Raw genomic sequence first — 72,089 nt, forward strand, 5'->3', positions numbered from 1 at the left:
ATGTGTTTAAATTATACTCACCTGTCTCTTTGAGAGAGAACCATCTGGTGCGAAACGCGTGGGAGGATTTTTTTGTATTTTATTATGAACCATTAAAATCTACATCACTGTATATTTTTGTATATCTGGCGAGTTTCTATTTAATCCAAGGTTTGTGATTCTCAATCGAACCTTTACGTTTTCTTCTGTCTCTTTTTCCAGGCTGTACATGTGGACCTCCTGCAAGTGAGGTCCTTGGGCTTTTATAGCAGAGCTTTGTTGCATCTCTTATTCTACTGATTACACAGAAGTGGACACTGACAGCCTCATATCTTAGCATATTTAAATCCTTTTGTGGAGGCGAAGCCGAATTGATTCAGGCAGTTTGTCCTTGTAATTGCAATGCTGAGCATTAGCTATCCTCGGTGTGGGACTTTTTATCTGTCTGTAATCATATCTATGCAAAACAGAAAGTGAATCCCTGCGCTTCTCCCATAGGGATAGCAATCAATGGGGAATATATATATATATATATATATATATATATATATATATATATATATATATATATATGTATGGTGTAAATACCTATAAGAAAAAAGGAGACTTTTGGTATACATCCTTTGATCAAATAATGCCAAGCCTGCTAACCACGTCAAGGTAAGTCTCTTTAGCAGGTCCCTACGCTAAATGCATACTAGTGTTATGTGAAATAAGCCCAGAAGGGGTTAAAATATCAAAGCATATGCTTGTATAACCTAGTGCAATTAAAAACTGGTATATACCAGTACAGATACTCACATGTAAGTGAAGTGGAATAAGGGGACCTTGCTAGGAGATTATATACCTAGAAGAGGAGGGGCTGGCCTGCCACAAACTGCTCAATAAGCAGTTGCAGGTGATTGGCTAAATATATTCAATTACACCATAGTAGTGTTGCCCTCTAGGAGCATGCTGCAAAGGATTAAAATCGGCCCAACAAATAATGTAAAACAAATATAATCACTGCGCTTCTCCATGGAGAAGCGCAGTGATTATATTTGTTTTGTAATCATATCTATAACATCAATATAAAGGACAAGGAAGATCATTGTGTGGAGCACGTGATTAGAGATGACTATACAGATCCCTCCATAGCAATCGGCAGGGGGCTGTAAATGATGATTGATTACTGACATAATTTATACAGTGAAAGTGAAGAGGAGGATGCTGATAAACAATAGACCTTAACCCTTGAGCCATGAGCTCCTTGGCTATTTTTACCCACTGCATTATTGCTCAATCAAGTATAAGGAGGAGGAGGAGATTGAGAATTCTGAGCAACAGGCTCTCAACCTATCAGTGCGGAACGTTACTACCTTTGGTTACTATCACCTGGTGCAGGGCCAATAAGAGAATCGCAAGGTTCTTCCAGCACTGCAAACAGGAAGGCCCACGTTTGCTTACATTTGGATACAATCTAAAACTTTCACGGTGAACATTTGAACATGTAATTATTCAGAAACATTTTTATATATAAAAAATTTGTGGGCTCGACCACCCCCCACCCGCCACCCGCCACCCCCCACACCCGCCACCCCCGTCTCAAACTCCATAGTTTCGATTTTAATTGAATGCTTCTCGGATCAATGTTCCCGAATTCGAGGTGGAAACTAACCAAACCCTTGTTTCTTACTCGGATTCATGTTTGGGTTCCAACTCCTTCAAAAATTAGCCCCCATACTTCCCATGGGTCACTGCCTACTCCGGTGCAGCTTTCAGTTCCTTGGGTTTAACTGCAGACTGCAAGCTCCTGGTCTCGTGCTGGCCTCACCTTCTGACATTGGGAAGGATTGCATCATCAGAGGAGTCAGGACCAGCAGGAAAGTGTCAGTCTCCAGTACACCCCTGAGGACCCTGCAGCTGCACCAGAGGAGGTATGGATGTTCCCCCACTCCATGTCTTTCTCCCTCCAAGAGATTTGTAAAGTTGACTTGAGATATGTATGTATTTATGTATGTGTAACATAGCTGGTCCAGTTTGCCTCTCTGCTTCCTGTCACGTAAGTCCTTTGTAGCTACAGGCTGTGACAGGCAATCCTGTGGGCTTTTGAACCCCCTTATTCTGTCTCCTTGAGTGACAGAAGTGGTGGTGACATAAGAATCTGTGTGCAGTCTATCATGGTGCAGATCCTGTTCCCTCCCCTTCTGATGCCTCCGGAATGAAGTGCAAATTTGTAAGTTGTCCTGATCCAACCCTCCTAGGGAGTGGAGATGTGTGGCCGGTCTTCTCCTGGCTGGAAGAGGGACAGGCCAGTCAGTCCCTCATGGGCTGGCTGGTCAGGAAAGATAAAGAGGCCTCAATTAACAGAGCCAGCACCATCCAGAGGCCTGGAATCCTCTAATCATCATGCAACCGCTGTGTATAACAACTGCAAAGACTGCAACAGCCAAATAAACCCCTTTGCTTTTATATACCTCTGCCTGAGTGTTCAGCCCATTTGGGCAAGGGGGGAAAAAACTTTGTTTTGGTGGGGACTGACTCTGGATACCCTGGAGCCCACTGAAGCTGGAGGCGCTGACACGCTGAGGAACCATCATGATCATCAAAATCCTGTCCTGGTCCCCACAAGATAACGGACCACTCGGCTCTCCTGGCCCCTCACAGGTATGAAATCACCACAGACACTGGTAGTAACAGCAACATCTTCCAGAGGGTGGGGGAACATGTGTTGCATATATATGAATATCTTTATATAGCACCCACAGTGTACTCAGCACTTTACAAACGAGACAATACAGTACAAGGAATTATAATACAATAAGATCAACAAAGTAAAACAATGAGAAACAAAATCCCTTCCCCAGAGAGCATACAATCTTTGAGGGAATAAGTGCAGTAGATGGCATTGGCCCCAATGGTTGGTGGGAGAAACTGTGGGTGTGGGCCAGTAGCCGATGTGTAACGATGCGCTCACCACAAACCAGGCATCACTGCGAGGCCGAGGTGGAGATTTGATAAACGCCAACCCACAGCCACAATGGCGCGTCTGGAGTAGGTCGAGGTAGCTGGGTCGGGGTAGGAGAGGTCAGGATGGTCAGTGATACTTGCCTCTGGATTGGAGAGGTACGGATCGTTGCAGGTACTTTAGCCAAGGTCGGGATTGGAGAGGTGCGGGTCATCGTGGGTAAGCCGGGGTCAGGAGCGGAGAGGTACGGATCGTTGCAGGTACTTTAGCCAAGGTCGGGATTGGAGAGGTGCGGATCCTCGTGGGTAAGCCTGGGTCAGGAGCGGAGAAGTGCTACATTCAATCTGACACATTATATATTTAAATACTTGTCTGTCTTCTCATAAGTAAGGGTCGTGAAAAAAATGCTACTTAAAAAGTGGGAAGGTCGGGCTTAAACTCAGGGAGTACTTGTAGAAGGCTGGTCTAGTGAGACATTTCTCCCTCCGTTACAGAGGTAAATGAGAATTTTCACAGATAGTGTTAGAACCTTCATAGGGGCCATGCATTGGCCGGGCTGCAGGCTTACAACGCTTTAGCCAGAGAGTTTAACTAAATGACTCGTACTAATGAGAAGACAGATAAGTATTTAACTATATACTGCACCGACACACTTTATTCGAGCAAATACCCAGTATGTACCTGGCAGATACCTGGAATGCGCCGCTCCTCACCTCTGACAAGCCCCGTTGCGTTTGCCTTCCCAGCCTGGGTTCATGCCTGGCTGACGGGCGGCTGATCTGTTAAATGATAATGATTAGGATTTAATAGGCTGCAATGCTTCGCGTGTCTACCAGATGGCATAAATTCATGAATTGTAATGCAGTGTATATATATATATATACTGTGCAGTATTGCAGCCAGCGGGAATAAAATGCTTCAATCCCTGCCTAGAAAATACCTCAATGCACTCGGGCAGAAAACAGTCACAAACCTCAATACACCCGGGTATACCCGAATTCGTGGGACTAGCCGAGCTCGAATAAAGTGTGTCGCCAGTGTACTTTGTCATATTGGATGCCAATTGGAGCAGATGAGTGGAGAGCCTTGAAAGTTAGGAGGAGAACTTTGTATGTGATCCAAAACGGGATGGGAAACCAACAGCAGGAATTAAGGAGGAGATGAACAGTGACTGTTTTGGGAGAAAGTGAAATAATTCTAGCAGCAGAACCTTGGATAGATGGCAAATGAGAAAGTTTTAAGGCAGTTTTACTGCCTGTTAGCAGTAACGTCCTGCTTTATTACACCAATCTCTATACTGTACTTCAATATTCCCACCCCTTTAACTTCTTAACATTAAAATGTTTAAGTTCCCATCAGTTTTGTACTTAACTTCTTATACATTTCCCAAACAACATGGACTAAGCTGCTCTGGTACTGAATTTTCTGTAAAACATATATGCAAAGAAATGTTTATGGGTAAATGTGAATTTTGACTTAATGAAAAGATTATATTGACATTTGTGACCTGAACATCTGCTGGTACGTACTGTACGAGTAATTAGCTGTTGCTTATATTAGAGAGACATCTCTACACAACAACTGCACTTAAGTGTGGCTGGCAAATCAATCCAAAGATAATGGAAGTTAGAGGTACTGTAGATCACCTGTGGATAGATAGCCACAATGAATCCCTTAGATGGTCAAGCATTTTGCATTTCCAAGGGAACAAGCACTCAGAAAAGACAATATGAGTCCCTCGTTCTCACATTTAACCCAGTAATGCCCAGTAACCAACGTTCACAGCAGACTCTATCCTTTGTATTCCCTATTGCTTCCTTGAATCCCATTGTGTACCGCGGGAGACCTGCTACCTGGAGTTTTCCCTGTCAAAGCTTTTCTGACCCGTGCAAAAATATTATAATGATTCTGTAGACGGACGTTCACAGAGGTACACAATTGGAGGCTTTTATAAGGTGAAATTATAATAAGGCTTTATTGTGCCTTTTCCTTTTTATCAGGAAATCATCCAGACACAGGGGGGGGGGGGGGAACAAAGCTTAATTCACTTGGGAGTATTTCTAGTGAAATCCCATGCAAATCACAACTCCTAGTTAAGCAGGTCTCCCAGCCCAAAACACATAGCATGACATAAGCAGATATAAGAAGTCTCTTTAGAATGAAAGTCTTATCTGTTAGCTGCTGTAGAGTAAGCTTCTCTGCTCTCCTGGAACCGCACCCGTGCATGCACAGAAAATCAGCATCCAGGTTTAGAAGTCTTATTTGGTGTCTTGCAATCAGCTCTGCTGTTTCTTCTGGCAGGGCTTAAGACTGTTGTGAGAGTCAAAGACAATCTCTGCTCTCTCTCCCAAGTTCAGCTCTCAGTCAGAGCTAAGGAGTTACTTCCTGTCTCAAAGACAGGCTTTTTCTACCACCTCTAATCAGGCAGCTGGTGTTAGTTAATTTGCTACCAGCATTTAACCACCCCACTGCTGGATTAGAGGCACATTTGTAAACAGGGATAAGTCCCCTGTTACAGATTCCAAAATTGCAGTATCTAGGGTGGGATAAGTAAATGGTACTCAGAAATATACTTCCTTTCATGGGACATTTTCTGGTCCCACTCTGTTTATACCAGTATTATATTAATGGTATATTCCTCTTCGCAACCAATAATCTGTTTTTCTTTTTTTGCTTCAAAATCACAACCAGCCCAGTTTCTGAACTCTGGTATGAAGAATGATATACATGTAGAGTAAAACGGCACCTATGTGTTATGTTCAGAACATACACAAGTACTATTCCTATGTGAGGCCATTGAAAACTAAAAGCTTCAATCTGCAGAGACAGTGGAGCTCTCGGTGAGATACTGTATTTTAGCAACTGGCACGCTCAGTTGCTTAATGAACTATATTCCCTAATTCTACTAGTTCCATTACAACTGATGCATATGAGCACTAATTGGCTACTTCTCCCTGGCTATAAAGATCTTGTGGAAAGTACAAATTGCCCTGACCTGCAGTATCTGACCTTCTCTATCCTCTGGTTCAGACCCAGCCTGTCTTGTGTTTCTGGCTAGTTGTCTGCTCTGGCTTTGTTTCTGAGTACAAGTATGTCATTGCCTGACCCTTTTTGTAGTGCACTCGGCCTGCCATCACTGACAGTTTTTCCCTGCATCCATCCAGCGCTTCCTACCCAGTACTGTTTCTGTGCCTACCTTGTTTCTGGCCTACCTTGTTTCTGTCCTACCTGTTCTGTCTGGTCAGCACTGTGCTGTTTCTTCCACTGCTCTGGCTATTGGGATACTTTGTTCCTCTGCTCAGACACTGCTTATGTCGTGACAATATCATGACAAACAGTGTGCCAGAGATGTAGTACAATGGTTGATAGCGACTGAATCGGCAAATAAAGCCTATTAAAAAAATGGCAATAACTTTCATTTTGTAGGTATTTATTTTAATAGTTTGGGTAATGCGTTAAATAAGGAGGCGGCATCATAATAGTAATTTAGCTTGAAATGCAATTCAGAGGTGATTGCTTTGGCCACGGAACATTCTTCAATACCTTTCAAAAGTGACTGGAAGATGTCACAAGGAAGTATGCAATCAGGATGGAAAGGTAAAGGAAAGTCATTTGTAAAAAAAAAAAATGGAGCTTATTGGACTTTGGAATGTAAGACCCCAAAACAGACCACCATAAGAGAGGCTGAGTAATGTAATGAAACTGGGCAAGCATAAAGCAAGAAACAAAGAAGTCCAGATCAACATCCAATGTGATAAAAATACACAGTGAAATACCTATATATCTTTTGAAAAATAAAGGGTAATTTGGTTAACGTATAAGCCTGCGAGCCACTTTCAAGGCATGACCATAATACCGCAGGTCCTAACACTAACTGGTTAAAATCCTTATTTACCTCTATAATTAGGGGAAGGATGGTCCTGGCATTGAACCTGTCGCAACCAGCTGCATGAAAAGTAAACCTGCTTACTTGGACAGTGGGGAGTGTGTTTGCAAGCATAAAGCAGTAAGGGATGGGTTAAAGTTTGAGGAAGGTCTGCAAGATTATCTTCTCACAGTAAAGGCAAATACAGCTGCAGGGAACTTTGAAGAATTGAATAAGGTCTATGAACAATTGACCTTCCCTGAAGATAAGACCTTTTCCAACATGATTTCCTTGACTAACCCAAATCTGCTAAACACATCAAAGACCATCCACCCCCTATATTACACCACCGACACAAGATAACAGGAAAATACAGACAAGAAGATACAGCGAGGGCGCAAATTGAATATGCATGATGTACGAATGAAGTAGAGAAACTGTTTTCTTCAGGTGTGTGTATATATATTATATTATATTATAGTGTGTGTGAACAAAGAACAATAAGCGCATTCAAAATTGAATTATCAACACAATACAATAAGTGTAAGCAGTGACACAATATATATTAGAGGAGGTGCAACAATACTACCTTTCCCTATTCAAAATGCTGCCATTTAGGTCCACGACCCCACCACAGTCGAGATTGAGGAATTGACGTAGATGACCTAGGCGCAAAGAAAAACTGTGAAAAGAATAATATTAACAAATGGTGAAAAATGTGTTCAAATGGTTAATACAGCTCTACCCCCTTATAACGCATTATAAGCGGATCGCGTTAGAAATAATGTACAATTGTATGCATTGTACAATAAGGTATTTAAGATACCAATAATCGTGTCGTAAAGTATTCATAAATACGAAAATTGGGAGCCACGCTTTGCATCGCGTTATAAGCGGATTCGCGTTGTAACGGGATTGATCTGTATATAGTTTTTGAACACATTTTTCACCATTTGTTAATATTATTCTTTTCCCAGTTTTTCTTTGCGCCTAGGTCATTTACGCCTACAGTATATATATATATATATATATATATATATATCAGTGCTTTAGGAGAGATGATTGTTCTCCTCAAAATGAGGCAACACTGTACTATTTATCCTAATTGCGTGCTGGGCTATTAAACGAAACTTACTTTAAGAAACGTCTTTGTGTTAAACTCACCTTTCTTTAGGACTGAAGGAGTAAGACCGTAACTTTGAAGTAGCAGTGCAATCTGCCTTTCTTCGTCTTCATCTTTTACATGGGATGGAAACAGAGGGCGTCTTGAGTGGAACCCCATTAATTTCAGCTCCGGTGTCCCCCTGCTTCCGGAGACACTTACCTCTGTGTGGGGCGCCAGTAACCGCTCCAGCTCGGCTATGTGGTTCATGCAATGGCAGCTTTTCAAAGATCCCGAGTCCTGGGGGCCAATAGGATGCCGTGACGTCATCCGGTGCAGCTTCCTATTGCCCCCTGGGCTTTAAACGCCACTGAGATACCAGAAACCCTTCGGAGGTAAGTATCTCTGGAAGCAGGAGGTCCCCAGAGCTGAAATTAAGGGGTAAGTATCTCTGGAAGCAGGAAGTCACCAGAGCTGAAATTAAGGGGTAAGTATCTCTGGAAGCAGGAGGTCCCCAGAGCTGAAATTAAGGGGTAAGTATCTCTGGAAGCAGGAGGTCCCCAGAGCTGAAATTAAGGGGTAAGTATCTCTGGAAGCAGGAGGTCCCCAGAGCTGAAATTAAGAGGTAAGTATCTCTGGAAGCAGGAGGTCCCCAGAGCTGAAATTAAGGGGTAAGTATCTCTGGAAGCAGGAGGTCCCGAGCTGAAATTAAGGGGTAAGTATCTCAGGAAGCAGGAGGTCCCCAGAGCTGAAATTAAGGGGTAAGTATCTCTGGAAGCAGGAGGTCCCGAGCTGAAATTAAGGGGTAAGTATCTCAGGAAGCAGGAGGTCCCCAGAGCTGAAATTAAGGGGTAAGTATCTCTGGAAGCAGGAGGCCCCCAGAGCTGAAATTAAGGGGTAAGTATCTCTGGAAGCAGGAGGTCCCCAGAGCTGAAATTAAGGGGTAAGTATCTCTGGAAGCAGGAGGTCCCCAGAGCTGAAATTAAGGGGTAAGTATTTCTGGAAGCAGGAGGTCCCCAGAGCTGAAATTAAGGGGTAAATATCTCGGGAAGCAGGAGGTCTGCAGAGCTGAAATTAAGGGGTAAGTATCTCTGGAAGCAGGAGGTCCCTAGAGCTGAAATTAAGGGAGTTCAGCTCCAGGGACCTCCTGATTCAATCCTGTGTAAACAAAAAAACGCAGCTTCGATTGCTTCTTCAAGTGAACACCCATGGTCTTTAATGGTATAACTTTGCCATTGAATACTGGCAAGGCCCTCAGACAATGCAACTACAGTAAATTACTTTAATTAAGTCTTATTTTTATTTTTTCAAGTGTGGTTATGTGCTTTTGCTTTTCAAAATGTTGGCATATTTAATTGTTTTCAGTACGTGGACACAAGCGGAGAAATTGGTTTGTGAGGGGAAGGGGGGATTGCAAATGATGGGACATATTCTATTAACTGTGACAAGTGCATTTCTGTACAGAAATATCAGTTTTTTGCACAGATTTTCATGTCGCCATATTCTAAAAGCACGTCTTTCATGCTGCGATTAGGGCTTTAGAAATCAATTTTCAGTCAGGCTCTGCAGACGTTTCAAAATGGCGCATGTTGTGAATTTTCCGGTAATCTAATACAGATGTAGCCAATGTTATTGCCCACGTTGATGCGTCAGAAATGCGTGAAATGACGCCCGGCGGTGCAACATTTTGTGCTTGGCAACATTTGTTTACATAGCGCCACACAAAACCCTGAGCGAAATGAGGCGCCAGCTTTGACACAGCGGTGCGGTGACGTGTGCAAAAATGTTGCCCATATTTGTACTGTAAAGTTCAATATTTTCGATCATATCCGTCAGAAATACTTGTAAAATTAAGATAGTCTGATTAGAAGGAAATTGGCTGATTAAGCTGTGCGGGACGGGGACTCCTTTATTCCATTTGTTGAATGACCTTTTCTTATGCAATTTTCTACTATTTCCCAGGACTAGTGTCTAGCTAATTATTTATATTACTGCAAACATTGTTTGCGCTATGTAAATAACACATACAGAAAAACATATATATACATACATTCATAAAATTCCAGATTGCCCACTTAAAAGACAGATTGGCAGATTAAAATACAGATTGGCTGATTAGTTGCTTATTTAAACCCCCACCCCCCAGCAAACACTAACTTCCTATTTGGCATCAGGGATGCTTATACTCACTGGTAGTATTTTGTGCTCAGCCTGACAGGCAGACGCAGGGAGAGAGAGAGAGAAAACAGGCTAAACTCAAAAGCAATATTAGCTCTTTATGAGGAGTTAAGGGGACAGCTAGGCCCAGTGAAAGGCAGGGGTTGTGCAGTGTTGAGTAGAAATTTGGCGAATAAGTCAAAATTTGATCGGTTAATTATTTGTGGAGTTTTAGGCAACATTCGATTCGCGGATGAATATTCGAATGCGAAGAAGTTGTAAAAAAAAAAAGAGAGAGACCCCTATTTTATTCGAATTAAACGTGCTATATTTGCCTTAATCTCTCTCTCCTCTAGCAAAACTCATATTTCAGGGTCTGGACGTATGAAATGTTTAGTGCGAATAGAGGACAGAGATGGAATTATATACAGTCTTAGCAAATAAAAATATCACTTGTGCGCAAATTCACACCTCGTCGAAGAAAAGCATCCAGGCACACGGTCTTGCAAAAAAAGTTGATTTTAATGGCAGTACGCAATTGCCCGTGCTCTTGGAGATGGGGAAGATCCTGAACTACCCCAGAGAGATCACAAAGTACTACAGTGTGCCTGTGACCCTCTCTGCATTCTCCACATGCACATCTCAGACAGGCCTGCAACCCTGATTTCCCCCCCATAATCTCTTATCATATAGTGCTTCCACTGCAGCCAGGGATTCTGGGAAATCAAGGTGTCACCTTATACTTCATGTCCATTTTAACATGGACCCCTACAAGCTTATGCCTGTCGTATTACACAGTTTTTCAGCATAGCCAGTAAGCCTACTTTTGAGAGCCTGGGTGTGCCCCTGTGCTCAAGTCACCGTAATGACTTGGGTTCTCCTACTTGTGACCGCCTTTCTGGGGTCCGGCAAGTCCTGTTACTTTACCCGATTCTGTTCAGCCATAAGGCCAGGAATGTCCTCTATGTCTTTGACCCCTTCATTCATGAAGAATTCAGTCGTCCTCTTCTCTTTTTCTCTTCAGCCAAAAGGCCAGGAAGAGAGTCCAAGGGCCTCATTCTAGTAGCTTCGATAACCAACTCATCGAGGAATTTGAGCAGCTATCGCAACATTTTGCTACTGTAAGTACAGAAGCAGCGGCCATTATTCGAACATTTCACAGAGCTGTTTTCGTGTACTCTGCTGTATTCCACGCGGCATTCACGCCGCCAATCACACCAGGCACACCTGTGTTTACCGCGGTTGATTTGTTTGAATTTTATGGATTCTGATTTATTTGGGAGCAATTCTTCGCGTATCCGTGGCAGAAATTAATGAATCGTAATGTGTACAGTACTGTGCTACTGTGTCAATTTGCAGGTGTTTAAGAACCAGAAAACTAAAATGCCATTTTCTGCACTCGATAAAAACACGAGTCAACACGCGTCTTAAGGACGGTAAGGTTTGAAGAAAGCACGCGCCATGATATGGGTATTCCAAAGTATACAACGTGTGAAATGTTCGAATAACGCTGCTGCATCTGTAGCTATTCAGAAAGCCTCGATGAGTTGCTCAAATCGTGCGGGGAAGGCATTTTTTTCACTATTTCACACTCCTGCAAAAACACATCGAGCGGGAGCTGCATAAGAATCGCGATTTTGATAAACTCGCGCTATTCTAGTAACCTCGATAAACTCATCAGGCTATGGAATTGCGGGTTTATCAAAGATTTCATCTCGCCAGCCCTAGAGTGGCAAGATGGGAGCTGAGAGCAGGGCAAAGAAAAAAAATGCATTTTTCCTGCATCGGATTGAATCCGGGAGTCTCCTGAGCTTTATCAGACCCCCAGCTCCCAATCTAATGCAATCAAAATACATTTACAGGCAGCTTCATTAGGCAATGAAAGGGTTAACTACCAGTGCCCGGTTTATTGTGGGTAGTGGGGGTTATTGAAGGTGGGTGTTTAGGCCTTGCAGGGGGTGTTGCAGGAGGATTTAACCCCTTCATTTCCGTAGCGGTTAATATCGCTAAGGTAATGAAGGGGGTTAACCCCTCCCGCTACGCACCCGGTAGGCATAAACACTCACCACAGGCCAAATGCCAACTTCGCCCACTCCAGCTGCCCACAATAAACATTACAACCCAATACTAGCCAACACACCCATTCATTGCCAGTATAGTTACCTATGCCCTCAATGGGAGAAAAGATAAACCCAATGGCAATGAATGGGCACCCCCTCTACCCCCAACAACCATAACATTACAGTACAATAATAGGCAAAATTACTTTTATCCAGATATGGATATGGATTTTAAAAAATGGAACATGTCACATAGTACTTCAACCAATCAGATTGTCCCCAATCCGATATGGCTATAGAACCATGTGATGGCAGCCATGTGGTTTTAAGGAGGTGACGTACCTCCCTTAGAGATGATGTCATATCCTTAAAAAACAAAAAGCCTGTCACATGGTACAGTGTCCAATCGGATTGGAGCTGTTCCATCTGACCCTAAAATGTGATGTCACACACTTATATGAGGCCCGTCCTGTCCCGTCATCTTCTTAAGCTAAAATGAGACAACATCCGCCTCTTGGATTACTATGGATTACAAGTAAAGAAGATTGAAGAAAGAAGAAAAGAAGATGTTATTTGTTGCGGAGGATGGCATCGCGGATAGTGAGCTTCCTGATACCCCAGGAATCGGAGGGTGAAGACATCTAAAGGTAAGAAAAACATTGACTATATGTAATTTTTGTTTTTCAGGTTTTTTTTATTGTATTTTACATTTTTATTTTTTTGCTTGCCCATTGACTGCTGATGTATTTATCTGTGCCCCTTTAGGGTATAAATACATACTGTGACAGGCAATGCATTTTTTGTCAAATTATTGTTTTTAATTAATTGTTATGTTTTGTATTTCTGTTTATTGTTTTGAGTTAATTGTTATGTATTTGTAGGGCTTGTTTTTATTAAATGTTTGAATTGTTTTGGCGTTTGATTTCTTTTATAGATGTGTTTTTTAGGCTTTTTAGTTCTTTTATTCTTCTGGTGTTTAGGGGTTTGATTTATTTTATTCTTCTGGTGTTTGGGTGTTAGCCCATCACAGAAGTTTTAGATTTAGCATTACCTGGCCAAATATCCACCTGCCTCGATCCCCCCTCCTACCTCTGACCCATCCCCACATAGCTCTCCCTTGCCCCAAAAACACCTTCCTAGCCAATCCCCATCATCCCTGACTTTTCCTACCTGGCTACCCAAAAACTACCTGGAGCCCAACACGGCACTAGCAACTGCCAAAGCTAGAGTCCATCCAACCGGGGGAATTGAACACACCCCATGTAGCCTTTTTGCAACAGTATGTGCCCCCGTGGCTTTGAATTTGGATAATGTGTAGGGGTGTGAGAATACTTTCAGCGCAGCCATGTTCAAGATAGGAACCCAATGTAAAATAGGAATAAAAAAAGAACGGAAATATCGCAGAACAGTCATATGCAGCCAGCGGTGGTTGAATTTGCAAAATTGCATTCACCAGAAGTAATGTCAAAAATATGAACCAGAGATCGGTAATTGATGCAGTTACAACTATACAACATCTGGGGGGGATTGTGATGTGACAGATTCTGGACTATGTTACATGTCCTTACGTAGTTTGACAATTATCTGAATGTCTGTCTCTTTTATGGGCATTACTGTATGTTTGCATGACTATTTCACCAGGATTGCAGCAGAGATAATTTGATAAATGACCCTGAAAAAAGATTTATTGCAGAACAAGAATGTTGTAAACAGATCAATAAAAAAACTACTGGGCATGTTTTCACTGCAATAGATTGCTGAATTACTGAATTACACCCAACTGCTGCAGTTGTTATTGTCATAGGACCAGCAGCACTGTATAAGCAGAATACGCACTACATTCTTTCAATACCATATAGTATAGTACATAGCAGTTTGTTGCACACATTATTTTATTATTACTTTTACTATTACTACAAAACTTACCTAGTGACATTCCTTAACATGAGTATGCATATAAAACTTTTTAAATGAGCTTTTTGCTAAAAACTGCAGATGGACAGAACACGGTATGTGAAATCAGAACCTTACATTCCAAAACCCAATGCAAAGCCCAAAACCTTTAAGATTTAGAGAATCAAAGTCCCACAACTTATTTAGAACCAGAAGTGACCCGAACCTTTAAACAGCCCCAAGATATGGAGGTCTGAACCTTGGAAAGCAGGGGGTCCCTGGACCTGAAATGAATGGGGTTCAGCTCTGGAGACTCCCTACTTCAATACTGTAAACTAAAAATAATAATACAAGAAGCTAGAACTGCTGCAGTTTGCCGTTTCGATCCGTTAGAACAGGGGCGCTCAACTCCAGTCCTCAAGCTCCCCTGCCCAACAGTTCAGGTTTTCGAGATATCCCTGCTTCAGCACAGATTGCTCAATAAGTCCCAGCTTCAGCACAGGTGGCTTAATCACTCCCTGTGATATCCTTAAAACCTGACCCTTTGGGGGTGCTTGAGGTCTGGAGTTGAGCACCCCTGCGTTAGACTATATCAATGTCTACCTAGGGTGGCTGTTATACATGCTCCCTGTGATATCATGAAAACCTGACCTGTTGGGGGGCTTGAGGACTGGAATTGCGCACCCCTGCCTTAGACTATATTAATGTCCACCTAGGGTGGCTAAGATGAGCTGCTTTGTTTCCCACATGTTGATATGACAACGGTTAGGTGACATTGAGAGGGTATCTCTTCTCCCATGACTTTGTAAAATGTTACAAAAATTCTTAATAGGTTCTATATTATAAATATAACTACGATATATTGTTTCTTAAGATAATAGCTCTCAAAACTGTATATACAGGCTTGATCACATTATTGGTCCCATAGAGTGAAACAATGTTGGGTTCTGTACTTTTTTTTTTTTTTTTTTGTAGCCCGGGTGGTGAAAAAGTGATTCCACCTCAAAAACCGTGCTCGTGGTCAAGTGAGACCAGGTGCGCTCCACATGTGACAGTCTTCTCCGAAGAGTAGGCTAGTCCGGTTCCATGACGTCTTCCTCCGAAGAGTCCGACGTCCTTCTCGTTCCCTCCTAGTACAGCAGGCGCCGCAGGAGGGTCCAAGTCTTTAGGGTTTTCAGCGTACGCCTACTAACCCACCGTAGTCTTTTCCCGAAGGAGGGGTGACCACCGACCAGCACTTAGTCTTCTCGCTCTCCGAAGAAAGAAGGGTGACTATAACCCGACACCAACAAACAAAAAAAGTTCATAGTGCAAGTGCTCCTGTGCGCTGTGTGATGCAGTGCAGGAAGTGCTCTGACAGACGACACAAAAAAGTGTGCACGAGTGCACGCCCGGCCCTTTGCAAGGCCAGGCGGGTGAAAAAATAATTGGCTTGTCCCCTCAGTGGAAGGCAATAAGGGGGGCCAAAGTGCGGGAAAAATAGGGGACGGTGCAAAAAAATCTGTGCTGATCAAATGCTCGTAAGTGGAGGCCGCCGCCCAAACAGCCATCCACAGTGCAGCAAGTGATGCTCCCCAGGGGATCCAAGCCTGGGGTGCAAGATTAAAAAGCCCGGGCTACTTTGCATCCGCTGCCTCAGCCCATGACCAGACCAAGTGATGCAAATAGGGCCATCCTTCACAGGACAGACCCTACACTTGATCTTAGCCAAAAGGCCGAGAAATGTTGGGTTCTGTACAGTATATCACAATTCTATGTGTGTTGGACATATTAGGATTAGTGGGGAGGGTTGGGGAGGTGGTCCCTCAAAACTCCCTCCAAATAACTTAGGGAGAGACACTTGTGCTCATAAAGAAGCATGAAGATAGGACGATTTCCAGCCTAAATATTAATTATGTGATATTGTCTATATAATATATATTCAGCATGTAACTAGTTAAAATAAGCAATCTAGTATTGTGTTATCTGCCTCTGCATAGATAAGAAGATAAATCAGTCTGAAGACAGACAGGTTTAGAAATGTTTTATGTGATTTAGATACTTGGTATGTTTAATGTCTGCTGAGTTGAATACTATATGTTCTTGAGTTTGGAATCAAAGGTTAGTTAAATAGTGTTAGAAGACAATACAATATAGATGTTTTAAAATATTATGAACATAGGATTAACTATAGTTACTTAGTGACAGAACAAAGAGGTTCTTCTAAATCAAAGTAAATGAAGAAACAGTGTTCTAATGTTGTTGATGATTGGACTAAGAACATTTTGCGCTGACACTGGTGATTGCTACAGTATGTTTAGACTGCTTGAGGAAAAAATGTATAAAGATTGTATTTGGATGTATAGAATTCAGAATCATTTAACACCCAAGCTAAGAACAAGCTAAGGATTCTCCACTCTATAACTAAAATTCTATACGCCTGAATGATGCAACTGACTGAAATGATGCTGTAAAAGATGTTTTCTATGTCTCTGAATAAATTGAGAAAAGAAGCGGAGCGTGGACTAATTTATATATATATTGAAAGGTGGGACATGTATTTCCACCCTTATAATGAGCAAATGTTCAGAGCATACCTGAGGTAACCTTGAAGATATAGCTAATGGCTGTGCAAAGTATATTTAAATGGGTCACATTTCACACTTCCTAAAAGGCTGTCCATAACATCTATACTGAGTTGACAAGCACCTGTTCTGTCCTAGGCTTTCTGTGGCTCAGTAAGCTTTGACAGACAGGTAAACTCATCTCTTTCTTCGTGCAAAATGGAGTCCTCCTTGAATTTGAAAGAGTTGTTGCTGAGGTAACAGGCTGAATGACAGTTATAGTACACTTTACATAATATCAAAGAAGAGAGAAACTAGGGTAAATGTAACTGAGAAACAACAAGAGAAAAACCACAGAGCTGAATACAGAACAGCACCTAGTGACTGGAATGGTGTACTGGTGGCAGTCCCAACAGGATCAGAACCCAAAACCACTAGCAATGTGAGCTAAACCAGCTGCTGGGAAGCACCACTGTCAGCACATCTCCAAGGGATATCTATTTTTTTTTTAACTTTGAAAAAAGATTGTAACCTTAAAAGCACAAAGTCATATCTGTACTGAGGGCTACAAGTCACTGAGGCCAGGTGGGATGAAATAAAACACCGGTTTTCTGACACACACAAGTAAAAATAACGTGAAGCACAGCAAATAAAGCAGATGCAGAGAGAAAGTAACATAAAAAAGGAACCTGGTGACTTGAGTTAGTACTTCTAATCTTACACTATAAAGGATAGACCGTGGGCCATATTTACTAAGCAGTGTTTTACCATAAGGCACATTTGGTGCTGGAATACATTACAATGTACTATAAGGTGTCTTTCCATGCCAGAAGGCTCTCATGGCAGAAGACGTATTAGATATAGTTATCTATCCCAGAAGAGGGTAAAGTACTTTGAATAGGTACAGTATGAGCACTCAGTGAGAAGTAGAGCTCAAATGTATGCTGTGACAGTGGTGCTATCCATCAGCCGGTTTAGTTGTGTGGGTTCTGATCCTGATGGGTCTGGACACCATAACCCATTCATCATAAGGAGCCTTAGACTTGTCAACTCAATAACTTTTTGTGTGCTGTGGTCTGGCTGCGGGAAGCCAATGGAATCACTTCCTGCTGTTTGTGGAGTTGTATTTATTATAACTTCAATTCAGTATGTGTCTGGCAGATAGCACAGTGAATATGTTTGTCCCTGGCTATTGAATGGCTGAAGTACTTTACAGTACAAATAAGGTTTTTACATCCGATTTTGTGTCATGCTATTTGTCTGTTTATAGGGTAAGTGTTATATAATGCAACTTTTTTTAAGGGAAATTAAAATTCTATTTCACAGTAGCCACACTTGTGCATATCCATCATGTAGCACCCCTACCATTCACAGCATACAAAGGTTTTGAGAGCTACTACTCACTGAGTGCTCATACCTGTAGCTCCCTCCCACTGGCTTCCTTTAAAAGCAGATCACTTCTATTCCGTGGTTGACTGCTTAATGTTCTGTGTGGATTACACCTGAAATACCTGGGGGATATGCTAATAGCTGGATTAGCTACACGTATGAGCTGCTCAACAGTATGATGTGACAATGATGCTATCCAGCAGCTGGAGTCAGCTCTGTCAGTATCCCGCGTGGCCGAGTGCCTTTGTCAATGTCCCTTGCTGCTCCGACGCACCATCTTTAAATGTCCCACGACATTGAGAGAGGCAGAGAGGCAGAGAGGCAGAGAGGCAGAGAGGCAGAGAGGCAGAGAGGCAGAGAGGCAGAGAGGCAGAGAGGCAGAGAGGCAGAGAGGCAGAGAGGCATACATACAATATATTCTACCACGTCATATTTTGTTTTGATTATCTACACAATAGATTTTTTTTTCTTTCAATCAAAATGTATCAATCTATAAACCCCTGATTGCTTTTCATTGGAAAGCTTTCAACTTGTCTAATTACGGATGAAAGATACGTAACAATCCTCCACCTCTCCAAAGCAGACACACCTTTCAATTTGCTACTCGAGCATTTTATAGGGCTTATATACACAAATAAAATTAGTCTAACAGAATAATCTTTTTTTATTTTTTGTGTGTGGATTAATGTTTCCTGCCTAGTTTAATTACAAGTCATTCCTTGACTCTGGCAGCATATTAACCTTTTTCTGAAATATGAACGGATTCACAGTAATTTCAACCTGCCAATGTATGAGGTTTAGAGAATAAGGACACTTCACAGCCTTTACTGGCCTGTTTATCACTGCTGTACCTTGGTTTGTGTACCTGCCGTTGCTCTTTGCTCTGCAAACGTTTGATTAAAATATAGTGCCGACGATGAAAACATGAATCTTTTCCAGCAATAACTGTTGGTCTTACATTGTACAGTAAAACTACAACACAGCAGATGCCACGCAGAAATAATTAGAAAAGCAGTATTGATAACATCTAACTCATTCCCCTGGGGCAACAACACTATTTAATGTAGTAGTTCTTCTCAGGAGGGTAAAATTAATCACATCTTGCAGCTGGAAAATAAAAGTTACAAATTCATGTCAAAGAGTTATATTTCCTCTTAGGAGACCTCATGTATTGTTTGATTTAGACACCATTAAGAAGAAACACATTACCACTGTTTATTACTTAAAGGCACAATCTTTGTTAACTGGCAAAAAACATTTTTTTGAAAACCATTTAACAATGTGCTTGTCTTTATTAAATAAATGTAATCATACTTACGGCAAACATTAAAGCAGCAATGGTACATTCCCTTTTTTCCCTTTAATGTGTATATGTAACACGTGACAATGTATAATTCTACATTCTTACCCAAACTGGCAATCGTTTGGTGCTCCTGTTATAAATCTGTCAAAATCTTGATTGTGTGCCTAACGTAATGGCCGCCTAACATTGCAATCAATTCTTCAGTCAGTGTAACTCGGCGGCTACAATGTATCCGTATATTACTATGGTATCATTATCTATTGTTACAGGTCAAATTGCTGGGAACATTGGCAACATATTATCCCAAACAGGAAAATGTTACAAAGATCATGCAAGGTGGTCTATAGCCTGCTATAGAAATCAATGGATGCTATAAAAATCATTAAAAAGGGCATTGAGTTGACTTTTTTGTTTTTTTTTAAATAGTGGTTTCAGAGGGGGGCTCAGCTCCAGTCCGCAAGCCCCCTTTGACTGAACCACTGAATGAGCCACCCGTGCTGAAGCTGGGATATGCTGAAAACCTGACCTGTATGGGGGGGGGAGGGCTTGAGGACTGGAGTTAAGCCCCCCTAATTTAATACTACAGAGCTGATTTATTTAGTTTTTTAAAACATATAAAATGTCATGTTTTGCTGATTTAACATGTTCTGCTTTCTCTGGTAAATACAAAACAAAAAACGTGTATAATTTAGCAGGGTAATAAAGAAATGAAACAACATATTAGTGTAATCAGTTTCTTTAGAAAGATTCCTTAAAAAAATACTTACTTTTTTGCATCTTGGTAAAAAATTTAATTTTCTCTGGATGGGTTGAATTCAATTACATTGGCTACTTATGTTTATTTGATTCTCTAGTGATGGCTTCATTATTACTGTCATGTACGGAACCCCTGTGGGCACCCGACCTGCATACATGACAAGGGTTAATACACAGCTTGCAAACAGCCCCACTCTTCACAGGTCCCTTAAATGGACAATATCGCCCCCTAAATCCACCATTTACCACCTGTCACGAACAAGACACAAGTGAGCATGGGACTAAGGCCTCGGCCATGTTGCCTGCTTGCTGGCGGAAGTGCGCTGACGCGCGCTCTCGCTCAGCACTGAGCCCCTTCAGCTGCAATTAGAGCGGCTTTAGTAGGGGCTCACCTGCGCGCTTGCGGAAGTGCAGGTCTTAGGGAATTTAAAATTCCCCCGTTTGCCGGCGTGACAGGCCGGTTACGTGAGCGGTTCGCCCAATGAGGGCGAACCAGCTCCGTGACGTCACTGGCCCGCACTCGGCCAGTGACGTGCCCGCCCCCGGCCCGCCCCCTTACGGCGAGCAGGACAAGCAACCGCAACGCCAGGGAAAGCACCCGCTTTCCATGAACCTTAGCGCACATCAGCACGCCAGTGGTAAGCATGTCCGAGGCCTTAGGCATGCAACCAGTACACATGCTACTCTAGCTACAGTAATTTTGCCTTTTTTGAGACATTGTAGATCCGTTAAGATTCTTCACTCTCTTCAGAACACTAAGGACCTCTTGCAGTTAAGGTTGATAAAAATTATCTCCATGGCATTGAAATCGCCGTTTTTTGGGGCGTTGCTATCACGGTATTCAGAAAGCCTTCATTCCTTTCATAGCAAAATTCCCAAAATGAGCGATTTGCTGCCAGCGATAGCATCGAGCCTCTGAAAAGGCCTAACCCGGCGATACATTTCTGCTGCAGAGAGAGTAGCTATGAGAGATAGCCTCTCACAGCGAAAATGTCGCCCACAAATTATGTTTTTTAATATACATTTCTTTCATAGTGTAGATGTGCATGGGGTCTCCGAAGCTGAACCGCGTTGATTTCAGGTCCGGGGACCCCCTGCTTCCCGAGATACAGGCCTCTTTACGGGGTGCCGGTATCTCCTATGCTTTGAAATGTCCCGGTCACGTGACGCAGGACATTTCAATGCAGAGGGATACCGGCACCCCATAATGGGGCCTGTATCTTGGGAAGCAGGGGGTCCCCGGACATAAAACCAACGCAGTTCAGCTGCAGAGACCCCTTGCACATCTACACTATGAAAGAAATGTATATTACAAAATATTTAATACACATCAATACACGCCCCCCTCCGCCCAAACACACACAGTAATGGACAAAATAACTATTATCCAGATATGGATAATAGATTATTTGCCCATTATTAAACACAACATTAGCATGCATTAATAAAGTAAATAAATACAGTTCTACTTACCACACCAGCATGTCCCTCTGTCCTCCGTTGCCAGAAAGCATATATACATAATAAAGACATTCTAATGGCCCCTAACCCCTTAATTACCTTAGCTGTTAATAACCGCTATTGTAATTAAGGGGTTAACCCACCCTGCCCCGATATAAACCTGGGAGGCCTAAGCACCCACCCCAGACTGACTATACCCACCTTGTACCCATTGAGTAGTATAGTGGTACTACATCATACCCATATAATAATAATATGGGCATGATACGCCTCTATAGCACTCAATGGGCACCCTAATTACAATACATTAATGCACCAGACACACAATAATAAAACATAACTCCAAAAAACCCTACTTCACTAAATAAAAACAGTAGCCAGCTAATCCAATGAATGCAAGCAATAACAACATCAACAATGAATTAATTAAACCATTAACCAATCAAAACAATTAATTCCTAAAACAACTCGGAATTATTTTAAACAGTAACCAATCAAACCAATTAATTACTAAACCAACTCAAAATTAATAGTCACATTAACCAAATCAAACCAATTAATTTCTACAATAGTATTGAATTAATTTAAACAGTAAACTACAAAGAAATAAATTCAAACAATATCTGAAATAACCATTAAATGCATTAACTAATATAATACAACATTAAGTAAAAACGAACAACAATCGCAAACATTTGATTTCCATCAAGCAGGAAAAAAACAAACAATGACATCCACATAATAAACTGTAATTAAAAAAAACAACAGCAATACCAAGCCACAAATGCCCACCAAATATTGTCATACCTGTTTCCCCGGGAGTCGGAGGGCCAGCGCTTCTAATGGTAAGTAATATATTGAATGTTTGTAAATGTCTTTTTTAACAGGTTTTTTCATTGGATGTGTTTTTTGATTTTTTGGGGGAGGCACATTGACTGATAATATATTAATCTGTACCACTTTAGGGTACAGATTAATACATTATTATGACAATATTTGGGGGGCATTTGTGGCTTGGTATTGCTGTTGTTTTTTTTAATTACAGTTTATTATGTGGATGTCATTGTTTGTTTTTTTTCCTGCTTGATGGAAATCAAATGTTTGCGATTGTTGTTCGTTTTTACTTAATGTTGTATTATGTTAGTTAATGCGTTTAATGGATATTTCAGATATTGTTTGAATTTATTTCTTTGTAGTTTAATGTTTCAATTAATTCTTTAATGTAGAAATTAATTGGTTTGATTTGTTAATGTGACTATTAATTTTGAGTTGGTTTAGTAATTAATTGGTTTGATTGGTTACTGTTTAAAATAATTCCGAATTGTTTTAGGAATTAATTGTTTTGATTGGTTAATAGTTTAATTAATTAATTGTTGATGTTGTTATTGCTTGCATTCATTGGATTAGCTCGCTACTGTTTTTATATAGTGAAGTATGTTTTTTTGGAGTTATGTTTTATTATTGTGTGTCTGGTGCATTAATGAATTGTAATTATGGTGCCCATTGAGTGCTATAGAGGCTTATCATGCCTGTAATATTATTATATGGGTATGATGAACCACTATACTACTCAATGGATACAGGGTGGGTATAGTCAGTCTGGGATGGTTGCTTAGGTCTCCCTTTTGCCCTTTCTCTAGCAGTGCACCAATTGTATATAGTGCCTGCCTGGTCACATGATCTTCCACACAGAACTTTGCATCTTTGGTCCTCTTCTGCTGCACTGACAGCAATTTTGTGAACCCCCGAGCCGAATCTTTGCCGACGATCACAAGAGAATAGATCGATCGTCAACTTAGCTAATTACTTATCATTGATTGGATGGTATGACATAGTACATAGTGGATGAGGTTGAAAAAAGACATGCGTCCATCAAGTTCAACCTATGCTAATTTTAGACATCAGATATTTTATCCTATATATAAGCTCCTTGTATTCTCCCCGAATATATTTGTATAGAGCTATCATATCCCCTTTTAGATGCCTCTTTTCTAATGTAAATAAATCTAAATTAGCTAGCCTCTCCTCATAAGTTAGATTGTCCATCCCCTTTATTAATTTGGTGGCTCTTCTCTGCACGTTCTCTAGTTCCATAATGTCTTTTCTAAGGCGTGGTGCCCAAAATTGTACTCCACATTCAAGATATGGTCTTACTAATACTTTGTAAAGGGGCATAATTATGTTTACTTCCCTTCCATCCATTGCCCGTTTAATGCAAGATCTTGTTTGCTTTTGCAGCTACTGCATGACTTTGGACACTATTGCTAAGACAGCTGTCTACAAGCATTCATAAATCCTTCTCCATAAAGGAGTCCCCCAATTTATCCCCATTTATCCTGTGTTGCCTGTTTATTCTTGCTTCCCAAATGCATAACCTTAAATGTATCTGTATTAAACCTCATCTGCCATTTGCCTGCCCAAGTTTCCAGTCTCTCCAAGTCCTTCTGGAGAGAAATTACACCCTGCTCTGATTCTTCTACCTTACACAATTTAGTATCATCAGCAAGCATGGAGACTTTGCTCTCGATGCCAGAGGGCAGTCCCTCACAGGATGAAAGGTTATTAATAAACAAGTTAAAAAGCAGGGGTCCCAGTACCGATCCCTGAGGTACTCCAATTACGACCTTAGCCCAACCTGAAAAAGTTCCATTTATGACAACCCTCTGTTGTCTGTCATTCAAACAGTTTTCAATCCAAGTGCATATGTTTTTGCTGAGTCCAATTTGCTTTATTTTGTATACATTGATGCACATATTGAATGGAATTTTTATTTTTAAACGGCAGTGTGAACTGCTTTAATTCTGCGTGTTGTTTGAAACTCTTTTGGAATTTTCGGCAATTTCCTTTGACTTTGAAAGTCACCAGTGGCTGCTGATGGTTTCTATGGTTACCTTTCGAGAGCACACAGTCGAAGCGTAGCCTACGTAACTATCTATGGGGGACCTCCATGATACGTATCTATCACCTAAGTCAGCTGTGTGAAACTCGAACACTACACGTGTTGCCGGCATTTATAACATGTTGTGAGGTTACACATCTCCACATATTGCAGTAAAACAAGAAAAACATCACGAACACCACCCACTCATATCCACAGACACCAGTCACACACGTGGAGAGCACATGTAAAATCCAGCTGGACACGCAGTACTGGGGGGACAGTGGACCGTACATTACCCAGTATAAATAGTATGATGGGTAAGTAATAAGAGAATGCCTGTCGCTATTCTCAGTTTCCTTTGTTCAAAAACTCCCATAACTCCACAAATTTGACAATAAAATGTTATTTTTGTTGTTAGATTATTTTATGCCTGTACCAAACACCTAATAAAAAAACTTTTGGTTGGAATTTTTTTTTTTTTTTTTGAGCGGTAGCCGATAAGCGATCATCTATATCTTTCTCTATCTCTACATAGTCTACCCCACTCTTCCCCTTTAACTGTTGATGCTTATTTGCTTATTTGCGCTGAGGTTATTTGTTCAATATATTAGAATACATATATTGAACACATAACCTTTAGAATACATTTTGGGGGCCCTGGCCAAATGGCCCTGTTGGCCCCCCCATGTATCTGGCTCTATATATTTCTTTTCGGTAGGTCCAGGTTATATGTCAGGGATGGTCGTCTTCCCTAAGTTCCTACATGCGCTCTGGTACTGAGTTTTCTTGGTAACAAGCACGTAAGAATAAAATCGAAATAAAAAAAGTGTGGCATGTTGCAAATGCTGGCATCGTTACAAAGATTGGGTTCCATGAATGCCTGATATGCACCGTGAAAGCAAATGGACACAAATGTTTTGTATATTTCTAATACAGTAACAAGAGGACAAAGAACTTTGTATTCACAGCTGCATTCATTCTGAGCCCCTTCAGTGTACATCTGCGTCACCCCAAAGGCGGACAGCCTTTGGTGCAGCCAAAGGGCTGCTAAAGGGAGCGAGCCCTTTGCTGCCATTCGTTTCATGTTTGGTGATGTTAAAGCTTCTATTTCAATCTGAAACTCACCAGGCTTTTATCCTCTGTACCCAATTTTCCATCGCTATGTGTTCATGGAATGTCTTTGAATTGGCTGTATAACCTCTGTTCTTTTAATGTAACCGTGTATGATTCTAACTCTGTGCCCAGGACATGCTCGATCACAAAAGGTAACTCTCAATGTTTTTACAATACTTCCTGATAAAACATTTTTATAAATAAATAAATATCCAGTAACACCCCCATCAATACGTAAAATCAAATTGTAATATTATAATATAGCCTCATAAACCTCTAAATTCTGGATTTCCATAAGAATGGAAACACATGATGCTCTCTTAAAAACGTGTGTATTTTAACCTTGGTATTAAAAATATATATGGACAAATGCTCTGTTATATACAGCAGTGACTCGCTACATGGATGCACATTGAAGAGTTTCTGGGGCAGCTAAGCTATTATTCCAAACTCTCAGGAACCACTCACACTGCCACTATTCAACATCACAAGAGGCAAGTTAATGAATGCACAGTTAATCATGCATCAGTTTCCATTCATGTGAAACCACTTGAATAAACATTGATGCATCGTTTGTTACCGTGAGACGAATGAGGCATATTATACAGTTATATATTGTGGGTCTGTTACACGTAAAGTAACCAGGCATCTGAGTCACTACTCTCCCATATAGTTTAACGGTTTCAGCTACTGCTAAAAAAGTTTTCATACTGTCACCCTAATAAACAAATGGAGGTAGTTTTAACCTTGTAACTAATGCACAATAGCCTCCTCTCTCTCTCTCTAATCAATCGACCACTGATTATAACATTATTTAAAAAAATGTCCGACTGCTGAAATAAGAAGGCGATCGAATATAATTTATATCAAGTAGGCAGTAAGGGTTAAGTAAAGAGACTGGGAAAGCAGCGCTATCCACTAAACTACAATAACTTGTGAATGTAACTTAAGTAAGTGAAAAATAAATTACACAATAAATAATAATGTCCAATTGGAATATACTTAAGTCCAGCAGCCAGTCCAAAGAGGGATTTCCACGTCCCTCCAACCAGTGTGCAGGAAAAAAATGGGGAGTCCTCTGGCACATAGGCTCAAGCAAATTGTATTGACATAGAAAGATACAGGGAAAAATGGTGAATTAATAGACAATTATTGCAATTAATTGGTGGAGATTGTCAACAAAAGCTGGGAAGCTATCCACAACGCTGACACACCATTGCTGTTCTGTGAGCGCATTGCTGTTTTAAAACCAGTCCCAATATTAAATGTATTGCACCATGATATCTTCTCTTTCTATTTTGTCAAGCTTAATACCTTGATTAAGAAAATACACCAGAGTTCCATCTGGGTTACCAGTATATAAAGCATCTTCTGCCATTTGGACAAACCAGAGGATTAAAAGTTGAAAATCAGGTGAAAGCTATTCCAATGAAATATGTCTACCTGAGATCTGCTTTGAAGTGCAACATTGTCCACAATTAGTGCTGCTACTATATTGATTAAACTTCAAACTGATCTAGATTTAATGTTCTGCTAAATAGCCATTATATTCATGGTTTAAGATTATTGAAAGTTGGAATTTGGGAACAACATTGCTATAGTGAAATTTGAAATTTTTCTGTGAATACACCTGTTCCACCACCAATGAATTGCAATAATTATCTATTAATTCACTGTTTTTCCCCTGTATGTTTCTATGTCAATACAATTTGCTTGAGCCTATTCGCCGGAAGAATCCCTTTTTTTTTCCTGAGTAAGGGTTAACTGCAGCATTTTTAAGCACTCCCAATTATTTAATTTTCGGCTAAATTTGTAATATTAACTGCAAAAAAAGGAGTAAACATCACAGAATCTGGCAGTTAAAATATGATTCACACGAATAGCAACAATAACCCACAATTGCTCTGCACTAATTGAGTTTGCATTTTATCCAACTATGAAACATTAAAGTCAAGTCATAGGAGCTCATCACGTTTCATTTTCTATGGAGAGAATACAATCCACACAAACTCGTCCCCTCTGGGGGTTTTTTCTCATAAATCGGGCGCTGTTGTGTCAGTTTTGCAGCTGGGAGACATTGATGATTAAGACAGTGGTTTCAACTTTTAACAACTATGGAGTAGAGATGGGTCAATCTGTCAAAATCTGTTTTATGTTCCCCCTCCCTCCCCCTGAATTTCTGGGGGAGGGGAGGGGGGGAATGGTGCGTGCGAACTTTTGGCTGTAATTGTAAGTTCTCCATGTGAACTTCAAAACTTTAACTTAGAAGAGTAAGTTCTCCATTTGAACTTGCAAATTTTCATGTGAAAGTGCTCTGTGGGAACTCGCAAACTTTCACTGATTTTCGTATTTTGGACTATTTACATTTAAAAAAAAACGTCAAATTCACGAATTCTAAAAAATGCAAACAAATGCCATTTTCAAGTTGAACTCGAATGCTGGCAGACAATTCGCCTCCATCTCCACCATGGAGCCCCAGCTTAGCTATCCTTGCGTACCTAAAATAATATCACTATAGGCATATACATATATATTTTACATAAAGAAAAATGTATTTCTAGATTTTAGATGACGGTTGTCCAAACGTAGTCCTCCGGGGCAATTAAAAGGCCAAGCAAATTGCTGTAGTGGTAATTAAAAGAATGTCAATTGGTTCAATACATTTTACTTTGAAAATATGTCCTGTTAGTGAACCTTGAAGAATGAGGTTGGACTATGCTGTTGTATATCATGTATACAATTACAACATGTTATTGTAACAACCATTTTGGAGCTGATATAAAAAAATATAACAAAAAGAGAGTCTTGAAATGGGAAATATCCACAATTACCAAGTTTTTTTCTTTTTTGTGGAACCCTGAAAACCTTTCACAGAATCAAAGAGTTCAGCAGAACAGCAGTTGAGAGTCACTGAGCTAAGTATCAGCTGAAAACATCTGTGTAGACTTCCCATTTCACAGATTCCGCTCCTGGCAGACGGAATCAGCTTTCCATGCACTGAAACAGAGATGTGGAAACACGTTCAATTTACGTCATGGTACTAAAATATTACATTTAAATATAAAATGTATAGACTTGCACATAAGTGCTAGGCGATTTCCAACCATTTTCTGGCAATTTTGCACAATTATGATTTAAAGTGAGTGTTCGGCTTCAACATTTTGTGATGAAATTCACAAAATCAATTGGACCAAATGTCTTTTAATTCATGCATTGTTTAATCCAATGTATGCAGAATTCACATATTAATCCTCTATTGCGAAGAATGGTAAGTGATTGATTCACATATATTGAATTCTGAAAGATAAAATAAGCATCAATTACCATTTGGTTGATAATTAATAATAATAATTAATAACCCAACACGCCCATTGGATAGAAAAATCATTTTACAAAAAAAAGTATTATCAAGCATGCAGATTGATGTTTAAAAGAAGCCAAACAATATCTTACATGTGTGTTTGTTTAAGTAAATCAGTTCTGTAGTATTAGATAACACTTACTGTACTACCTTTTTTTTATTTTAAAATTCAACTCTCAATGCCATTTTTAATGAGTTTTAATATACTGAGCTCCCTTTGATTTCTATAGCAGGTTTTAGCCCACCTCCCCAGCAGTGCAAGATCTTTGCAACACTTTCCTGTTTGTGATAATGTGTTGCCGATGTTCCCAGCAGTTTGAGCTGCAAACTGTAACAATAGATAATGTTACCTTAGTAATATAAGAATACATTGTAGCTGCTGAGTTACACCTACTGAAGGATTGATTGAAACTGAAACGCAGCCATCTAGTGAAACTGGGGAAGGAGGATTTTTTTTTAAAGCATGTTCTTGTATAGCGCTGCTAGTTTTACGTAGCACTTTACAGAGACATTTTGCAGGCACAGGTCCCTGCCCCATGGAGCTTACAATTTATGTTTTTGGTGCCTGAGATAATTCATTTTCAATAAAAGTAATCAAAAGCTGTGTATATCAAAAGAAAAAAAATATATATATATTTTTTTTAAACTGCTTGGATTACCTCTTTAAAATGTGGATATACAGTCTAGAGCTGCTTTAAATATCAAACAAAATGACCATATTCACCTGCAGCAAACTACTGTAAGAAAATCCACGTCTTATTTATTGTCTGCTTTATTGCCCTACGAGGAGACAAATATCATGGTTAGAGATTTTAGAAGTCTATATCCATTTAAGTGTTCTTGTGTTCTTGTGTTCTATTAAACAGATTTATAGCTCACTCCAGGCTGCATAATGCTTTGCATTGATGGCATTATTCATTATGAAAGCGATGAACGTGTGGAGCTGTGTACGGTGAAGTGGGAATTTGGGGTTTCTGATATCGAGGAATGTGACAGTTTGACCTTTGGGGTCCTTTTTGATACTTATCAAGACTAGAATCCTAAAAATACCACTAGAACACAGAGTGGAATGATGTTTATGTACGTTCTGCATTGACTGTAGTGTGGGTGTTCTTTAAATTTTCCATACACTCATTAACCTTTAAAAATAAACATGTTAACTGCGCTAGGCAATCTATGTAGTCATTAAGACTGGACTATAGTTCATTCGAGGTCCAGGGATCAGGGCATAAACCACTTGAATTTCTTTGTATTTCTGCTTTGGGCAAATTAAAATGTAAAGGATCACTCATTAGATCATTTAAGGTGGACACAGGTAGTTTGTTCAGAGAGGTTTCTGACACTTAAAACTTGATGGACATATTTCACTGCAGGGGGATCTCAACTCCAGCCCTCAAGCTAAACAGGTCAGGTTTTCATGATATTCCAGCTTCAGCACAGGTGGCTCAATAAGTGGCTCAGTCGAAGACCTGTGCTGAAGCAGGGACTGATTGGGCCACCTGTGCTGAATCAGGGATATCATGAAAACCTGACCTGTTGAGGGGACAGGGGGTTTGAGGACTGGAGTTGATCCCCCTATATTACTGTATGCAAACAGAAGGACAAATGATGGAGCCAATTTGGTGCAATCACATTGAATTCAATATGGCTTTCTGTGTGATAGGGTCACAGCTTTTGTCACGTCTTAATATAACATGTGCACCTCTCCACTCACCGAATCGCAAGTTGGTGGCGCCATGGAACCAATGAACTTCTACTGAAGCGAATGGAAGTTCGAGAATCCTGACTCTGGGTTACTCTGCTTCTCAAAATATTGAATAAGGGTCATAGTATCACTCCGGTCTAAAATGACATTGTTATATACTGTAGGCATCTATTCAGTATGCAGTGAATTTGTCTTCCGTGTGCTGGAGAAGATTTTAGTCACATTTATTTGATATGGTGCTGAACTCTAGCACTGGGAAGACTTCACTCTTCTCTAGCACTGGGAAGACTTCACTCTTCTCTAGCACTGGGAAGACTTCACTCTTCTCTAGCACTGGGAAGACTTCACTCTTCTCTAGCACTGGGAAGACTTCACTCTTCTCTAGCACTGGGAAGACTTCACTCTTCTCTAGCACTGGGTAGACAGCTTCCCTCTATTTTAAACACGGTCTAAAGATATTTTTGTTAATGAAGTTATGAATTTACATAGTCACATCGTCACATAGTAGATGAGGTTGAAAAAAGACATGCGTCCATCAAGTTCAACCTATGCTAAATTTAGGCAACAGATACTTTATCCTACCGGTATATTTATATTTACAGTTTATTGATCCAGAGGAAGGCAAACAGAAAAACGCAATGAAATATCATCTAATGATATCTCATAAGGGGAATAATACATTCCTTTCGACTACAAATATTGGCAATCAGATTATTCTCTGGATCAACATCCTTCCCATGTTTACTTATTTGGTATTTCCCTGTATACCTTTCCTTCCTAACTGAATTTTTTTAGATATTGCTTATCAGTATTCACTCTGTACCTATGAGCCAGTGGATCTTTCAGCACCCGACTTTCTTTAAAGATAACCCACATTACTGCATAGTTTGTACAGTATGTGCCTTAGCGCACCAGTGACATACACCCAATTACTTGGGGCACACCAGAATGGCCAGAAAAAATAGAGTGGCCTTCGCGGTCTCATATTCAGAGATCTATTCAAAGCACACCGATATTTCTGCTTCAGCAAAAACTATCGGACCTCTTCCACCAACAGTATTGTTTCACCCATTTCAATAAAAAAAAAATATTTTGGGATGATTTGCAGTGGGAGCGTCAGCTAAGAAAATAGCAAAATAACGGAAAACAATGCAGAGGAAAGGCTCAACTTTTTAAATCGCTTTTGCTATTTTCTTTCTTTACAACTGAAGATGCCAGGTATATATTGATATGTAATATATACCCCTGGCATCATCGATAGTGAAATATTGAATTAACCCATAGTTACAGATTCAGCCACCAGTATCCGAACACTTGCCTTGGAAAATCTGGGGCAATCTCCCAGTAACATTGCTGCAACATTTCTGTGAGATTTCTGCAGACAGACTAATGGCCCATCGGATTAACACAGCGGGGATCCCTGGAAGTCCCATTCAGTTTGAAAAGCCTTTCCCTTTTTCAGACATGGAGGTCGAGGAGGGCCCAAATAAAAAGGGGAAAGAGGAAGAGTGTGGTAAAATTCTGTTTCCCATGGCTACCTTGGTAAGGAATACCCCAAATCAAGACATTGAACCGTCGTATACCACCCCAGAACAGGATAAGACCTTTGCTGATCTAGAGGTCATCCCCGGGAGTTTTAAGAAGGCTTAGTGGGAAGCAAGGGGAATATACGGGACCAGAATAGTACTTCGAGGTAGAAAATGACCTAGTATATCGGGTCGATAGGAGGAAATCCATTATAGCTAAACCGTTGTTAGTCCCACGGACATTTCGAAATATGGTATTATACCTTGCACATAGTCACCCATGTGGGGGACACCTTGGGGTGGAGAAGACAAGAGACAAGGTTATCCAAAGCTTCTATTGGCCTGGGGTTCAGGCAGAAATTACAAATTATTGTTCCTCATGCCCAGAATGTCAGATCACTGCCCGGTTCAAAGCATATCGTAGCCCATTGGTACCCCTTCCCATAATAGATGTACCGTTTAATCGTTTGCCATGGATCTAGTAGGACGTCTACTAAAGTCTGCTAGGGGACACCAGCATATATTGGTAATATTAGATTATGCCACCCGCTATCCGGAGGCAATCCCTCTATGTAGCACCTCTGCCAAAAACATAGCAAAAGAGTTAATAGTTCTGTTTACCCGGGTCGGAATTCCTAAAGAGATCTTAACCAGCCATGAACCCCATTTATGTCCCAAGTAACAAAAGAATTATGTAAGCTCCTAAGAATCAAACATCTCAGAACCTCAGTCGATCATCCACAAACAGATGGTCTAGTGGAACGATTCAATAAAACCCTAAAAAGCATGTTATGCTGGGCGGTTGATAAGGATGGAAAAAAACTGGGATTGTTTATTGCTTAACCTGTTATGTGCCATTAGGGAGGTTCCCCAATCATCCACAGGCTTCACCCCTTTTGAACTATTGTATGGCCGACACCCAAGGGTCTTACTGGATATAGTAAAAGAGACTTGGGAACACAAGATTACACCACACAGAAGTGTAATAGACCATGTTGCCCAGATGCAGGACAGCATATCTGTGGTCCTACCTATAGTGAGGGAACACATGGAGAAAGCCCAAGAGGCAGAGAGGAATACTTAAAATAAGGGTGCTAGGGTCAGAATTTTTCATCCAGGCAATATGGTGCTAGTTTTGGTTCCCACCGTAGAGAGTAAATTCCTCGCTAAGTGGCATGGGCCATATGAGGTCATGGAAAGAGTGGGAGAAGTAAATTACAGGGTGAGACAGCCAGGTAGGTTGAAACCTGAAAAAAATTACCATGTAAACCTTCTTAAGCTCTGGAAGGATAGAGGTCTTAATAACCCTAGAAACCCCAGGTCCATCAGAGAATCGAGAAACTGACCCAGAGGTTAGCATAGCTGAAACCCTGTCCTTGTAAGGAATCCGCTCCTCGGTTTAATGTTTGCCTTTACTTGCAGACCTGTGCAGTCCTGGAACACTTTCCCGGATATTTACTGCAGCCTGGATTCACTCACCAAAGCAATACTGCCACACGCCCCTTCTGCCATTGGTTCTCTGACCTTTAAGTGTTGCCTTCCCACAATGCCCCCTGCCGAGCATAGTCCTTCCTGGATGTCTCTGTGTTCTGCCATAAGCCTTGTCTTGTCTGTCTCCTTGGTTCCTGAGACCGGCTGCTAGTGTCACGCAGCGGTCTGTTCCTGTGCTGAAGCGGAGTACTCTCCTTGTTGTCTTCAGCTCCCTGGTTCCTGTGACCGGCTGCTAGTCTCATGCAGCGGTCAGTTCCTGTTTCCTGTGCTGAAGCTGAGTACTCTCCTTGTTACTTCAGCTCCTTGTTTCCTGTGACCGGCTGCTATATTCATGCAGCGGTCTGTTCCTGGTTTCCTGCACTGAAGCGGAGGTTTCCCTGAGTATCTTCAGCTTCCTGGTTCCTGGGGCCTACTCTTTCCCTAAACTAGAGAGGCCGTGTCCTGGTTCCTGCGCTGAATCGGAGGATTCCCCAGCCCGCTCAGGACTCTTGCGCTGAAGCACTGGTTTACCAGTGCAGCTAGGCGGTGTGCTACTCTGGTCTGTCTACCACCTCCTGAGACCAGTACCATGGGCCATGGTCGTCGCACGCGCAGAGGCCACTCCCGCACTCCTAAGCTGAAGCGGGGCTCTCCTGACTACCTGTTGCCGAACTCCTGCTTGAACAACGTTTACTCTGATGTCTCCAGTCCTGACCCTGGCGTGTCCACCGACGATGCTGTCTTCTCCTATCCTGATCCTGCTACGTACGACTACGAACTGCGCAATCTGGATCAGCCTGCGCGGTCTCAGGTCGGTGCTTTTACAACCCCACCTCAGCCACGCGGTCCGACCCAGGTTTGTGGCGAGCACAGTCGTGACAGTATGCTCGGCCCCACAAACGCGGACCGCCCTGTAGTGAGGGTTGGTATGTTTCTGTCTGAACGATTTGTTCCTCCCTGTACTCTCTCCCTTCCCCTTCGTGTATGCGCGCTGGGCTCTGGAGTGATTGGAGCTGTCTCGTCTGCCTCACACAGCCATTGGTGGTGCAGCGGCGCGCCTCAGCCAATCAGAGATCGTGGTGACGTCACGGGGGGACGGGACAGAGACAGAGAGTAAGGGAATGACATTTCCCTTCACGGCTCACTGTGAGCATGCGCGAGTGACGTTAGGGGGCGGTCCTTACCCACAATCCTTAGGGTTGTTGGAGCGGCGCACCGGATGACGTCACGCGCATGCGCAGTGGGCCCGTGGCGCGATTTTGCACAGATTTTTCTAATTTGCCTATCAAACATTAGGTATTTAAGGTGCCCATCCAAAGCAGACCCCATACTCCTTGATAAAGGACCCGTTGGTCCGAAACGCGTAGGAGGATTTTGCCTGTGTCCCCTAAGGGGTGATCTTGTCTCATACCATGCTGAAATAAAAGAAAACCTTTTACTCCACACCTGGCTCCCTGGCTGTGCGCCATTCGTTTTTTGCTGTTGAAATCCTGTCCCGGCCTGTAGACCAATCCCAGTTTGAAAACCAGTATCTGTGCGAAATACTACCCCTGATTGAAGATCAGATTATGTATGAAGGTTTAACCCCGTTGCAAAGACAATGCCGTAACGATCTCATTAGTAAGGCTTATTGCCTCAAGGACTTAAAACAGTCTCTGGCCGATTGTGCTTGCTCCTCTGGTTCCCCTTTAACCTGGGATAATGTGCACCCTATCAAACTTGCCATCGCCCGAAATGCACTCCTTGCCTTGGCCTTATCATTGGACATTCACCTAGTACAACAGGAACCTCTCTTCATGGTGGTTCATGCTCAAGACACACTCCGTGTACTTTCCCTGACTTTGGACATTTGCATAAAGGAACAGGACCCTCTCCTCGCCAGCTACGCTGCCGCTTGGCAGTCCACCTGTGCTGCCAGTCCAGTCGCTAAACCTGGGGACGTATCTCCCTCTCCAGGAAATGACCAAACTGACCCACTATCACTGCCCCCTAACATAGATGCTGCCACGGTCCCTAGCCCTGATGGTACACCCGGGTACTCTGACACCAATGATACGTCTACGTTAACCCCTGCTGATCAGTCCTGTGAGGTTCCCCTGGAGTATACGTATATTTCTCTAGCCAACACTAAGGCTCTAGTATCCGAGAACAAGTCCCCTTTTCCCTCTATTCCTAACTCTGAATCTCCCTTTTCAGCCCTCGAAGTTTTTCCTGCTTTAACCCCTGCTAGGCTGTTCTGCATGCCTTCCCTGTCAGGGAACAAATCCCTCCTACCTCCACGTACTCAGCTTCAATTTCTAAGTTCTGTTCCCAGGGTCATTCCTGTATTAAACCCTGTGGGGCAGCTCTCTGAGTACCCTTTTGTAACCCCCTGTTCTCCGCCAGCCATGGTCACGTCCCTAGCTCCAGAGGAAGAATCCCTTGTCTCACCTATTACAGAGGAAAAACTCTCTATGTTCTACTCTCAGGTATTATCTGCTTTAACTCCTGTAAATTCTTGCTGCCTCCAAGCTAATGCCTTCGTTCTAGCCTCAGAGAATGTGTCCCAAAGTCCTATAGCAGAGGTTGCATTAAATGACTTCCCCAAGGTTGTTGAATCCTTAGTTAGTTTTTGCTATAAAACCCCTGCTTCAGCTCAAGTTTCAGCTGCTGTGCCCCCTGAAACTTCGGCTAAAGTTCTGATTCCAGTTAAATGTATTCAGTTACCAAGTTTTTCCCTAAGCTTGGTCGCAGAGTTCCCATTTCCAGGTACTTCGCTGAACCAGTCTGTCACCCAGAGAGCGATGATCCCTGCTTCAGCACATAGTCCCCACGTCGTGGAATCTGCAGTCATTTCTGGTTTCCCAGACACTCCTTACCAAATACCCACTTCAGAGACCAGTACAGTAATGATTACCCCCCGTGTACTGTCTGTGTTCTCCCCTTCTCAAAGCTTAGGGTTAAAACCGTACAGTGGTCAGTATGCCCCTCCTGGGGTTCATGTTGTGTTCCCAGGAATGTTTGCTGACACACTGTTTTCACTTAAAAGCGACGCTTTTTCATATGTGCTAGCTAGAAGCCTGCACACAGTTTCCCCTCTCTCTGAAATTTGCCTTGTCGGCCCTGATACTCGGAGAGGTAAAAACCTCCCCTCAGATTCAGAATCTCTTTCTATAGAGGTCGTCCTTGCTGTTAGTTTCCCTGATTTCTCTGCCCATGCAAACCCTCCAGGGATCAGCATATCGGTTGTTACCCCCTTAGTACAGTCTGAGACCACCCTGCTTATATTACAAGTCCTGGTGTTTAAATCTGAGCTATTTAGTTTTACTGCTCTTGCTAAACCTCAGTCCCTCAGCACTGCAGCTAAACGTGCTCCAGCAACCGTTGGGTTACTCGGGGTAAAAATTAAAATTCCTGTCCTAAAGGGTACTTTCTCACACATGTCCAGCAAACATAGAACCTCAGTGATTGATTCTAAGTCACTTATCACTATATCTGATGTTCTCACTAGTCAAACCCTGACACCCTCACCACTGGCTAGGAGTCCCGTTATCAGAATTTTTGCACTAGTAAACACGCCTAAATCTGTTTTTGTCATGACAAGCACCCCTGTTGTTAGGGCCCTTGCAGTTTTGGATAAGACTACTTTTACTTCAAAGGTTTCTGCTATTAAGAGTTTCCACGGTTCCAACTTACCGCTTATTGTCTCTTTAACTCTCATCATTACTCTCCCATTACCAGTAACTGATTCCCAGGCACCAGCTCCTGACGCTAGTTCTCCTATCGGTACCCCTGCTTTGCGACATGTTTCTGTTATGGATTCCGAGCCTCCAGCTCCGGAGTCAATTCCTTTACTCGCTGCTGTTTTTGTAGTCTCTCAGGTCCCTGTCACTGAAGTACAGACTTCAGCTTCTGAGGTTAGCTCCCCTCCCTCCGCTACCCTTGCTCTGCCTGATTCTCAAGTTTCTGATATTAGAGCCCCAAAGCCTATTCCTACTCCCCAGACAATACTATCTCCCACTGAGGGTTCCCCAGTATTTGAGAGCTCCACTGCTGAGTGCTTCTCTGCCTCTGTGAAACGATGTTTTTCCCCCTCGGAACCTTCTGTTGCCCCTGTTATTTCCTTTGAGTTGGAAATACTCTGTACGTACCCCAAGATTTCGGTCTCTATGTCTGGTTTACTGCTTGCCTTGTCACCTTCTGCTCGTTTACGGATACCCTTTCCGCCTAAAAAACTTTAGGAACAACTCGATGTCCCCGAGACCCATGGATGGCCCTATCTGGCCGCAGTTCTCTCCGGGGAGTGGGGGTACACAAAGGAGTGACCATGAGTCTCTGAACCATGACTCTAACACCAATCCTAGACGGTTCTGGAACAACTCCTGGTCCCCCAACTCTGAGTGGTCTTGTTCGCCCGGAGGTCTCACGTGAAGAGGGGGGTACTGTAAGGAATCCGCTCCTCGGTTTAATGTTTGCCTTTACTTGCAGACCTGTGCAGTCCTGGAACACTTTCCCGGATATTTACTGCAGCCTGGATTCACTCACCAAAGCAATACTGCCACACGCCCCTTCTGCCATTGGTTCTCTGACCTTTAAGTGTTGCCTTCCCACAATGCCCCCTGCCGAGCATAGTCCTTCCTGGATGTCTCTGTGTTCTGCCATAAGCCTTGTCTTGTCTGTCTCCTTGGTTCCTGAGACCGGCTGCTAGTGTCACGCAGCGGTCTGTTCCTGTGCTGAAGTGGAGTACTCTCCTTGTTGTCTTCAGCTCCCTGGTTCCTGTGACCGGCTGCTAGTCTCATGCAGCGGTCAGTTCCTGTTTCCTGTGCTGAAGCTGAGTACTCTCCTTGTTACTTCAGCTCCTTGTTTCCTGTGACCGGCTGCTATATTCATGCAGCGGTCTGTTCCTGGTTTCCTGCACTGAAGCGGAGGTTTCCCTGAGTATCTTCAGCTTCCTAGTTCCTGGGGCCTACTCTTTCCCTAAACTAGAGAGGCCGTGTCCTGGTTCCTGCGCTGAATCGGAGGATTCCCCAGCCCGCTCAGGACTCTTGCGCTGAAGCACTGGTTTACCAGTGCAGCTAGGCGGTGTGCTACTCTGGTCTGTCTACCACCTCCTGAGACCAGTACCATGGGCCATGGTCGTCGCACGCGCAGAGGCCACTCCCGCACTCCTAAGCTGAAGCGGGGCTCTCCTGACTACCTGTTGCCGAACTCCTGCTTGAACAACGTTTACTCTGATGTCTCCAGTCCTGACCCTGGCGTGTCCACCGACGATGCTGTCTTCTCCTATCCTGATCCTGCTACGTACGACTACGAACTGCGCAATCCGGATCAGCCTGCGCGGTCTCAGGTCGGTGCTTTTACAACCCCACCTCAGCCACGTGGTCCGACCCAGGTTTGTGGCGAGCACAGTCGTGACAGTCCTTTCATCAGAAAAGATAGGTTCAGAACCTAGTGAGAAGATACAAAAAAAGTTTTATCTGCAAAGCCAGGTAGAACTAAGGTAATTGAACATGACAGTCTCTGAAACTGGGTTCGAGTTAACCTTAAACCTTACTGAATCCCAGAGGCCAAAAGAGAGGTTTAGAGGTTAAAAAAATGTTAAACCTTGGTGTAATTGAGGAATCCCAAAGTTGGTGGAACAGCCCTATAGTTTTAGTCCCAAAATCAGACGGTACAACAAGGTTTTGCAATGCCTACTCCAAACTAAACGCTGTGTCAAAATGTAATACTTAACCTATGCCTAGGGTTGATGAACTGGTATAGAGACTGGGCAAAGCCCAATATCTCACGACCCTAGACCTACAGTAACAAAAGTGTACTGGCAGGTTCCTCTCACAGAAAGGGCAAAAGAAAAGACAGCCTTCTCAACCCCAGACGGCCTCTTTCAGTATAGGGTGTTGCCTTTTGGCCTACATGGAGCCCCTGCCACATTCCAAAGAATGAGGGATAAAATTTTGAAGCCACATGCTCGGTACGCTGCTGCCTACCTGGATGATGTGGTAATCCATAGTGAAGATTGGCAATCCCACCTGCTAATGGTTCAAGATGTGCTTGATTCAGTTCGGTCTGCCATACTAACCGCTAACCCCGCTAAATGCACTATTGGTCTGGAGGAGGCCAAGTATCTGGGGTATTCTATTGGCAGGAGTTTACTTAAACCCCAAACAGTCAAAGTGGAGGTGATACCAAATTGTCCAAGACCAGTTACAAAGAAATAAATAAGGACCTTTTTGGGATTAATTGGCTCCTATAGAAGGTTCATTCCTAATTTTGCAACTAAGGCAAGCCCACTAACGGACCTCACAAGAGCATGAGGGCCGGTAATGGTAAAGTGGTCCCCCGAAACAGAACAGGCCTTTAGAAGCCTGAAAGAAGCTCTCTGTGTCCACACCTGACTTCTCTAAAGAGTTTTTAGTCCAAACTGATGCATCTCAGGTAGGGCTGGGGGCTGTACTCTCCCAGGAATCCCAGGGTGAGGAGCACCCCATCCTTTATTGAAGTAGAAAACTAAATCCCCAGGAAACAAATTACTCCATAGTAAAAAAAAACAAAAAACACATGTAGGATATTGCTTGGTCTGCAGATTTAAAAGAACAACCCCCCCCCCCCTAAAAAAACAACAACATTTCCTTGGCCGAAAGAAAATGATCATAGAAAGGGACTGTTTTCACAAAAGTAACTATTTACCCTATATTTAGTATGTATGTACTGTATGTGTGTGTGTGTATGTATGTATGTATGTTTGTATGTATGTGTGTGTATGTATTGCGACAAACGGCTTACTTAGCCGTCTGTCCGGATCCACTAGAACACGGCTTTTAGGGTGAGTGACACAATGAGACGTGAGACAATTTAAGCAGCTTCTGTCTGGTTTATTCACAGCAAAATCCTCCCAGTGTAAAAACAAATGCAAAAAAGTAGAGGCGGATGCAAGCAGTATTACATTCAATGAATTATGTCATCTGATATGTATGCTTAACTGATGCACTAAACACCTGACAACCCCTTGTAGGCTAAGAACCTGAGAGCAGAGAGCAGATGTTTTCTGTGCGTTACTTTTTGGCAAAATGTCTTCAGGGACAAGGTTGGTAAAATCTTTGTTTTCAAATGTAACCCAAACTACCCGAGCAACATTCACTAAGTTTAGTCTGGTATTGTTCTACATGTAACGGGTGTTCCCTGTGAACACAGACGCTACTGATACTGTATTTTAACTGTGTGGCTCTCAGGAGCCTAAGCCTCCGCTTGGGGAGCCTGGGGTACATATATATATAAGTAACTGAGAGAGAAGGAACCCAACTATAGCACTCAAGCTCACCCTCCGGAGATATGTGTAGGAATTAAAATATAATCTTTATTATTAAATGCAAACAAATAAAATAAAGGGTATTAAAATGACAAGCTGAAAGTGCGTGATGGATCCCAATGCTAACAGCCGTATAGGCTCAGGATCCTGACATATGTGTGTGCTACCAGGAAATGCTGATAGTACACTAAATTACAGTCCTTAATGTGGGATCTGTGTAGAGGTGAATACATACAGGGATAACAAAAACAAGATAACATATACTGTAGATCGCTAGAACAAGTAGCCTAATAAATAGGGTGTAGGGATATACAGTTGCCGATGAGTAATTATGGTGTTATGTTTATAGTATATTGATGCACCACAAAAACAGCCGGCTGTAAGGGTGTGATCAGAGTAGATAAGGTGCTCACAGTATGGCTGTGGGCAAAGGTATTGGTGAATACCATTGCTGTTGCTGATTTAGCCTCTGGTAACCTCTAGTCTAGGGGATCTCCAGCAGTGCTCAGAGTGGGTGTGTAGTCAGGATAGCACACAACTGTACAGGTAAGTATTTAGGGCCAGTAACTTAGATAAGGTCCCTAAAGTAGCAGAACCCTATGCGTAGATGGATATATCAGTAAAGACTGATGTTGTACCCTTGGGATCACCTCGTAGTGGACCTTAAAGTATAGATGGTGTCCTCTGTTTGCCCTTAACGTAAGGGAGGTTATTGGTGAATAAGCATTGAGGCAGGGAGTGAGGATCAGCTATGTAACACACAGTGTAGCAGCTATAACTATTCACACAGATGAAGGTACCGATTAGTATTCAATAACTCCTGCTGACCAAGGAAACTCTTTATATATGGTAAGTAATGAAGAGATATGCTGTCAGGATGGACTCCTAAGTCATTTATAGGCGCAAGGTACGTGAATCAGGCTAATCAGGTATTTACACTAATCATAGGTAAATATGTATCTTGGCTCAGGGTAATATTGTAGCCCTGTAAGCTTTAAAAGAGGTTCGTGGGGTCCGTCGGGGCACTCATTGAACCTGTATGAGTGCATGTACACAGAGCCGCATCAGCTCGTGGTTTGAGATAATCTGATGCGGTGAAAGTCAGAACTGTGCACGTCTGAAAACGGAGCCGACGCGCGCGTTTCGCGAGAGCTTTCTCAAGGCGAAGTGGTGAGTACATATATAAAACTCTATCTCGTGGTGCAACGCCTCCACCTGGGAGGGATCCCGACAGGGCGGGAGGGGTCCCTCAGGGTCCCTCACAGGACTCAAACCAATGACACACACTTGGTATGAATAAACAAGAATAACCTTTACTGATATTCATATATATATATATATATATATATATATATATATATTCTTATACTCTAAAAGTCCAAGTGTCAATCACTCCCGCATCTTAGTGTATACCCCTTGCCCACCCCCGTGTACCCCCACACCGTGTCCACAGTAAAACCTTTGTCCCGTGGTCAGCGCTGCCACTATGTATGAGTACTCTGTAGGTGGTGCACGTGTGTAACAATACCTGCCCAGTGCGATGGCACCTGGGCGTTCAAAGGATCTTCACAAAGGATCCAACGACCTCCTGGTGACGTCCGGTTCCTCCAGCGGGTTGATCGGTCAGGACCGTCCACCCTGGGTACAGTTCCGCTCTCTCTGCGGAGTAGATTTGATCCCAAGCCTCTTGGTGGGAAGCGCAGCGTCCGCTGTGTCCCTAACTGACACTGTAATATGCTAATCGGGCAGGGTCCCTAACCTAGGGCCTGTCCCTGAAGCACCACAAACTACTGAGTGGCTCAGGGCTAACTGGGGCCTAGGGGGCTGCTGGCCTAATGCAGTGGGTCACTGACCCCTGCACCCTCACCTCCTTCCCCTAGCCTCTCCTGGCACCGACTGCCTAGCGTGGGCTCCGTGACAGCTTCCTCTCCCCTGCCTATGAGGATCCTCACACCCTATTGGTTCCCTGGAATCACATGGGGTTCCTAAGGCTCATGGGACTTGAAGTCCCTGCTCAGAGCCTTCTCCTCATTGGTGGCAGTTCGCGCGCTTCCACTGCGCATGCGCAAGCTTCCTGGCTAGCCACCGCTATAGAAACCTTACTGCGCATGCGTGCACAATCTAGGATGGCGGCGCCCTGCCCCGGGAGCCGCTGGGAGTCCCTAACGCCGCTCTGCTACTGCCCAGTCTCTCCCCTGCTTACTGATTACACACGCACCCGCGCCTGCACCCGCGCCTGCACCCGTGACCGGCCGCCCTACTCCCGACCAGGCTGTGAGTACCTGGAGAGGGTGTCCGCTGAGCAGAGGGGGACCTGGCTACATCCATAATGTTCTTCTTCAGGCCATGTTGCCACACAGTATCCAATCCTTAGAGATGTGTGAATATCTTCAAAATGGCTCTTCGAATTGTTTTGCAGTAGTTAACAATGAGCTATTTTGCTGCAAATGAACCCCAAATGTTGAGACGTTCCCCAGAGGTTTGCGACAATGTATATAAATGCCGTGTGACTAGAGGACGTGTGATCCAAGACGTGGAAACGTCTTCAAATTTGAATCATGAAAATATTCACTAAAAAAGGCAAATTGTGCTAGGTTCTCTTGCAAAAGATTTACACATCTCTACCCGCCATATCCCACTAAAAGGGAACAATGAGGCCTGTTAAATCCTTATGCCTGATGTGAGGAGAGGATCATCAAGTTATAAACGTGACACTTTTAGGCCTCTTTACATTAAAAATTTAAATATATTCTTTATAGATGTTTTTCGTTACATAAAAATAGAGGCCAAATAAATGTAAGTAAAAATATAGATTCGGTAAAATTAAATGAAATGATTACTCTTGGAAATAGAGATGGGTGGTGATGAAAAAGTAGCAAATAAAAGAAAACTTTGCCAAAAACCACAAATATGTTAGAAACAGAAAGTTAGAGTACGCCAACGTGTAACATGTATGGAAATTTTTGGGGGGTGAATATTGGGGAAAATACTGGCAAATATTGCTAATTTTTGGTAATAAAATAATAATAAATATGACTTTTTTTCACCCTGCAAATTGACCCTGCCTCACGAATGCAGAATCTTTCATTAAGGGAAGCAGACCATGCTCACATCTCTCTACTTAGAACCGTCACACTGCGTATCCAATGTACATCACGCGTCATATAGTGCAACTCAAACAACTATTCAGTAAAAGAAACATTGAATAGCAGGTTACAAATATACAATACTAGCTGAAAGTATCTGGCATTGTTCGGGAATTCTAAGTAATCAAAAAATACTGAGTTTTATAAATGGATCATTTAATTTTTTTTTAGTTCTTCATGCGAAATCCCCTGCTAAAACCACAACAATTCCACCCATAATAGTTTGATTGCCTCTGAGGTCCAGAAGTGTTCGATTGAGAGCATCTAATGCGTGTTTGTGAGACATGGTATCCTCGTCCCAAACAATGACCTCACACTCTTGAGGAACTTTGGCTGCTCCTGTATTTTTGCTAATGTTGCAAATTAGATTTTCAGAGTGACCAAGATTAAGGGGGAGCTTGAGCGTTGTGTGTGATGTCATCAGCGATGTTATGTCATTTGTGATGTCTTATGTGATGTCATCAGGGATGTGATTTGTGAATTGTATACAAACACAGACAAAAACATGTTCCTTGATCACTGGAACAATAATGCAAAAATTGGTTACAATATCTTTAGAAGTGTCAAAATGTATAGCAAACACAAACTTTCTAAAATACATACAGTAGTAGATGCCTTGGAAGCTAAAGTTGCAACTCAGATGAGCTCAGAAAGGCCAGCACTAGACTTAGAGGAGCCAAAATGATCTTGAATACTATAAATACACAATCATTTTCCTCTTTTTTGCCCTTTCAAAATATGAATCCGTGCCAGGCTGTCTAGTTTCACATGTTAGCAACTTACAAATGGAAGATTTCTCTAGCACATTTTTCAATCCATTGATTGTAGCCAGAAGGAACAATTTCATGCTAATGCACTCAGTTAAGTCATTAAACACTAGATCATGTATTTGTAAACTCAATGGAACTTAGAATAACCACTGATCAGGGTAAAGATAAATAAGTGTATTTTATGTTCACCTATCGAAAAGTAACACCCAGCCTTTAATTGAGGCTGGGAAAAAAACAGATGCAGTTACAGAATACAGTAATCCAAGTTTACCTTGTAACAATTTAGACTGCTAAAAAAAATGTGGGGGAGGATACATCACTTGTTGGCAATTTTTAGAAATCTTTTTCTTTCCCTGTGTCTGCACAGGATACCGTAATGTGGCACAGCCTCAAAATCCTGGTGCTTAGTGCGGAATGCCAGAACTCAGGTTCAAATGGTACGACAATAATAAACAAAAGTGCGAGCATTGGTCCACATAACATATATACGGCAGGCAGAAGCTTATACAGTAGGGGTCCATGTTAAAATAGATAAGATGCAAAAAGTGATGCACTGTGAGTGCTCATTTGCATATTATTTCCCAGAATCCCTTGCTGCAGTGGAAGCACTGTATGCTACGGCTGCGCTTATAGTACTGGCGATGCGACCGGCAACACGATCGCGTGACTTCAGCCATCACCGTAGCTATGGCGATTCCTGCACGCTGGTGCAGGAGACCAAGGGAGGGTCGACAGGGGGCATGGCGGAGGCATGGCCGTATGCGGTTCGCCCTCGTTGGTTAACTGCTCACGTGCCGCTGACGTCACGCGGAGATCGCCGTAAAAGTCAAAATCCTTTGACAACCGGCGATCGCGACTGCTCCATCGCTCTGCACCGCCGTCGTGATCGCGCCCACTATGGGCACCCGCGATGGACTGCATGTACTTGGTACGGCGCAGCACGGCATTGCAGTCACCGTAGCAAGCACTATAAGCGCAGCCTTAGAGCGGACGGGGAAAAGCAGGGCTGCAGACCTGTCTGAGACACGAGAATGTGCTCACAAGTGGGGTTTTTATTTCCCTGCCTCCCTCAGCTAATTGAAACAGTTGCTAGTGTCACTCTTGTCATCACTAGTACGAGATAGCGACAGGCAATAAAACGGCAATTTTTTTCAAATATCAATGATTTTGTGTAAATGGATTTTAAATCCATAGGGAGTGGTACCCGTGGCAATGTCATGCTTTACTGGCTCCTGGAGGAGATTAGGTTGGTTAGTATTAGGGATGGTAGAGTATTGACAGCACTAACCCCTTGGTAGACCTTGGGAGCAAGTCGGGGAGGGCTTTACCAAGCCTAGCTGGCCACATCGGCTGACAACACATTGATATAGAAGTAATACCATGTTTCTGTAATGTTGTAATAATGGCCATTATACACATCGTCAAGATTGGTCTAACTGCGATGGGTGATAGCAATCGGTGATATTTTTTTAGTGGGAGACTAATATTGACGGGTATCTGAATTTAGTGAGTAGCATGTGAATGAGTAATTTGGCATTAATTACTCATTTACAGCCACGTGTGTATGTGCTGCGTTCAATATATTGCTGATCTACCATTGTTGAAGTGTCTACCAACTAAGTCATTTGCGTCAGCGCCAGTGTTTCAAGGCGTATTGCTCTGATACAGTATGTGCTCCACTGGAGCTAGCTGGTGATTGATGGAGTGGTTGTACGCAGCAGTGAGAGGAGATAAGAAGTCGTTTCTTGACCAACAGAGTGTACGTCTCACTGGGATATATCCATTTACCTTGCAGATTCATCAAGTGCCATTAAAAAGTCCAGGTCTCAAAAGTCCATACTTACAAAGGGAGTCAGACAGGGCACACATTAATACACTTTTTCCAGCCGTAATATTCCCCCAAACGATATTTGATATATTAACTTGAACTAGTTTCCCAGGATAAAGACATAACAATAAGCCCCAGGTCCAACAAAAGCCGGCACAAAAATAAGTGTCTGCGACAATCAATAAGATGTATACTGCATATCCTAGGAATATTCCGCTAATTCACTTTATTTCCCTAAAGTGGGACATGTCCTATAAACAGGGGTTCTCCAGTTTCTAACCTGCACACCTCTCGTGCATATTAATACAACATAAAATTGAGATGGGGCTGCTTTAACTCCTTGGGTGTCTGGGGAGGGTAACATGCAAGGTATTGCAATTTAAGGTTTTAATACAAATCCCTCTTTCGATTGCCCGAAACATCGCTCTCTGATCATAGTCTTTTCTGTTTATTCTTGTCTTTTGAAGGAACTTCTAATCATCATTTTTTTTAAATTCCAAGGCAGTGGATAATATTACTGATATTATAAATCCCCGTGCTCTTGACAGATGGCAGTAAATTGTTTTAACAATAATTCCAAAATTTGCCTCAATTTTCATTTCCAAATATTTGCTCCTCTTTGCTCCTTTTTTTCCTATCAGGCCTCACTGCTGTCTCCCTGCGTTCTGTTCCTGAGATACTTTATACCTCCTTTGCCACTACACAGGAGCCAAACTACCTATACAAAAGCAGGGAAGTTTCCTTTTTCCAGAGCTGCAGACCTGCCTGAAACATGTGAATGTGCTCACAAGGGATATTTTTATGTGCTGTGCACTGTACATTGGAGGGTTTTTATAATTTTCTTACCCAGCATAACTAAGTTAATGTGTGATTGAAACCTACCCCAGCTTCATATTGCAAAGTCGGTAGCCATCCTCACACGGAGAAGAACCAAACGGTTGAAATAACTGTCTGGAGTGTAAGGTTTACTTCTTTAACCCAGACTGTGCTGAAAAGCTATGGAATATGACAGGCATATGCTCCTAGGGTTCCATGTTAAACTAGATTAGAAGTAAAGGTGACACTGTGTGCTCATTTGCATGTCTTTTCCCAGAATCCCTGGCTGCAGTGGAAGCACTGTATGCTAAGAGACAATGAACAGCAGGGTTGCAGAGCTGACGGAGACACGAGTGTGATCAAAAGTGATATTTTTTATTTTATGTGGCTACTGTAAGTCTTCACAACTGAAAATGACTGCAACATTTCCTAATGTGTGTGGGCAGGAGGAAAAGCCAAAGGCAAGGACATTTTATACAAAGGACAAATATTATCCACATATATATATATATATTTTTTTTTTCTAAAATATTGACTGCCAAACTGGTAGCAGAGCAATAAAGATGCCTCGGATGAATTAATTATCCACGATGAAGACTCAATCAGGCCTAAATCTTGAGTGTTTTGTATATTTACTGTCTGGAGTTGTATTTCCTAAAACTTTGGTGTGCCTGGATCTATTGCACATTAAAGATTATAACAAGTTCTAAAATGAATAAATGAACCAGCATGATAACTCCTAGTTCTCCAAAACAGTGTGCCAGTGGTGTGCCAAATGATTCCAACCCCACCGTGCTTTCGTCTCTTGCACGTTGGAAATGTAATGGTTTTGCTTTGTGCCTCTGCATGGTAAGTAACGCTGATTCATTTTAATGCAGATTCTAAAAATCAAATTCTTATTTTCCAATTGCATCGCGCTGTAATTTCTGCGAAAGTCTGTGTAATATTCCCATTAAATGTCGACCGAGATCACAATACTCAGCACAATTACAGTAACTACTGAATCAATCGTCGAATCATTAATATGAACAGTTCCCCATTTCAGCAGTGTGAAATATAATAATCCTAATTATTGTTCCAGAACAATATAAATCTCCAGCATCCATTACAATCTTGGGAAATCTAACCCACTTGTAGGTAGAAAACATTGCTGACTGGATATCTTTATATAGGTTACGCTTCTGCAAAACAAATGTGGTCTTTAAGTCACCAGTAATTATGGCCTAATAATATATCGATAAAAGCCATGGCTGTGAAGTAATGCAGAGGTCATTTCTACGTAGCAGCAAAGAGGTTTAGCACTTTCTCTAACGCACTAAATATCTTTCCTTTCACTGCAATTAAAGTACTGTACAGTCAATGACTGTCTCTCTATGTTAAGAAATATATTCCCATACGATTTCCTGTTATTGTCTCCTCACTAAGCCCCTTCTACCCAAATACTTTAAAAGAGGAGGGAATATTTATTAGATTGCCAAATTAATCCCTGTTTACTATGTAAAACTCCAGCCCTCGACTTGTTTTCCCGTTGGCTAAGATTCAACACTTATGCTGTTTACACTTATATTATGTATCCCGGGAAACTGATCCTCTGGTGAGATTGCACCTTCTATGTTTGCAGTTTATGAACCTGGAACTTGCCACTAATTAGGTCTCTGTGTAATTACAGATCTAGCAGCTGTATCGAAGCACTTGAGGGTTTTGAACAACAATAAACAGCAGAGCACTGTGCTTTTGAGATTTGTCAGGGCTCGTTCTACGCATAATATCCTAAGCGGGGCTGACAGATACCTGGGAGGAAAAGAGAGACAGCTGAATTCAATTTCTATTGTTTCATCACCCTGTTAAACAGTTCAGGGACATACCCTGTATTGGTTTTCACAACAGACTAGCAAATAGGTGAAAGATTTCTGGAGCTCTAAATACTGTATGTCTCAATGTGTATCATTTCCCCCATTTTTCAGGGAGTTGTCTGAAGGTAAAGTAGGAAACAGCTGAGGCCAATATATGCACATCCAGTGAGATCCAGGGCCTTCGGTGGCGGGGACACCTGACCACGGGGTCAGCGTTCCTTCACCCTGGGTCATCAGGGGTTAAGTGTCAGAAGCAGGAAAAGGGAACAGGGCTTAATACAAGTCCATAAGAAGGGGACCTGAGGGATGCAAATTATTTTTTGGGCTGAAGCAAGGACTGCAGAAGTGTGTCCGTCCATCCGTCCAATAAAGAATATCACTTGTGAGCACATTCATGTCCAAGGCTTGTTATATAGTACGTGCTGCTGTGCTTGCGGGCACGCGCCCAGCATTGCACGTGATGTTCGCATTTAGTTGCTATAGCTCAAGCAGGGAAGTGCGCAGTAAGGGGGCGTGACTCTGACATCACAGCGTTAGGCCGCGCTGTGATTGGCTTATTTCTTGTACTTTCTCTGGTCTGCTGCACCACCGCTCACGGCCGTGCACGAGCGTCCCAAGTATACAGACGTCTGGCTAACAGCCAATTATAATTGGCGTGCATACTATATTACAGCCCTTAAACAGGTCTGCAACCCTGCCTTTCACCATTATCACCTAGCATACAGTGCTTGCACTGCAGCAAGGGATTCTAGGAAATGACATACAAATGAGCACACATGTCACCTTTTGCCAGAAATCCATTTTTACATGGAATTCTCATAAGCAAATGCTCTGCTATTGACACAGCTTTTATGCACAACATGGGATTAGATGGAAAGCCAGTAGCACCACTCACAGACAGCGGTTTCAACTTTGTGGGTCTCATCAGTGTGAGGATGTTTGTACGGTTTTTCAATTTTTTAGGCTGGGTAGGTTTACCATCACATTTTAAGTTATGGTGGGTGAAAAAGGCGACAAAAACCTCCACCGTTAGCATATAGCCAATAAAGAATATCACTTGTGAGCACATTCACATGTCTTAGGCAGGTCTGCAACCCTTTCACCATTATCAACTAGCATACAGTGCTTCCACTGCAGCATGGGATTATGGGAAATGTGTATATATATATATATATATATATACACATTTCCCATAATCCCTTGCTGCAGTGGAAGCACTGTATGCTAGTTGATAATGGTGAATATATATGAAAACAAAATTGATTTGGCGCTCCCCTCGGAGTAGGTAATACAAGAGACCACACAGAGAGCTGTATTTTGATTGAAGCCTTTATTGTTATTTTGTATATTATATGCAGTAACATTGACACTCTTGGCTCTCTATCCCTCAGTATGACACTACACCTACCTGCTCTGTCTTCCGAGACCATCTTTTAACTGTTACTCACAAGTTGTCGCCTAGCAACACACCCCTCCCCCTTTATGTTGTTCTATTTTTTTCTATAAAGGGTGTGGCCCTTGTCTTGTTAAGTTACCCCTGAAGAAGGTACCCAGGGGGACATCGGGATATGTTTACATGTTGGACTGAATAAATACCCTTTTTTTCTTCTACTGTCTTACCACTTCTTAGTTCCAGAACCTGCTTGAAAGTCACCCGACCATAAATCTTACTGGACAAAATGTATATACATAAATGTGTGTATATATAATAAAAGTATATATGTATAGTAAATCTCTATATATAACTCAATGGAAATAAATACAAAATTAGTGTACATTTGTGGTACAAATTAAAAAATTATTATATACAGTATATATATACACCCCACAGTGAGAGATAAGTGGAAAAAGGGGGATGTGAGAACAAATAATAGTCCAATAGTCCCGGAAAAAAATACGAGTAGATAAATGATGGAGATTTCTTGAGGATACACCAAATCCAGAGAATAAATCTATAGGAGAAACTAGAAAGTGCACACTCCGTGGTGCTCTAATGTAATAAAATTATGTAATCAAGCTAAAAAAAAGTGCTACAATATGCACTCACATCAATGAGAAATGTACAAGACATTGGACAGGTCAATATTCACCACCCTGGAGTCAAGATCACACAGTCCGGAAAGGAAATCCCAGGTAAAGGTCATCTGTGTATATCGATAATGGGTCTGTGGGAGCCTGCAAACAGGCTGACTGCCAATCAGACAGATGGTCCCAAACAGGAGAAGCAGAGGCGCAACGTGACAGATCCCCAGTGAGGCAAATAGGAAACTGTCTCCTAGCAAGTCTGCTCAGCTCCGTCCGTCTGTCCTACGATTATTACGTCACTTGCGTCCAATAATGTGCGCCCGCTTTCTGGCATTGCTATCATCATAATCCCCCTGAGGAAGTTGCTGTTGAAGGGACGAAACGCATTGGGCGAAGGTCATTGGACGCAAGTGACGTCCCCAAGCGTGACGAAACGCATTGGGACGTAAGGTGACGTCATCACGCACACGGAGCAACGTCAGGAGGTCCGGCTGTTCCTGTAAGCTCAACAGCTGATTGTGTGCAGCCGATCCACACACGCTGCATATAGCAGGACTAAGGAGCTGTTCTTGAACCGCCGAAGGGTACCATCCGCTCGAGGTAGGAGCTGGTAGCCGAAATCATGCGGTCTTGAAGTGCCCAGCTGATCTTGTTCCCTGTACAGAGATTTCTCTCAAATGCCGGTTTTCTTTTACCCTCCTGTAAGTGCAGGTCTTTTGGACCGTGATTCTCTCCAATTTTAATAAAAAAACTTTTACACAGATCTATGCTATGGAGCCTGCACTTCCTTTTGTTCTTTTGTCTGTAGGAATTTCTGTGGCTGGCTATCCTACTAAAGATGCTGCAGAGTGCTCCAAAGGATTCGTTTGATAGCAAGTTTTTTCTTCCCTCTGGATTTTTCTTGTGGAATTGGTTGGATCTTTTATTTGATCTTTTTGGACTTTATTTTTAGAGACTGAACACTTATCACTGTATAGTTTACTTTGTCATATCACTGTGATTTAATAGGTATTGTCACTTATAAATTGCACAATGTATTAATCAACATAATATCACACATCACTATTATAATTAAAACTAAATATATATTACACTTATTTTCACACTTTTTGTCCCTTCCACACCATTAACTATTTAGCGCTACTATTGGTGTGTGTATATATATATATAAAAATATAAATAAAGGAAAAACTGAAACGTTGAGTCAATAAATTTCACTTTTTTTCATATAGGAGTGCTTGACCCTTTTTCTGTATCTTTTTGGACAGTATGCACCCTTCCTTGCTCTGTTTCTTATTCTGACACACACACACACACACACACACACACACACACACACACACACACACACACACACACACACACACACAGCTGGGTACATTGACTGTTCATTTTGTCACAGCTTTCGGGCTCGGATTCAGCGGTACCAGACTGGGCCATAGGACGTTAAGTGGTTTGGTTATGGTCTTTTGTGTATGTGGATCTAATAGGGTCACAGGGAGAAAATGTTATTTGTGGCCATTTTTCTCTAGCACGTGCTGTTTGTGTTTATTGTTGGGTTGGGCACAGGGGAGACCTTACAAATGGGGGCATCCTTTGATCATGTAAAATAACAGAAGCACAGTATCAAATTCCCTGTCTGCAAAATGTGGCTTATATTGGGGTCCGTCAAATTGGGGCATTTCTATTGCAATAAAAACAGCACACGGCTTGACAAATAAAATAATTGGATTGTAATGGGATTTTGTCTTAGACTCGTCAGGTACCATTTTTGGCACCACTTTGGTGCTAGTTAAGCAATTAGAAGACTTTGATCAACTGTTCATGTTATTTTTGTGTTTCTGGGTTATTGGCTGCTTGAAAATTGAACTCCCAAAAGAGCATTTAACTTTAGATTCACTAATTCAATCTAATTTTAACAGCAATTATATAAATTACAGGTGTTTTTCAAGTGTCCCTGTTGAAAAACTGGAGTAATAGCTAACTGCAATTATATAAATTACAATTCAAATTGTTATTTAAGTGTCCTGGTTAAATCATTTTTTACTTAGAGCAGGGGTGGTAAACGCCAGTCCTCAAGTGTCACCAACAGGTCCGGTTCTAACGAAATCCCTGCTTCAGCACAGGTGGCTCAGTCAGAATGACTAAGGAGCTAAATGAGTCACCTGTGCTGAAGCAGGTGTAATGGTGTTTCCCCCACCCAATCACAGATGGGGCCATTACAGGGTGTATGGTGCATGTACCTGCTGGTAACAGGAGGGCTGAGTCGTCCGCCGATAGTAGTAGGGACACAGGAACAAGCTTCTGGGGTTCATACACCACGTATCTCCATAGCAGTGCAGATATCTCCATCTGCCGTAGGCTCCAGGAACTGAAGGTGATCTCCCACGGTAGAACTTATTACCTCTCCCCCAGTAAGGTCTCGCACCAGACAGGAGGTATATTGAAAATAGGAACGGGTTTATTACTACATTCTGCAGTAACAGTTACACGGCAGTCTTCTGCCGGATACAGTCTGTCAGATCAGCTATCACTGCAGATGGTCCCTGGACTGTCACTACAGGCCAAGGGCACCCGCAGCCATCCTTGCTGTTCCCCACCTGCCTAGCAGAGGCAGAGGTATGGTCCACACTCACTCTCCCCCAGAGGGAAGGGCACATGGAAAGGCCCCAATCTCAAGCTCACAGTTGTGTGACCTGCCTTCCTCAGAGGGAAGGAACACACTAACTTTAGGGCGGTCCTGCCCTTAAGTGCCACAAGGAGGCGGCACCCCGTTGTCCCAGCTACAACAGGATGTACCACGCCTTGCTGTCACTCAAGTGCAGTACCAAGAGGAAGGGGAAAACCCCATACCAACTACTGGCAATCTGTTTATACCAGGGTTTACTGCCAGGAGGGAAGCAACTTGTAGCCACAGATGGCATGGCTACACAGGGATATCCCTAATACCCGACCTGTTGGTGGCACTTGAGGACTGGAGCTGGCCACCCCTAACATAGGCCGATATTATAGTAGGGGCATGCACGCAACGGCGCACATGGCGTCGCGCACGCCTGTCGCCAGAGCAGTGAGTGCACTGTGATGAAGCAGAGGTGTGGAGGACACATCACCAGGCTGGTTCGCCCTCATTGGCTGGACTGCTCACGTGACGTGGCCGTCGCGCGGAAAAAACAAAATCATTTGTAGCTTGAAAAATCTGCCGCGCGGTCACTCTGCATCGCGCCTGCGCGCACTATGGCCGGCCCGATACAGCTACTGCAGTTTGTTCACGCAGCGCACGAAATCGCACATGCCGTCGCGCCTACTATTGCGGCTTTAGACTGTAAGCTCTATGGAGCAGCGAATCCTTTTCCTAATGTTTAATTTGTCTGTGGCGCTTATTCCCCATTATGTCTCATAATATTTTGTCACGTGTATTACTCCAATAAATGCTACCCAAATACAGGCATACCCCGCATTAACGTACACAATGGGACCGGAGGATGTATGTAAAGCGAAAATGTACTTAAAGTGAAGCACTACCTTTTTTCCACTTATCGATGCATGTACTGTACTGCAATCGTCATATACGTGCGTAACTGATCTAAATAACACATTTGTAACAGGCTCTATAGTCTCCCCGCATGCGCACAGCTTTGGTACAGGTAAGGAGCCGGTATTGCTGTTCAGGACGTGCTGAAAGGCGCATGCGTGAGCTGCCGTTTGCCTATTGGGCGACATGTACTTACTAGCGAGTGTACTTAAAGTGAGTGTCCTTAAAGTGGGGTATGCCTGTAACTATATACATACAGACGTAGTTGTGCAGAAAGCTGCACCACGTGCATTTAAACAATTCAATGACTCTACGCGGGATTATCCTATGATAATGCTGGTGCTGCTTGTACCGTTCATACTTTGTACAGAAAGCAGACGGGATTCTCAGCATACAACTTTAGCGCGATGACAGCCGTTGGCACCCAATCATATTCAAAATACAATATAAAGCTTTATTCCTAACCACGGTGATCAATTCGGAGGTCACATTGCCACCCCCAAACGATTTGATAGACAGAACTATCTACCTGTTGTTTTGATACGGTGAGCAGGCCGAAGCCGTGATGGAAGTCGAAGACGGCTTAACTCCAGCACTCTCCCTTGCAAGCAAGTCACACTCTATCTTGCATCAGTTTAGCTGCCGGGAGAGTTTGCGACGGACATGGAGTGAGATTGCAGTAAAATTATCATTGACCAGGCGAGGACAAGTGCTATCTCTCTGTCATTGAGGATTACATTTCACAAAACAGCATCCCCCCTCCCAGCCACTGATATCAGCCAAAACTGGAACTATCATGATTTGTTCATTCTAAAACCCGGTTTTAATAGTGTCATGCAAATAAACAGGATAGTCTTTGGAAACATGTTCAAACTGCTTCAACTAAAGTTAGGGGCGATTTAAAATAAATGAGTAAAATACAGTATATTTTATATTTTAAAAATCCCCTTTTCCCTACATTTCGCTCTTGCGGCTCACATGTAATAATAGCCATGACAGGAATGGACAAGCATGTGTTTGCTGAGTTAAAACCAGAATGCCCTGTGGGATTTTTCTGTCTGACAAACAAAACATACAGGAGGAGAACACACAGCACACTTACTGCTGTTGTAATCACAAGGGGGTAGATCCTCAGACGTTCGCTAAATGAGGGCAGATATCGTTACTGTATGTTGCCTAATTAGGTAACGGATTATATTTTTCCTTTATTTATTGGGGATCCTCAAAGCAAATCATCTGCATCTGCTTTAGCCAAACCACCATCGTTAACTGCGTTTTCCAGTACACTGCACGTGCGCATTAGTCAAACATTAAGGCGCTTTATTAAGGAAGCGTTATTAACAGAGATTTTCATGTGTGTTACCAAAAGCTAATGCAAATCTTGTTATAATATTAGAAATGTATCCTTTTTACACTTAACTTTTTCTATTTCTTATATAATGTAAGAACGACTGCTAAAGTATAGGTGTACAATAATGTATATTCACACATACCTGACAATATTAATTAACATTAATGTACAATTAAAATAAATGAAGGATGAACAGCTTTCATTTATTCTAATTGTACATTAATATAAATTAAATGTTAATTGATATTGTTGCGGTACTGTATGTATAGATATACATTATTGTACACCCATATATTATACGGTCATTATTACATTATATACTGTACCATATCACTTTAATCATTAAAAAACATACTATAGTTTATGATGTGTTTCAGACATTTATATGATCTATAATATATATCTTTATATAACACGTGTAACTTTCTGTAATGAAAGGGTTAAGTCCTATATCAATAACGCACTGATAATCAGGGTGTTTAAGTAAGGGCGGCTTTAGGAAGGTGCTAAATACCGTAGCGTTATTATCATGTGCTAACACTAACGGGGGTGTGAGGTTCTGCGCTGTCAGGTAAACTGCTCATTACCATATGAATTGCATGTGAGTAAGCCTAAGGTCCTTTAAAATGTATTGATCTGTTATTTTTAAGGACAATGCCAAGACATTGTATCGCAACGCTCCTTTGGGGACATGCGTTACGGATATGGATACTTTAAATTGCGATAACGGAACGTTAAACAATTAGTGACCTTCATAGGATCTACCACTTAGGCTGAGTCCTGGTGGTCACGGCGGCGCTGGCAGTAGCATGCGTGCCAAACACCACGGCCCCCTATGGGGCAGGCCCCAGTGGCTGTGTGTGTGTGAGCGTAAAGCGCAGTGACGCGAGCGCTGGCAGGGAAGACAAGAATTTGACTAAAAGAGCAGGAAACTGACAATACAAAAAGTATCTTAGCAATATCCTGAGCAGGGAGAAAGGAAATGTAATTTGGCAGAAACTGAGTGCATTAGGAATTATATTTCAGCAAAAGGCTGACTACAGAATCTTAACTTGTTATGATCAGACAAAATGGATGCTTAACACAAGTGTAGATTCTTGCCTGACCTACTGGTCCTAACAATTCCCTCCTTTTTGTTCTCTAAAAGAACAAATACCCTTACTTGGTACTCTTCTCTATGGCTATGGCCTTGTAGTGACCAATAGAGACATATATATATATAACATTAAATATTTCTATAGATTAGAAAATGGCTTACATCTCAATATGTCACATAATTTAAAGGTCAGCTATTTGTGAGAATTGGTGGGGGCTAATTTCTGCTAGGAGCGACTGCACAAACATTCTTCTTGCACGCATCTTTCATACTGCATTTACTCAGAATGGCAAAACGGACCAAGATGGCTACTATGGTCAAAATGGCTGACTTGTGATCCTTTCCTTATGTGCCACCACAGACACCCTCCTTTGAAGCGCTATGCACATTAATGGCGTTATATACATATATAATACAATATATTCATTCAAGCAATGCTTGTGAGCTTTTACCAGCCTTTTTAAACAAAAACATTCCTAAACATATCTTAATCCTGTAGAAATAAAATTGAAATGTGTTATCTTACTGGTTACACATAATACAGGACACACAACACAAAAACGTCTCTCATACACAGCCAGCTTCACAGAAATAAACAGATGAGAAAACAGTTCTACATTACCTTGTTCTCATAAATAAACTGCTTAAGCACAGAGCTAGTTAATTTTAATGTGAATGTTTCATATTCTTTAAACTGTAAGGGAGAGGCTGTGCCCCTCCTTTCATTAAGATAGAAATACCGCAAACGAAAAAAAAATGTCTCCAGTTTAAAAAGTATCCGCCTGGCCAGGACGAATAAACCTTTCAAACAATAACCAGGGACAGAGCTGAATGTACTCCCTTTTTGTTGTGAGGTATTTCTCTCTATATTCGGTGTGCACCTTTTTAAACCTTTTTTTTTTAAATTTAGATTTCATCAAGAGCAACTAATATTCATATTTGTTTTGTAATTATCTGCAAATTCATGGATGGCGACCTATATACACATGATAATCAGCATGACCCGCAATATCTTTCACACAAGAAATCATTCAGGAAAAAATTCATCAGGGTTACAAACAAACTCTTTTACATAAGGTAGCGTGTTTTTTTTTTTTTACAGAGACTTGCACTCTGAGCCCCCACGGGCGAAACAGCACTTCCCTGCTTCTGACTGATAGTGGCACACTCTCTGCCAATGACCAAAACCACCACAATTAAAACAGGCACCATTATTCTGAGCTATTCTTCCTGATTGATTTCTGGGACCAGCATAAAGCATTAGTAGCTTATAGAAAAACAGCTAAATTGTGACAAATAATTGCAGATAAATCATAATACAATTCTTATACTTTACACAATATACAATGGTCGTTCAACTAGATCAGAGATAACAGTTCAGTCGTGCACAAAATTTACTGGACTCTAACCAAAAATTTTTGTCTAAGGACTCTAACCCAATCCACAGTCACAATTCAGAAATGATCTGGATTCTAATCAGCATAATTTATGTACTGAATTCCCAGAGGGGGAGTGAAACAATGTAAAAATCACATACAGTATACTCACTTGCCGCCTTAGTGAATTCCACTTCTTTAGGGAACGAATTCCCAAAAAGGGGTAAAACAGAAATAAAAAAATCTACTAATTTAGGGTTTGAATCTCCAGAGGTGGTGAGATAGAAAAAAATCTCATATGTACTTACCACCTGTGGAAATCCCCACTTCTGGAAGCCAAGGGTCTCATACTGGATCGGGTGACACTGGTAATATAATACGGATAAAATGTATATCTCGTACCTATCCCAGTGAGACCCAATCCCACTTCTAGACACCAAAAGTGAAGGAAAAACCTCTTTCTTGGCTAGGCTTCAGAACTGAGAGGAACCTTTCCTCTGCCAAGAAAGCTGAAGGCCTTGTGACTGGATACACATCTGCACCGTATTGCAGCAGACTTCCCCGGGAAGCTTTCACGCCCTGCCACTTGTTATCTCCGATTTTTGATAAACTTACAGGCCCAGGAATACGAAAGAAATGAAACGTAACGCAAGCCAGGTTTCAAATCCTTTGTCTCAAGTTATTACTCATAGGGTAATGACTTTTATACCAGAAAAAGAAGATATTGGTTTGAGGCGTAACATAGGCGTAACATAGGCGTAACCTGGGTGTGTCTTGGGCGTAGCTTTGATTAGAGGCGTGATTTAGGGGCAGGACATATTAGTGGCATGATTTTGGGACGTGTTTCTCCCAATACAGGCAATGTCTGAATACATAGCTTATTCATTGTTTGTTATCAAAAGAGACCTTGAATCTCTAGCAACTAAATGATGCTATTTTGCCTCTTTCAGAGAACCAGCCTTTTGTATATTTGACTAAAAGAGCAGGAAACTAACAATACAAAAAGTATCTTAGCAATATCCTGAGCAGGGAGAAAGGAAATGTAATTTGGCAGAAACTGAGTGCATTAGGAATTATATTTCAGCAAAAGGCTGACTACAGAATCTTAACAAGTTATGATCAGACAAAATGGATGCTTAACACAAGTGTAGATTCTTGCCTGACCTACTGGTCCTAACAATCGCAAATGGATTTATTGGTGCAAAATTGACCCACAGAAATCACAAATTATTTTGCGTTTCTGTGCGCCTACGTACAAACTTTTTTTTTTCTCTCAATGTGCGTTTGAAGCGTCTGGAGTGCTTTTAGTCGAAACATATTGCCTCACACACATGGGATGCACATGACACACATGGGATGCACATGACACACATGGGATGCACATGTAGCCAGGTCCCCCAGGCTTACCCTGATCTCCGCTGCAATGGGAGAATAAGGGAAGGTTGCAGAGCATGCAGGGAGCGTTTTGGTACACCAGAGGCTCCGCTGTGGCCTGAGCATCCAGGGCGCCGCCATTTGTACTTGCGCATGCGCAGAGAGTCTCGGAGGCGATGGCGTCAGATAAGAGGTTGCGCATGAGCAGAGAGTGGTTGCGGTAGACTACAAGTCCCATGAGCCTCAGCCAGACCAAGTGACGCCAGGGAGCCAATAGGGCGATAGGAGACTCTGCAGGAAGAGGTAGGAGGTTGCGCAGGGGAGCACGCAGGCAGAGAAGATCGGGAGGGGGACGAGGAAGGAGCTCAGTGTGTAGAGAGGCAAGTAGCCTCTACACTAGGCCCGTATACCCCCTGGCCCAGATAGGCCCTGAGTCACAGTCAGTCAGAGTTAATGTAGGGACAGGCCCTAGAATAGGAACCTGTCACATTAGTGAGTGAAGCTGCTAAAGACACAGAGACTGTCACAGCACCATTCCAGAGGTTTGGGACCAGACCTCTTCAGGCATATCATCAGCCATCCGGGTGGGATCGCCCCGGAAGGTATCACAGGCAGCTCCGCGTCGTTGGATCCTTTGTGAAGTCTGTTTGCGGGCCCGAGCGCAGGAGCGCTCGGCAGGTAACATCCATTAAGTGCACCAACTATAATATAATTCATACTAGTGGCGGCGCAATCACACACATGCACTCACTTTGGGGTATGGGACATGGTGTGGGAACACGGTGAAGGGTCGCGTCCTGTGGGACACGTTAGTATAGTGTCTCATTGAAGAGTAACTCTGATAGGGATATACAATGCATGGTTATGGTTACCGCTAGTAAAGCTACTGTTTCTTTTACATGCTGTGTGTGTAGTATTGTATTCTTGTCCTGTGAAGAGCAACTCCCGCTCTGCTGGGAGCCATCGCAGGTGGAGGCGCTGCATTTGATAAGAGGTACTCTATATAAATATATTGCCCAGGCTTTCCGTGGCAGAGGCTTAGGCCCTGTGAGCTACTGTAGCAGGTTATACAGCATTGGTAGTTGTACTGTATTCAGAAGGAAACAGGGCTACACACACGACATGTACTAAAAGATATTATATTTGTGCGGCATAAAAAAAGTTGAAGCGCCAGCAAAATCTGCCAAGTTGAACCTCGCGTAACCCTAAAGATTCTGTTTACAGTTACTATATCACTATACAGTATCAACCCAAAAATTATTTGATGCAGTGGCAGCATAGATGTTTTATTATATAGCTTAACAATATGTATTATCACAGTATAACTATTATAAATGATATTACACTGCATAAAATTACACTATTCAGTAATTCTAGACATACTGTACATATGATTCTGTTTTAATTGAAATTGTATCAATCGAGTATTTACCATTACACAATGCATCACAAATTCTATCAAACAACAAACTACGCACCATATGTATGAAGCCACATAACGTCTTTCATACATCTCATGCATATTTTGTGAATGTTTATAAACTTTTTAGCACTCAAATTACAATTTATTGACAAATATGATTTTAGTAATTAGGCCCTCTAATGTTTCAGATCTTGGATGTACTCTATGCAATGTTTAGGTTGCATGGAATTCATCTCATGAACTACAGTATTTCAGGTCACAAAATAATAATTAATACAGATCATTCCCGTTATAACGCGATTTGTTACAACGCGAATCCGCTTATAACGCGATGCAAGCGTGGCTCCCAATTTTCGTATTTATGAATACTTTACAATACGATTATTGGTATCTTAAATACTTTATTGTACAATGCATACAATTGTACATTATTTCTAATGCGATCTGCGTATAACACGATCCGCTTATAAGGCGATGCGATTCTTTGGACCCCAAGCACAGCGTTATAAGGGGGTTGAGTTGTAGTTACTGACTTAGTTCTGCTAGTCGGTAGAATGAGTCTCTGCTTTGACGATCTACTGTAATTAGTGTCAGAGGCACAAGTAAAAAAAGGAATTTACCCAAAGTCCCACAAAGAGTATGTGTTTCTGTTCTGTTTGTTAAACCTTTTGATTGTGCATACCAACTCGTTTTATTTTAGCCAGATTTTGGAAGCTACGCCTTTTTCCTTTTCACTCAGTATACACTAAGTTTGATAGATTAAAATTAGATTTTAAATACAAATGTTTTAACCGACAATTCATACAAGCATAGGTATTTGTAAAATATTTTTGAATTAAGTAGAAATAGCCGTGTTAGTCCAGTTGCAATAGTGCAGAATACATTTATTTATAAAAATGTGTTACCAGCAAGTAATACATTGAGAGTTACCTCTCGTTTTCACGTATGTCCTGGGCACAGAGTTATGGTGACAGATACAGTACATGGTTACAAATACACAGTTACATTAAGTGAACAGGGTTATACATTATATACAAAGACATTGGTAATAGGGGTAACAATATGTTATCTTCACCATATACAGGCATACTCCGCAGTAACACACAATTGGTCCAGAGCATGTATGTAAAGCGAAAATGTACTTAAAGTGAAGCACTACCTTTTTCCCACTTATCGATGCTTCAGTACAGGTAGGGAGACAGTATTGCTGTTCAGGACGTGCTGACAGGCGCATGCGCGAGCTGCCGTTTGCCTATTGGGCGAGGGGAATCAGCGCGTCACTACTACGGCGGTCTGTCGGGCAGAATAAGTGTCCGGACCCCCTCCTTCCAGAGCTACTTATCTCCGAAGTATGTGCCGGTAGCAGCTCTCCTCCACTGCCAGTAAATGAGTGCTTCAGGATTAGGGGATACCTTTTATTTGGACTAACAGTAGATATTATTATAAGACAATCTTTCAACAGCTCTCCTCTCTGCCCCAGGTCAGCGATACTGATTTACAGAGATTCCACGAGCTTAACACAGATGTATAAAAAGAAAAACAAGATTGGCAGAGGATGCAGAGAAGCAATAAACAGACGGGGCAATAAATGGATGAAAGGAACAGTGAGACACAGGACTATACATCCATCAGCAGAGTGCATGGGGTGGGGGTGCAGGGGGGGGGAGAGGTGGTTAATTGTAAAATTCACAGAGAGGCAGGGAGAAACATTACAGAAAATGATGATAGAGTGTTGAAAACCCCAAATCCGCATTAGATCCTCTTGTTTTAGTGTCAAAGTGTATTATCATTTTGAGTTCAAATGTTTTCCGTTCTTGAAAGTCTAAAGGGAGGGGTGAGGTAGGCAAAGGTTGCAGTGGGGTAACTACCGTCCAGGATGCCAGGGCACGTTCCAGTGGTCCCAGCTCGGGGGGGGGGGGAGGGTGCCCCGGTAATCAGGATTATGGGTGCCAGTTTGAGTGGTGAGGGTTTATTATGAAAGGAAATCATTGGACAGAAAAATTACACTCGCCTAGACGGGTGAAAAAAGGCCCCTATATAACTAGCACTCATAAGATAATAGTGTATCTATACAAAATAAAACTTAACCTTTATTGGTATATGAAATGATAAAATAAAATTGGGGTGAACACTCAGACACAAACAGACAACACTTAAGGCAACAAATGAAAAATAATTGAAAAAGTATTAAACAACGCACCTCCTAATCACCGCAGTGATTAGGGTGGTGTACAGAGGGACTGATAGAGACTGGCAACCCAAATTGATTGGATTGTAAAGGGTTGCCTCAGGGTACTGAATCCATGGATCCGGAAAGTGTGATATATGTATATGTTAAAATAACAACATAAAACACAATCCAAACCACTCCTGATTAGATTGTCACACAGGTTTGGCTATAATGAAAGGTTCGGAGAAACAAAGCACCCCACTAATTTAGAGGTGGTTTTAATACTCCGACCAAATACATTTAATATAGCCTAAGAAGGTGAATACTCAATGTTTAGTATAGCCTGATTAATTGTATTCACACTACGTGCAAAAAAGTGACAATTAAAAATAGTCTGTGTACAGTACGCAACGCAGATTAAAAGCTTAAGTAATATCTTAAACTAGGCTACAATGTAGCTAGGGATGAATAATTGAGGAGTGGGGAGCCACAAGTTCATTATATTTGTGGCTAGCAATCAGAATCTCCATTCATCAGACTGACAGTGGTATGTAAATGTATCCAGATACCAGAGCCAGGTAAGAGCAATATTTTAAGTATTTCACACTAATCATTTACTGATGAGACCCAATATTTAATAGTGAATTATAGGCTCAAAGAGTCAAAAAATTAGTGGGGTGCTTTGTTTCTCCGTACCTTTCATTATAGCCAAACCTGTGTGACAATCTAATCAGGAGTGGTTCGGATTGTGCTGACTCCTGTGCTCGTACGAAATCGCCTGCGTACCCAAGGTCCCAGCTTCAATACCTGTGGGGTGGGGGCGTATGGCAGTTTCATGTGGCGCGTTTTACCTGTACGGTCGCATTTAAAGGCCTCTGGTATGGCACATTTAATACGCATAGATATGTACCCTTTCCTCTATGAAAACCAATAAAAAATTGAAACAAAAAAAGAAAAGAGGCATCTAAGAGGGGATATGATAACTATATACAAATATTTTCAGGGACAATACAAGGAGCTTTCAAAATAACTATTTATCCCAAGGACAGTACAAAGGACTCTGGGTCATACCTTAAGGTAGGAGGAAAGGAGATTTCACAGCAACAAAGGAAAGGGTTCTTTACAGTAAGGGCAGTTACAATGTGGCATTCATTACCCATGAAGTTGGCAGATACGATAGCAATGTTCAAAAAAGTTTGGACATCTTTTTAGAAAGGAAAAGTATACCGGGATATACCAAATAAGTAAACATGGGAAGGATGTTGATACAGGGAGTAATCTGATTGACAATTCTTGGAGTCTAGAAGGAATTTATTTTTCCCCTTATGAGATTTCATTGGATGATGTGTCACTGGGGGGTTTTGTTTGCCTTCCTCGGGATCAATATACTGTAAGTACGGCTATAGGATAAAGTATCTGTCATCTAAATTTAGCATAGGTTGAACTTGATGGACATATGTCTTTTTTCAACCTCATTTACTATATATATATGTAACTATGTAACTTTGTATTTCTCTCTCCTCCAACCCCCAGCATTTCTTTCTCCCCCCCCCCCCCCTTAGCATGTTTTTCTCGCTCTCCTCCTCTCCCCACCACCAGCATGTCTTTCTCCCCCTATTCTGGTACTTCCCTCCCACCCTTTTCAGCCGGTCTCTGGCACATGTTCTTCAGCCTTGTTCTCCTCTGCCCTCCCCAAGCCTCTGCCCCCCTATTGAAGCTCTGCCCACTGCTTGCTCGGAAGACAGGAAGGGATTTCCCCCTCTGTGCTGCCTGCAGATATGGAGTGTGGAAAGGAAGATGGTCCCCTAACCCCACCGGCCTGGGGCAGCAGTACTGGCTGCCCCTCCTGCTCCCCCCTCCTGTTGGCTGGCGGCTGGACCTACCAGCAGCAGCAGCCAATTTACCTGTCAGTTGGAAGTTATCTGATTGGAAGCCCTAGTGCAGGGTACTGCACATTTCCCACAGGCCTATATTCAGTTTACAATTAGACATACACAGTCTTAGCCAAAACAGAAGTTTAAATATAGTGAATAAAAATCTAAAAAATAAAGGGCAAGAAAAAAAAAAAATTATACACACACACACACACACACACACACACACACACACACACACACACACACACACACACACACACACCACAGTGTATATATATATATATATATATATATATATATATATATATATAATCAAAAAATAAATAGATGATACCGTTCTGTGGCTAACGAAATGCTTTTATTATATATATATACATACACACACATAATATATATATATATATATATATATATATATATATAGTGCAGAATAAATGAGTTCTTCAGTATTAGGTGATACCTTTTTTATTGGACTAACAATTTATGTCATAGGACAAGCTTTCGAGAGTTCTCCTCTCTTCTTCAGGTCAGCAATACTGATATACAAAGGATTCAATGGCTAAAACAGTGTAGAGAGAGAAAAACAAAACAAAACCAGCAGATATTAACACCCTACCTTATCTACAGTTAATATCTGCTGTTTTTTTTCCTCTCTCTACACTGTTTTAGCCATTGAATCCTTTGTATATCAGTATTGCTTGACCTGAAGAAGAGAGGAGAACTCTCGAAAGCTTGTCCTATGACATAAATTGTTAGTCCAATAAAAAAGGTATCACCTAATACTGAAGAACTCATTTATTCTGCACTATCGCAACTGGACTAACACGGCTATTTTCTGCTTTATTCATGATGGAAGATACCCCATATAGCCGTATGAAAAAGACACTGACCAAACTGATTACAAAGGAATCACAACTAAACAGCGACATCTACTTCCTATCAGAATGCAAGAGAAGGAACTGGATACCAAATGGGCTGAAGATCAAACACCCACTTGCAGCAACACACAATTCCCATTTCGCTGAAGAACAATGCAAACGCCTCAGTGAGAAACTGAGAATCAAACTGATCCATCAACTATATGGAAGAAAAACAGGAATTAGAACGGCAAAAATGCACAATACTCCAAACCCTGCAATTGCAAAGCAGTGCAAATACCAACAAACTGGAAAAAGATATGCAAACTCTGCACAAGAGACTGCTGTGGAACTTAATCAAGAAGAAACAGAAGAAACTACAACGCCTCTCTCAGTATGACTGCAGACCATGGACACAACATAAGGGATTTCAAACCAACAAAAAGCAGGACAACTACTTAGAACTAGAAACCAGAACTGACTCTTCAAGACAGATACACAACCTCAACCCAGAAGAGTACAAAGCCTGCCAGGGAGTTATAAACCTGTCTGATTATAAACTCTCTAAACCTGAGATCTCTGTTCTCTCCAAGGGACCAACATTCTGTCCCACCACCAAACTGGATCAAATCCAATTATTCTCAGACCTAGAAGAATTCTTCAGGAGCCTACGACTGAAAGAATACTTCCACAAAAAAGAGAGCACCCCCATAATGACAGAGAACAACAACAACAAGAAGAACACGTACTTCACACCACCAACAGGACGCAACATCATACTTGACAGCTACATACAGAGCTTAAGATCACAAGTTTCCTTACTAGCATCAACACAGCAGAAGAAAACTATGTACAACCTATCCCCCATGGAGAGATCTGCTATCAAGGAACTGCGCAACAACCACAACATCACCATCAAACCAACAGATATAGGAGGTGCAGTGGTGCTTATGAACACAAATAAATACATAGAATAAGGCAATAGACAACTCACAGACAACACCTACTACAGGAAACTCACAGACAACACCTACTACAGGAAACTCACAGACAACACCTACCACAAGAAACTCACGCATGATCCAACCCAGGAATATACAAAGCAACTCATGAATCTCATTCAAACATTCCCTAACCACCTGCAACCACAATTGAAGCAACTAATACCTGACAACCCAGGAGTTGGATCTTCTACATGCTTCCCAAAATCCACAAACTAGGAAACCCCGGCAGACCAATTATAACAGGTATGGATACACTCACGGAACAAATATCAGGCTTAGTGGAGAATATCCTCAAACCTTTAGTCAGAAGCACCAACAGCTTCATACAAGATACCACAGATTTTCTCAATAATCTTAACAACATCAACCAACTACCATCCAACACACTGCTAGTTACCATGGATGTAGAATCCCTTTACAGCAACATCCCCACAAGGATGGTATTGAGGCATGCCTGCATTTCCTTACAACATCTCCCCTGGATCAGAAATACAGCGCTGAGGTAATTACCAAACTGATAGAATACATCCTCACACACAACTACTTCAGCTTCAACAAGGAAATGTACCTACAAATAATGGGGACTGCAATGGGTACCAAGATGGCACCGCAATATGCCAATCTTTTCATGGCAAATCTTGAACAAAGATTCCTAACTACATGCCTCCACAAACCCTACAAATACTACAGATACATTGATGACCTGTTTATAATATGGACAGAGGGTGAAGAAAACCTAAAACAATTCCACGAGTCACTGAACTCGTTCCACCCATCAATTAAACTCAAAATGGATTATTCGGCAAACCTAGTAAACTTTGTAGATACTACAGTAACACTGAAAGATGGCAAACTACACACATCTGTATACAAGAAACCAACTGACAGATGCAGTTACTTCCACAACTCCAGCTTCCATCCCACTCATACAAAACAAGGTATCATACACAGCCAGGCTATAAGATACCACCGCATATGCTCTGACACTGAAGACAGAAACAGACATCTCACAACCCTGACCGAATCGTTCAGACAGAAGGGATACAAACCAAAGACCATTGCCAAAACTATTACATCTGCAATAAAAGCCCCACGAGAACACCTGCTACAATACAGACAGAAATAACCTACCACACGCATACCACTAGTGACCACATACAACCCTACCCTAGAGGGTATACGAAAAATAATCAAAGATCTGCAACCCATGCTGACAGAGGATGCGACATTAAAATAAATCTTTCCCAAACCTCCCATTCTTGCATTCCGGCAACCACCAAACCTCAAACTGAAATTAGTCAGCAGAAAACTTCACAACGATTTTAAAGACATGGATAATGGCACAAAACCATGCAGCAACAAACACTGCAAACATATTTGCCAAGATCCCACAGCCAGTCACAACCATAGAACATTCAATGTTAAAGTATCATACAGCTGCACATCCAGGAATATAGTGTATATGATTCAATGCAACAAATGTGACCAAGGTTGCTACATTGGGGAATCCAGCCAAAAACTACAAGGAAGAATGAATATGCACAGACGCTCTATACTCCATCACGAAGAAGGAAGATACTGCTCACCTGTGGGACATCACTTCTCACAACCAGATCATTCCATAAATTATCTAAAAATCAAAATCCTTAATGGAATGTTTAAAAGCACCCAAGAACTGAAAATATTTGAACTCAGAATGATAAGACTCTTTGACACCAAAATCAAAGGACTTAATGCGGACATGGGTTTTCTCACACCCTATCAAAATTGCTTGTAATTATCTTGCTTGCCTCTATTCTTAACCACACTTTCTCTCTCCCCCCCCCCCAGTATCCCTCCCCCTCCCCACCTTTCTTTGACACTGTCCCCTGGCTTCAAACACTTAACACCCTACCTTATCTACAGTTAATATCTGCTGTTTTTTCCCTCTCTCTACACTGTTTTAGCCATTGAATCCTTTGTATATCAGTAGTGCTTGACCTGAAGAAGAGAGGAGAACTCTCGAAAGCTTGTCCTATGACATAAATTGTTAGTCCAATAAAAAAGTTATCACCTAATACTGAAGAACTCATTTATTCTGCACTATCGCAACTGGACTAACACGGCTATTTTCTGCTATATATATATCTATATATATATATATATAGATATAGATATATCTATATATATATATATAGATATATATATCTATATCTATATATATATATAGATATATATACATATACACACACACACACCTTGCTTGGTCATCTCCACCTCTTTCCATATTCAGTATACCATAAAGCCGATGCTGGAGAAAATGGACTAAAATCTTCCCTAGCATTGGGAAGGCTGCGTAACAGTATGTAGGGGCCAGTGTCTTTGTTCCTACCCCTGTAACACTGACCCCTTCAGCGTTACAGGGCACTGCAATATCTTGCTGAATCAATGTGCTACACGCTGCTCTGATACACGAAGGGTTAACCAGATAATATAGTTTTCAGGGGCTGAAACTGTTAAAACAGGATGTTTGGTTTGAGTGGGCATTTGGTCTGACACACAGTTTTATTTTTCAACCTTTCACCACATGTCCCTAAATATGTGACTTTTTCTAGATCTCATCACACAATCTACAGCTTAAATGTCCTCTATTTTGTCGTCGCAGCCAAGTGACCCAGTGTGAATTTGAGAGCGCCACATGCCAATTGTGTGCTTAGTGTAACTGAGATACTATGTAATGATGCAGAGGCTACCCGTCCTTTTGAGTATACAGAGCTGACTATGCAGTGCTCAACCCTTGAATAAGGAACGTGTTAGAAAATCAGTCTGCTGAGAGATAGAGATTAAAGTAGTACTGTGTATGGTTCAGTGTTAGTATGCTGCTGCTGAATGGCAAGTTGGTTAGCAGATGTACTGTAGTGCCGACGAGTATTCTAAAACAAATCTGTGGCAATCACCAACAAGACCCAGGTACATGCTGGGTACATGCTGGGTACATGCTGGGTACATGTCGGGTATATGCTGCAACATTTCAGTGACAATTCTGCAGACAGACTAATGGCCCATCGGATTAACAGCAAGGCTCCCTGGCACTCCCATTGAAACCGCATGGGACTGCCAGGAACCCCTGCAGTTAATCCGTGTTAATCCGATGGGCCATTAGTCTCTGCAGAAATGTCACTGAAATGTTGCAGCATGTACCCAGCATGTACCTGGGTGTTGTTGGTGATAGCCCCAGATTTTCCCAGGCAAGTTTAAGGCAAGTTTTAGAATACTCGTTGGCGCACCTATACTACTATGAGGCCTATTCAGGTACATGTATGTATGTCTTTATTTATATAGCAAAGTAAGTAGAAGATCCAGGGCACTTCGGATTTGCAGAAAATAAATGTATTATTTTAGTGGCACCCAATGTTTCGAAAAGTTCTTTATAAGTGACTGGCAGTGACTCTGTGCATTTCGAAACGTTGTGTGCCACTAAAGAATACATTTATTTTCTGCAAATCCGTAGTGCCCTGGATCTTCTACTTACTTTGATATACTCAGAAATCACACCAGACAGGTTGTTTTCCTGGACCACGGAGCACCAGTACCTCAAACACAAGTATATTGCTGATATTACAACATTTAATGTGTGCGAGACTTAACCTTTCACTTTATTTATATAGCGCCATTAATGTACATAGCGCTTCACAGCAGTAATATACGTGACAATCATAAGTAATAAATAATACATAAGGGGAGAAGTGCTTCAGACATACAAGTAATATTTAGGAAAAGGAGTCCCTGCTCCGAAGAGCTTACAATCTAATTGTGAACATGTGAACAAAAAGAAACAATGTTCACATCTTTTTGTTCACATGTACTTGAGGATCCTGGTGGGGTCGAGCTGCAGGTGTACCTTCCCACTAAGTACCCCTAATTTACAGGGGTCTACTGTGAGACCCCTACTAAAGGTATTATTTAGAACTGCTTCTATTTTACACCAACTGTGAGTTAGCGCCTGAGATTTTTCCTTCACCACACTATTCTTGTACATGCAATAAGTGAGTTATCTACAGTACAGTATGTGTAGCTATACACAAAGCTCCGATAACATGGCAAACTCGCTCGACACCTTCTTCTTCCCGATCGATAGCGATCCCACTCAGACAAACCGAGCGGTAGTTCAAGAAATGCTCAAACTCGCATTTTTTGCCAGATCGAGCTATTCAGGAAGCTCTGAGATTCACATCGCGGCGGCAACTCGCACGTTCTGATTTCAGGTGGTGAGATGGGATCCGCGATGGGACTCTGCTGGAGATAGTGTATTCTTACTACATCGGATTTAAGCCGGGTGTCTCCGGAGCTGCCACACATTAATATCAGCTCTAGAGACCCCCTGCTTCAATCCTATGTAATAAAAATACATTTACAGGCAGCTTCATTACCTTAGCAGCTATCCGCTAAGGTAATGAAGGGGTAAAATACTAGTGCCCTTTTTGGGGGGATAGAGGGGATGGGTGATGGTTGCAGTTGCCCATGGTGGTTGTTTAGGCCTACCGGGAGGGTTGCGGGAGGAGTTAACCCTTTCATTACCTTAGCGGTTACTACCGCTAAGGTAATGAAGGGGTTAGCCCACCTGCTACCTACCCAGTAAGCACAAACACCCACCAAGGGCCAAATACCACCTTCACCCGCCCCCTCTACCCCAACAAACATTAAAATACAATACAAGAACCAATACTATCCAATACACCCATTGATTGCCAGTGTGGTTACATATGCCCTCAGTGGGAGCAAAGATAACTTCAATGGCAATGAATGGGCACCTTAC

This window comes from Ascaphus truei, chromosome 5, assembly GCF_040206685.1.
Source record: "Ascaphus truei isolate aAscTru1 chromosome 5, aAscTru1.hap1, whole genome shotgun sequence".
Classification (NCBI taxonomy): domain Eukaryota; kingdom Metazoa; phylum Chordata; class Amphibia; order Anura; family Ascaphidae; genus Ascaphus; species Ascaphus truei.